The following is a 70,516-nucleotide window of genomic DNA, read 5'->3' on the forward strand; positions in this document are numbered from 1 at the left end:
CGGTCTCGGCCAATCCCTGACGGATTCGATCTTCCCGGGATCCACCTTGATCCCGTCCTTACTCACTATGTGCCCTAGGAAGGACACCTGAGACAACCAGAACTCACATTTCTTGAACTTGGCGTAGAGTCTATGTTCTCGAAGTCGTTGCAGTACCATCTGAAGATGTAACTCATGCTCCTCTTCTGACTGAGAGTACACGAGGATGTCGTCGATAAACACAATCACACAGATGTCGAGGAAATCCTTGAATACTCTATTCATCAGGTCCATGAATGCTGCAGGAGCATTGGTTAGTCCGAATGACATAACCAGGAACTCGTAGTGTCCATACCTAGTGCGGAAAGCCGTCTTTGGAATGTCCTCCTCTCGGATCCTCAACTGATGATAACCCGAACGGAGATCAATCTTAGAAAAGACCGTCTTCCCCGAAGCCGATCGAACAAGTCATCGATCCTAGGTAATGGATATTTATTCTTCACCGTCAGCTTGTTCAACTCTCTCGTAGTCGATGCACATCCTCATAGATCCATCCTTCTTCTTCACGAACAAAACCGGGGCTCCCCAAGGTGACACACTGGGCCGAATGAACCCTATGTCAAGCAACCCTTGGAGCTGAATCTTCAATTCCTTAAGTTCAGCTGGAGCCATCCTATACGGGGCTTTAGAAACCGGATCCACCCCTGGTGCCAAGTCAATCACGAAGTCAATCTCCCTCTGAGGTGGTAACCCTGGAAGTTCTTCGGGAAAAACGTCCAGAAATTCCCGAACCACACTGATGTCCTCTGGCCGAATGGTGTCTGGCCGAGTGGTGTCCACCACCACGGCCAGAAACCCAAAGCACCCACCGTGCAATAATTCTCTCGCTGACATAGCCGAGATCACCGGGATCCGAGATCCCTGAACCGAACCCACAAATACGAACGGTTCTTCACTTTCCGGTTGGAAGACCACCATCTTCCTCTTACAATCAATGCTCGCCGAATATTTAGATAGGAAATCCATTCCTAAAATAATATCAAATTCGACTAAGCTCATCTCTATCAGATCAGCGCTTAACTCTCTACCATCTATCCTGATTGGCATAGACCTAATCCACCTATTGGAGATAACCAATTCTCCGCTGTGTAACGGGTTCCAAACCCTGACTCATATCTATCAAAGGGTCTACCCAACTTACTAAAGACTCTGGCCGCCACATAAGAACGGGTAGCCCCAGAATCAAACAGCACTGAATAAAGCGAGTCGTTAATAAAAATCTGACCTGTAACAACTGATGGGCTGGCATCTGCATCAGCCTGCGTGATCGCGAATACCCTGGCTGGAGTGGGCATCGCTGGAGCTCTCGGTGCCTCCGGCGGGCCCGGGGACATTCCCTCTTGAAGTGCCGGGCATGCCACAATGAAAGCATCCCCGCCCCTTGCACTCTCCCCGATGGTGCCTCTTGCGGATAGGGCACTCGGGGTAGGAGAATCGGGTCTCATTACCACCAGACGACTCCCTCTCGTTCGGTTCCCCCGAACCTCTTGTTCGACTCGAGCCGCCGGAAGCGATGGGTGCCCTCTTCCTGCGATCAATGGCCGAACCACTACTCCCCGCTAAATCCTGCCGGGGAGGGGTAGGAGCTCCGCCACCCACCGAGATCGGGCCGAATCCGACATACACCCCACCGCGCCCTCGGCTCGCGGTGCCTTCTCCACCATCCGAGCGTAGGTGGTGCTTGTCGTCGATGGTAATCATCAGGTCATGCCTGATCTTGGGATTCAACCCGTCCAGATACTTCTCCTTTCTGCTGAAGTCGGTCGGCACAATTCCCGAGGCTAACCTCGCCAACCGGTCAAACTGAGTAGTATACTCAGTGACACTCATGTTCTCCCGCTGGGTCAGGTGAACGAACTCTTTCCTCTTGGCGCTTCTAACCGCCTCATTGTAGTACTTTGCGTTGAAGAGTTCCTGGAACCTTTCCCAGGTCATGGTGGTGACGTCATGGATCTGAGACACCATGTCCCACCATACCAGGGCGTCCTCCTGGAACTGGAATGTGGCGCACACCACTCTGTCGTTGCCGGTGACACCCATGAAGTTCAGAATTCTGGTGATCACCGTAAGCCACTGCTCGGCTTTCGACACATCCGGACCTCCCAGAATACCGGAGGTGCTTGCTTCGAACCGCTCATATAAAGGTTCCAATCGTGGGCCGCCACTACCATCTCGGCACAGGCGGCGGGGGGCGGTGCCACCGGAACTGCGGCACCGGAACCGCAGGGAGCACCTGGCGTCTCAACCTACGAATCTCGAGGTCTTGCTCTTCGATCCCGGCTTGCATCTCCGCAAACCGTAACTCCCGTCGGGGCTCCCCGATCGGCCGGGAGCTCGGCGCCTGTGGCGGGTTCTCATCACCCCGGCCACGAGCCCTGCCTCGGGGACCTCTACCTCGGCCCCTAGCAGGTGGGGGAAACCGAGCTCCCTCTCCCTGATTCGACCCCACTGAGTTGCCTCGACTCCTGGTAGTCCGCCTGGCGTCCATCTAGTTAGAACCGCCTGCGAAACCAAGAGTTGGCATATCAGGTCGTATTCAAGGCGAGCTTACTAATGCCGCTTAATTTGGAAATTAGAAATGAAACATGCGCCTATTCTACTATCAGGCTACTAACATGCTTCCTAACAGCTTTTCTTTTTCATAATCGAATAAAATAAACTACTAAAGCAATAAAGGCTTGCGAACCGTGAACCGAGCTAACTGGCGATGATGATTGTACATGTCGTGACGATCTTCGGAAGACAACACAGCGGCTACGATACCAAATTGTAACACCCTAACTATCTTAGGCGTATTACGTGATTTTTAAACGTCTTTGTGCGGCTCGTTGCTAGTCAACGAGGTTTATGGAAAAACGTGATTAATTAAAATTTTGCTTTTTCATTAAACTTATAAACCATTTTGCAAAAAGACTCGGGATCCCGATTTATAAAAATATTTACAAACGTTTTTACTGTTCAACTTTTACATCAAAATAGAGTCGTCTAACGACAATTACAAAATCTCGCCCGTGCCGTCCCGAGGATCGTACGCTCCAGCCTAACCGCCCCGACATGTACAATCTCATAAGCTCGCTCACGGTCCATCAAGAATCGCCTTGCCTTTACCTACACATGCACATAAACCGTGAGTCGACGGACTCGCAAGAAAAGCATAATAATATCATACATAAAACCGACCGCCGTGTCCAACACGATACCGAGTCCCGCCTATCGCCATGTCCAACATGGTACCGAGCACTACCGCCATGTCCAACATGGTACCGAGTTTTGAACGTTCGGTGGACGGTACTATTGACACGTAACAACCCGATCGGCCGAACCGGCCATACTCCGCCGCCGGTCATACTCCACTGTACCGACGTGTTACTATATCCTCCCGATCGGCCGAACCGGTCATACTCCGCCGCTGGTCATACTCCACTGTACCGACGGGATACGTCAATAGCACGGAACCACCAACCAAGTGTCGGCTGATCGGCCAAACCGGTCATACTCCGCCGTCGGTCATACTCCACTCGTACCGACGTGACAGGTTGGGTGGTTCGAAGCCTAAATACATATCTAATGTAATCTAACAGGCTTCCTACATGCACGCTAAACATGTAATCTACATATGCATACCGTTATACTAATCTTACCCGGATTCCGATTTCAGTGTGCGGTCAACCCGACCGGAACCGAAGCCGAACGGCGGACATCGGCTCCTAAACCATAAAAACCACAACGCTATAAGAGACATGCTAAATCACTTCCCGGACTAAACTCGAAACTAAAAGTTTCCCTATCGATAAAAAGCATGGCAATACCCCTAAAAACCCAAAAACGAGGAAAACTAGGGTTCGAAAATCCCCCATCCGAAGAGGTTGCCCAACCGAATTCCGGTTACGGGAAAATCTAAACCCCCATCCGAATTCCGGATGCACAACCGGAATTCCGGTTCCTCGCAGGCAGCAACCATAAAATTCCATAACTCGACCAATTTAACCCCAATTGATCCCAAACTTTCCAGACCTGTTCTATATACCCTAAAGAACAAATCCAAGGCAACAAACCTACCCAGAAACCACACATACAAATTTTGCCATTGGAGCTCAAGCTTTGAGTTCCAAACTCAAGCTTGAGCAAACCACCTAAACAAGCATGCAAACCCACATAATTCAACATAACTAAGCATAATCTAGCCTCTGCAAACTAACAAGAACAACAAGAATAAACACGTAACATAAACACAACACTTTCCTTCCAAAATTCATACTTTTTACATAAAAACAACAAAGCTTAGCTCAATCTAACTATCATGCTTCAAAACAACCTAAATTAACTTCAATCTAACAAGCTTTAAACTCAGAAATTAACCTCAAATTACAGCAGCAAGAATCACATAGAAAACCAACATGCATTTCACATTTTCACACATTTTCTTCAAGAAAAACAAGTAAGAATTAAAGCCAAGAGTTACCTCAATTAAAAATTACTATGATCTTGCTAAAAACAACTTGAAATCAACAAGAACTCCAGCCCTAGCTGCTCCCCAAGCTTGGCCGAACAAGAGAGGAAAAGAGAGAGCTTTGTGTGTGTGTGTTTGGAATTTTTTAACTTTTTGACTAAGTGTGGAAAATAAATGAAACTAAAGCCATATAATACCATTTCATTTCAGCCAAATAATCACATAAATAATTATTTAATTTCCATTTAAAAAAATCACATAAGACAAAATATCATTGGGGCAAAAAGACCATTTTGCCCCTCCATACTAAAACCACATAAAAATCACTAAAGGGGTATTTTTGGGACATTCTAAATTCCCGGCCATTCCCGACATTCCCAATGTCTAAAACCCGTCCCCAAAATACTAACATACTAAGTTGTGATTTCTACTGAGCCAAACGCCGCGTTCCAAAATACCGGACACCGGAAATGCGAAATAAAAACTACCGATAACATACTCATGCATATCTGAATTCCATAATAAATTATTTAAATGGCTATAAATAATTTCCTGATTAACATAAATAACTGCTAATTTCCAAATTAACTAAGCGGGCTTTACACCCGTGATCCGTTAGGGGAAACACCGGGTAAGTTGTGCAATCCCACACCGCCTGGGGAAGGTCAAGTGGGATGATTCTGAGACTGTGTAGGTATGGGACTACACAGTTGAAGAGAGCTTAAATGGATTGATTGGTACTACCTATGTCAACAAGGTGCATCTTGTTTTTCGGTAGCCCATCTCGAAAGAACTCCACAGTTAAGCGTGCTTGGCCTGGAGCAATTTCAAGGATGGGTGACCTCCTGGGAAGTTTTCCCAGGATGCGTGTGAGTGAGGACAAAGCACGCTGGAAACACTTGTGTTGGTCTGTAGGATCAGTCATCAATCCAGGAAGCAGCCAGAGTGGCGTACTCGTGTATAAGAGCCATTAGTCCGTGGGTGTAAGGGCCCAATGGAGGCTTGAAGCGGGGACGTTACACAATCTATAGGGCCGGCTTTGATTATGTCCAAATCTTCTTTTAATAAATTTAAAACAGAATTCGTATTGATGAAATTATACAAAAAATTATAATTTTACAAATATTAAATACTTAATTATGCCACAAAAAAATAATTAAATTTATACTCGTTAGAAACACAAATTTTAGATACTTTTACCAAAATTATGCATAAATAAAATAGCAATCACTTTTCTAAAATACTTGAAAATTTTCTATTTCAATCAAACATAAAAATGAACAACACCAAATTTGGATTGGTCAAAATAAAAAAAATAAAAAAACACCACTCCAATCAATCCAAATCATATTAAAACAATAAAACATCCTCTGTTTTACTCATTTCACAAGTTAAAAACAAAATATTTATTAATAATTGTAGACTTTGTGAAGGAAATTGACTCATTTAGGGTTTAGCAGAGCAGAGAGAATAATAAAGAGCTGACCTTTATTCATATACTATTTTAATGGCTTTTGTGAGTAAAAAATCAATCTTTAAAGAGTTTTAAGAGAGAGAAATGAAAAAAAGGAAGAAGCCAACTACCGAGTTGACTGCGTAATAATATCCAATCATGGAGACACGCTTTTCTTGCTGGCTGTTGTTTGTTGAGGTTGAGATTAAGGACGAAGATGAATATGATGGTGCTGTAAATAGCCAAAATAAAAAACATTAAACACCCTTTCCTTATTTATTTATTTATTATTAAATTTAATTTAATTCCCCATTTTTATAGCCATATTTTATGAGATTATTCCTCTTGTCTGATCCATTCCATTCCATTTTTACTACTCTCTCTCTCTGTACATCTATCTATTATTCTTTCTTGGCTGGATCATTTGATATATGTAAAACCAAAGGTGTTATTCCCATCTGGGTTTTTTTTTTCTTCTTTGTAGATTTTGATTCTCCAAATGGGTACTGGAGATTCTTACTTTTGAGTGGAAATCTCGATGTGGGTATTCTCAAGATTTCATTTTTAAGGGGAATATCTGGGGACCAGGAGAAGATTCTAAATTCTTTCATGACTGGTTTCAGAGATTAGGATTCTCTATTTGAGAAAAAGTTTTGGAATTGATCAGTCTTCTGACTATTTTGTTTGATATGACATTTTTGTGAGTTTCATTGGAAAAGAGATTGGATTTCTCTCTTTTGTGTTTTTTTTTTTATTTTTGGTTTCTCGAAGTTGACGATATTAATTTATTCATTAACTCATTTGACATTGTTGTCAAAATCTTTTCTTCTTCTTCTTCTTCATTCTCTGTCTGTTGTTTTGTTTTTTTATTCAATTAGAGAACACATTGTTCTCTCTCTTTCGTTAGGAATTATATGGTTAGTGAGGTCCTAACCGATGTAACCAAATAGCTTTCTTATGTACGAGGAAAAAAAATATTAAAAAGAAACTGTTGTGAGAGGGTGGTTACTGGTTTGGTGCAAAGGAAGAATTTTGTTACACAAAAAGGTTACTTTTTTATTCATATTTTTTTAGTACCCTTTATCTAAAACTTTTGGGATGGATTAAAGAAGTGGTTGTTGGTGTTCTTCCCTTTTGATGTTCCATTCAAGAGATATAAGGAGCTCTTTCTTTCTACTCAGCCAGAAGAAAGCTTTAATACCATAACATAACCATTACTCAATGAAATTTCTAAGCATTGTGGGGAATTCCTTTGGATGTTCAGCATCTGGGGAACGTTTAGTTTCAGCTGCTAGAGATGGTGATCTCCAAGAAGCCAAGGCTTTGTTGGAATGTAATCCAAGGTTGGTTAGGTACTCCACTTTTGGTGTTCGAAATTCTCCTCTTCATTACTCTGCAGCTCAGGGTCACCATGAGGTAGTTTCTGCTATGATTGTTCTTCATATATACATACATATATATAGGAATGTTTATGTTTGGATTGGTAGTGATTGTATATCTCTATGTTCTTAGGTAGTTTCTCTGTTGATTGAGTCTGGAGTAGATATTAATCTGAGAAATTATCGTGGGCAGGTAATATTCAAACCTTTTCAATATGTATTTAGATTGCTTTTATCTCATGAAAGATTAAAGACTTGTGTTTTTACATTTTGGTGTATAGACTGCTTTGATGCAAGCTTGTCAACATGGTCATTGGGAAGTTGTTCTGATTCTCATTCTTTTCAAAGCTAATGTAAGATTATTATTATCATCATTCCTTGCAAAGTTTTATTTTGATTGATAAGATTGGTGATGTGATGAGTTTCTTTGCAATCTAACTATAGATTCACAGAGCTGATTATCTGAATGGGGGTACTGCTCTTCACTTAGCCTCTTTGAATGGTCATACTCGGTGTATTCGCCTTCTCCTGGCTGATTATATTCCTAGCTCCCCAGTTTTCGGTAAAACGTTGAGGAAAGCTGTAGACAAGGAAGAATCTAATCCAGATTATTATAAGAAGTAAGTTGTTTCTCTCAGATTATCACTGTTATCTTTAAATATTTTCCAATGTGTTCTACTTGAGCTTGAGCAATCTCATTAAGTTGATTTCTTGTTCCTGTTTTGTGTACACTAGTGCTTTGTCTCAGATTATTAATAGCCCTGCTGATGGAGGGGTAACTGCTCTACATATGGCTGCATTGAATGGCCACATTGAAAGTGTACAATTGCTTCTAGATCTAGGTGGTTCGGTTTCTGTAGTAACTGTGGAAGACGGAACTACAATCGACCTAATCGGTACTTAATCAATTATACCATTTTTCTTGCTTGGAAATCAACTGTAGTCCTTTATGTGAACAATTATGTTGTATCCATTCTTTTAGTGAGCATAGATTGGCTTTGAAATATCAATTCTCGGGTTCTTTCCTGGTAAACTTTGCAGTATCTCTTGATGCAAAATTCAATGTCAAAAGTGTTCTCATTGCCCCTTTTAAATCTTAAGAAATGATTTCAAACCTGCCTGCAGAACTTTCGGGTTTTCTACAATGTATATGTTCCTGCATACTTGTTAGTATGTCTTTTCAATTTTCATTAATTTATATCATCTCTATAGTTCAAATCATAGTTCATGATGACTAAGTATTATGTTCATCCTTTCTGTTCTTTTCTTATTTTTCATAATCTAAGGAGGAGTATTCTGACCCTCGGCTCTCAAGTATGAGCTTTCTTACTGAACTACATCGTATAAAAAGCGACCCTATTGTCACTCTGCAGGTGCCGGAAGCACAGCTCTACATTATGCTGCATGTGGTGGAAGTGCACAATGTTGTCAAGTGAGTATTTAATGATAAATAAAGTTAGTTTATTTTAACTTTTCTCTGGGAATTTTTGTTGTAATTTTAATCTTTTCAAATATATTATTGCTATGCAGATTTTGATAGCCAGGGGTGCCAGTTTGATTGCTGAAAATGCAAATGGGTATGCAGTTCTCTTTTTCCCTAGTTTTGTTGTTTCGAAATCAATCCATGTATTTTTCCACTGCATGTGCTAACAAACCACGAATGCATCACTAAGTACACGGCGACACACTCTTGCTGATGTCTAATCAGAAAAATGAATCTGAGATATGTTGTGCCTGTATTTGATCGGTTCGATACAGCCCAATTCTTGTGTCTTAATTATATAATCAGCTGACAGCTTCCGTGGATTGTGAATGCCATCATAATACATGATGTGGATTAGACTTTGGTTTTAAAGTCTAAGCGTGCAGTAACATTAAAACCTGAGATTGAAACATGTTTAAGCATCCCGCCAGTTTGTAATCTTTAATCTTTAACCAACTTTATATGTACTAATGTTTTATTTGATTGTCTTAAAGGTGGACACCGTTGATGGTTGCACGTTCGTGGCATAGAAATTCGCTTGAAGAAATCCTAAGCACGCAGCCACCAATTCAGTCTCAAATTTCTCTATCGCCTTTCCTGTCTCTACCCCTTATGAGCATTGTCAAAATAGCTAGGTGAGTGAAGTTATACAAATGAAGATTTCCTATTCTTACTATAGAAAAGAATCCTTTTTTATGCATATTAAAATGTTATTTACTAAACTAGGATTATGCTTATCCCACAATATGTTGCGAGTATCGTCGTATTGTTAGAACATTGTTCTTGTTTACAAATCCCATATAAACTATCTCTTGTTCCTTGGGTTCTGGATTTGCCTTACCATTTTCACAAGTTTGATATAATTTTACGATTTTTGATGATATTAAACTTGATGTTTAAATTAACTTTGTTATTCCTTTTTGCCATTTGCAGAGAAAGTGGATGGAGGAATGGTGATACATTGACATGCCAGGATCCATGTGTTGTTTGCCTAGAAAGACAGTGCACTGTTGCTGCAGAAGGTAAGCTTGTTTTCGAAAACTATTTTCAATCGCTTTTGAATAAGATTTACGATTTGCTCTAAGGGCCAACCATAAATTTTCCAACCCCTTGATTAGTTGAATCTTGGTAGTGATTAGAAATAATGGATGATTTAATTTACCTTGCTCTGTTTTCTTGTTTGGTATGAAACAAACTTGTTAATCATCAAACAGATCTTCATAAATTTCTTACATATTCAAAGCTAATGATTTCAAAATAAGTATTTTGTTTTCCTTTTTGGACACAAAATTGACAAAACTCACACCATACAGGCTGCGATCACGAGTTCTGCACTCGGTGTGCCTTGTACCTTTGCTCCACAAATTGCGTGACAACAGTGTCTAATGGACCACCGGGCTCAATCGCATGTCCTCTATGTCGTAATGGCATAGTCTCATTTGCTATGCTACCAGGCACAAAACCAACAAGAGTAAGGGAAATCGCGAGAACAAGTTTGTCCCTAACATTTTGCACATGCACAAGTGAGGCAGCACTAGCAGCTGCTGACTCCTCCTCATCCCTAACAACACCATTTTGCAAACCCGAGTTTCGTTGTGCACGAATCTCCCCTCTCGGATCCTCTTTCAGATCCTTGAGTTGTCAAAGGTTCCCATCAATGAAACTCAATTCGAGCTTTTGTATGGGCGCCCCTGATGTCAGTCCTTCGCTTATTCCTGGCGATTTAGATAGGAATTTGCAAAGCCAGTTGGCAACTCGGTGTTCAAGATCGAGCTTTAGGCGATCGAGTTCTCATTCGGAAGGCAGAAGATCATGGTTTTCTGCACTCAATCAGTATGTAACAACCAGTAGTGGCTGCTGATTAGTTGCCCTCTAAAAACTCTTGTTTAGTTAATCATTTTCAATTTCTTCTCAGGTCTATTATCTAAGATAATAGCTGCCATTTTTCTCTAATAACAACTATATCATGTGTGTGTATATATATATATTTATATTTAAATTATTAGAGTCTCCAAAAGGCAACATAGTTAGCTATAGCTGATTTGGGAGACTCATTTCCCAGTTGGGATTTTTTACAAAACAATTTCATTTTCATTCAAGAATAAAGTTGAGTTTCTATATAATCATATTACATGTACATTATTTTATATTTGGCTAATCTTTCTATTTACACAACTTTAATGTTGAAATAAAATAAATAGAGTTCTATCTCAAAATCAATTGACAATAGAAAAATAGAAGAAGTAACTCATTCCTCTCATATATTTTACAATTTTTCCACATTAGTAATGTGGGACTATCTAACATTTAGAAAACCATCACCCTTCATTAAAACGTAAATAAGTACCTAAAATTTTGAGTTTGTAGTTCGTAAAATTATAATTTTTGTCTAATTTTATTATAGAAACTTTGTATCCATTTAAAATAATGAAAATTATAGTTTTAGTAATGGTAGTTACTTTATATCACAAAAATTACTAAATTTATATTAATTACAAATTCAAAATTTTGAATACTTGTACTACAATTATTCCTTAGTTAAATTCCATTGAAAGTTTATCATTTTCCAAACAAGTTCTTATATGTTTTTATTCTTGAATAAAATTGTGATCATATCATATATATATATATACATATATATAATTAATGTACATTTTTCTTTCCATCTACACAGCTTTAATGTACTGAAAAAACCATCATGGTTCATTAAATTCCATTGAAATTTTACCAGTTAAAACAGTCTGTGTAACTTTGATGCATGTGATTTGTTTAAAGTACACATTTTTCTTTTTAATGATTATATTTTAACATTTACTGTTTTTGTTCATGTGAAGCCTCTATCTATCTCTTGGCTTAGTCTATTGTCTTTTTCAGTGTTTTTTTTAATGAACACAGTACTTATATGACCTATTCCATTTTCATGAAACAATGAAACAACTACGTATTTGGCTTTGTTTTATTTCAGCTTTTCTTTTAAAAAAAAATGTCCTTTTCAATATCTTATTTTTATTAGTATTCTTTTTATCAACACTAATAATTTTTTGTATTATTATAACAAAGAAATTATATAATTATTCTATACTTGTATATAATATAAATTTTAATGCATAATTGATTAATTTTTTTTTTAATTCATATGATATTTTTTCCATGTACAAAGATAAAAAAAAATTAACAGAAATACAATGAAAAATTACATTTTAATTATAATATTGAATAAGTATACAATTTTAAGTTGAGATATATTACAAAGCTCAGGAGGAATAAATGCTAATAATAAAAATGAAATTCATGGCTAAACTACCACTAAATATTATAAACTAAAATAAAAATAAAATTACCAAAAATCTATACACTAATCTAACAAAGCCTTGCAAGATCAAGAAAAAAAATAATAAAAAATTAAAAATAAATAAATATTATAAGCTCAGTTAGGATAGCACCGTCACGATTTATTTCAAATAATCACTAATTTTGTTTCCAAAATTACGATAACAAGTCCAAATCGAAAGCTCGAAAGAAGAAGAGGAAGTTAAGGTTAAGCTCATGGTAGTGTTATTATTTTGAAAAGGTTGAAAGGAGATGATTGTTGTACTAAGAAGAGACAACATTGAGAAAGTTTTGATGAAATGAGATGACATGAAGAATAGAAGAATGTATATATGGTAAAATTATGAAGAGGAGATCGAGTTTTGATGGAAGTGATGTAAATGGGAGAATTGAAGAGATAGATAGATAGATAGAATTGAGATTGAGAATGTAGTGAATTATGTGAGTGTTAAGAGTTTAGATACTTATATAGAATGGAAATTGGAAAGAGAAGAGAAGAGAATATATAAATAAATAAATAAAAAAAGTATATAGGTAGGTAATAATAATGGTGATGAGTTAACTTGTCACTGATATTATCTGATATGAGCAGTGTTAGTGTAGTGGGTAGTACTAGTAGTAGTAGTAGTACTCTGCTCTCATTTCTCACCTGTCATAATCTTTTAACTTCTCATTCACGTAAATATACCAAAGAATAAGAAGCACAGGCAGGGGCTCACTCCTTTTACTCCTATGATTAAGAGATTGTTATTCGATACTAGTTGTATCCAACACTTTTTATAACTGACACTCTACGATTGGTTATCAATATTTTTTGCTACTTAATTACACTGATAATAGTATAACATCAAAAAAAAAAAAGTTACTAGGCACTAATAATTTATTTTAACAAATTTTTACAAATAATTATTAATTCATTAATTTCTCTTTTTCTTTTTTTTTTTTCCTTTTTCAAAAGAAAAGAGACAAAAATAATGAATACTATTTGATGAAAAGAGAGAAAGACTCTTCAAATATAGACTACTACTTACTTCAAATAGTAGCTAGGTGGGTTGGTTCTTCAACTATGAAAAATATACATCTCTCAATATTTTTTTATTAACTTATTCTCTTATTTATGGGGAGTGTTTATTATGCTTACAACATAATTTTTATAAATTTTTAAAAAAATTGTGCATAGCTTTTGTGCTAAGAATACATTTAAGTTTTTTGAACTCGCGTAGTAAATTAAAATATCATAAACTTTATTTTTTGTATTATAAACTACTTAGAATTTTTTAAAAATTTATAAAACTGATACTATAACTATTATGAATACATTCATAAAAAAAAATTGAGAAAAAAATATTCCAATATATGATTTTAAATGTAAAAATTGACTAAAAAAATTATAATTAGCACTTATGTTGTTCTTAATAAATGAGAAAACTAATCTTCAACTTTCTATAAGTCTAATAATAACCCTTTCTATTAATCTGGCTATAAAAAAAAAAATTGAATAAGTAATAAGCACAAGTGGTTTCTAGTATCTTATATCGTTATTATTATATAATTTAATGTAATAAGTTTTATAAAATATCATTAACTAATTGTAAAGCGCTACCTCAAAGTAGTATTATAAAGAGCATCTCCAATGAAGATTGATTTTTAATAATTAAGTACTTCAAAAATATAACTTATGCATTATTTTATTGAGTATTTAGAATAAAATTGTGTAAGGACCAACAAGACAACTATTTTTTAGATGCCCTCTAGCAATGCTTAATTTGAATTTGAAAACTGATCTGGTTTCAATTGTGGGCCCACATACAATTTATTAAAAAATATATTTTTTTTACTATTTATATGAACACAAAAATTTGGTGAAGGCCATATGGTCTCATCTCCTCAGTCCATCACTTTTATTATTCGTATGTAAAATTTCCCCTTTCACTCTTTTTTTCTTTTTTCCCTATAAATCCAAGTGAATGATGTGAAGTACTACTATCTTTTCAGACAAAATTCCCAAATAAACATGTTTACTAATTAATTAATAAGGAAAAAGAAAAACGATAAATGTAAGTTATATAGTACTGCATATGATTTATAAATTTTACTACTCAAATTTTTACATGTATCTTTTAAATTTTTTTGATTGTTAAGAATTTTTATATATGGGTCAATTCTCTACTATTTATTTCATTTGGGACAATATCCACAACATTTCTTCTCAAGATGATGGCTATTTTTTGCTCATCAATCTTGAACCGTATCAGAGTGGACATGGTCACTATCTGTATAGGTGCAGATCGGATATGATCACTTGCCCGCAAGGGATATGGCTCTGATACCATGTTGAGAATTATGGGGTTCCATCTCAAAACTAATTGGCAATGAGTGGAGTAACCCATGTTCTTATATATGGCTCTGTGGGACAATATTCTCCTAGAATCCACTCCGGGTCGGAGGAGCGAAAGCACAAGGCCAGTTCTCAAGGATCCTCCGATATGCTATGCAAGTGGTAGAAGTGGTGCTATTAATTCAGTGCTAAGTGTTACACGTTCTCCAGGTCCGAAGGGATCCAGTACCCAACTACCGACTCCTCCCGGAATTGCGTTATCGGAGCCGAGCCAGGAATGGCCGTTAGTGGACACCCACCACTTTTCACCGGTTAGAGAGGCCCCATGGTCCTTATTAAAAAGGACTTTTCGCCTTCGCGCAAGCAAGCGCGAGAGAAGCAAAGTAGACGCTTTGCCAGAAGCAAGACGAGGGCTGTCGTAGAAGCTTCGCTTCCCCCGACCGACTAAAATACAACGCGACCTACTTTGATTCAAAAGAAAGGCGAAGGGTTTGGCAACAAGCAAACGGCTTTCTATCATAGTTGCAAGGGTAGCTTAAGAGACTTTCTCAATAGTATAAGTGGACCTCTCAAAGGTATAAGTATACATTAGTCTTGCTGGTTCGGTCTTTTTCTTTTATTGTTTATATGCCCACATTGAATAGTTTTGAAGCGCTGTTCACGCTCAAAACTCCTCCGACACGAGTCCTAGTCGTTGCGCTGCGGTCCGTTTCCCGGCTTCTGAGTAAATCAGTCGTAGGTCAGGTTTATATATAAGACCTGATGGGTTCTTGCACATGCTTGCTTTCCAACATGAGCTTCTTCTGAGCCCTCAACATGGCAAATGAAGCCAATCTTCTTGGTTGGTACGGACCAGCTCGGGGCTTGCTTTCGTAGGGTCCAAATGGAAATGGAAGGCTTTTCCCCTATTAGAGAAGGAAGCTATTGAGATTATTAAGTCAAGAGTTAAATCTAACAAACATGAATTAGGAGGGTACCCTTTAGTACATGCATACTCTAATTTTTAGTGACAAAGGTAAAGGGTTAAACCAAACCAAGCAAGCAAATGGGGTTCAAAGGTTGAAAAAAGGGAAATAGTTAAATTAGTTTAGTTTTGTCTTATATGTAGAATATGTGATAACACAAGACATGCATGAATATTGAATGGTACTTAGAGTTGCAGATATAGGAGGATAATAAGATATATAGACTCCCCAACAAAATCTTTTGGTTCATCTCAAGGAGTTTGGGAAAGAACATACACCAGCTTTATTTGCATATGTGCCAAACAAAAAGCTGCATAAATATATAAGACAAGTAATAAAGAGAAGACAACTCGAAATAGAATTAATTCATATTCTACTAGTCTCATCTCTACACTACTCCTCATATTCTTCTTTCCCACTACACTACACTACACACCACATTATCACTTTATTAAACACTAATCATATCTATGGTTTCTAATAACTTATTTAGTTCATTCCTAAATTTATGTATAAGAAAAAAAGTGTGTCACCTTTAATTATTATTAAAGGTCATTTAATATATTGGTGATAATATAAAAAAAATATTATTTTTTAATTACTATAAAAATTTTACTTATAGTTAAAAGTAAAAAAATTATGACTAATTATAAATTATTATTCTTACGTTGTGACTAAAAATATTAATCACAAAAATCACAATTTGTTGTGACTAAATATTCTTTTAGTCACAATACTTATTGTGACTAAAATTAAATCAATAATAACTTATTATTTAAATACTATGTTTAATAATAAGTAATTTTTTGTTGTATTCACAAATAAATTTTCTTTATGTTTAATTATAATCACTAAATTTTTTATTTTTTTTTTGTAGTGAATAATTTTCTTTATGTTTACATAATGACTATAATATGGTAAATAAATTAGGTAATTTTTTGTAAAAATAATGAATCATAATAATTAGTAATATTATAGTAAATATTATTATAAACATAATACTTATTGTGAGTTAAATTTATCAAAATATTATATTTTGTGCCAAATTTTTGTATAACATTTAGTAATTGACAAATTTAACACATTATTTAGAACATTATTAGAGTAATATTTTTTTTAAAATGTGTTAAATATAACAACACATAATTTTTTAAAAATAATACAATAGATAGTGTAAATTTTTTGCTAAATTTAATATAATTTTTAACATGTGTGAAATTTAAACCGCACCACTGTTAAAGAATTCAATTTTATGAAAATAGAATATAAAAATATATATATAGACTATATTTATAATAATGTATGAAAATATGCAGTAAAATGAATATACAAACGTACGTAGTAGTTCTGATGAAAAGGGGGAATTATTCTAATCTGGCAAAGCCAGACTATCTATATATATAGCTTACTGTTATTTACACATCAAAACTCATATCACACGTTATAATCAATTGTTACAACGTTCTTGATGGGACTACACACATTTTTGTATTAATTAATTTAAATTAATTAGTATTAGGGTACGTATTACGTAAGACAAAGAGCAATGAAAATTGATGGGTCAGTGACTCAGTTGTTACTGCTGACACATATCAGATGAGCACATTTTTCTAGTTTTAACTTTACATATATTCTTATATCTTATTAATATTTTTAATTCTTTCTATATTTTAGTGTTTGGATTTTATCAACATTGGAATGGACACTATTCATTAAACTAAAGTCAAACTTTGTAATTATTAGGGTGTACTATTGTGCTCGAAGAATAGAAGCATTTTCATTCCTTATATATCTCCTTCTCCACTTCATGTCACCAACATTATTTCATTTCTTTTCTTTCTAATACTATTTTGAAGACAAATAATAACACATAAATAACATATAATTTGCAAACTTAACAGTGTATTAAGATACTTTTAACAAGTGAGAACCTTTGAGAACAGAGTTAATTCTTATCATCTTGGCTTGTTTATGAATATTTTATTTTAGGTTAATTAAGAATTTTTTTTTTTGAATGTTTGTGACAGTCAGTAGTCTTGTGATCCGTAAGAAGAAATATTAGGTAAGCTGTGCAATCCCACATCGCCTGGGGAAGGTCAAGTGGGATGACTCAGAGATTGTGTAGGTATGGAACTACACGGTTGATGAGAGCTTAAATAGATTGATTGGTACTACTTATATCAACAAGGTGGATCTTGTTTTTCGGTAGCCCATCACGAAAGAACTCCACAGTTAAGCGTGCTTAGCCTGGAGCAATAGTATCGGTGATCTCTTGGGAAGTTTTCCCAGAAAGCGTGCGAGTGAGGACAAAGCATGTTGGAAAACTCGTGTTGGTCTATAGGGCCAGTCATCAATCCATAAGCAGCCAGAGTGGCTTACTCGTGTATAAGAGCCATTATTCCGTGGGTGTAAGGGCCCAATGGAGGCTTGAAGCGGGAACGTTACAAAATGGTATCAGAGCCTTGACCCAGCCGGAAGTGTGGTCGACGAGGACGTCGGACCCCGTAATGGGGGGTGATAGTGACAGTCATCAGTAGTCCCGTGATCCGTAAGGGGAAATACCGGGTAAGCTGTGCAATCCCACATCGCCTGGGGAAGGTCAAGTGGGATGATTCAAAGATTGTGTAGGTATGGGACTACACAGTTGATGAGAGCTTAAATGGATTGATTGGTACTACCTATATCAACAAGGTGCATCTTGTTTTTTGGTAGCCCATCACGAAAGAACTCCACAGTTAAGTGTGCTTGACCTGGGGCAATTTAAGGATGGGTGACCTCCTGGGAAGTTTTTCCAGGAAGCGTGCGAGTGAGGACAAAGCACGCTGAAAACACTCGTGTCGGTCTATAGGGTCAGTCGTCATTCCATAAAGCAGCGAGTGGCGCACTCGTGTATAAGAGCCATGATTCCGTGTGTGTTAGGACCCAATGGAAGCTTGAAGCGGGGACGTTACAATTTTAATGTGTATCAAATTATGCCTCTTAAATTTATAAGATCGTTAAAAATGTCCCCTGAACTATTGAGATTGTTAGATTTAAGGACTTTTGTCCAAATTTAGTAAAAAAAAGTCAAACATAGATGAAAGTTCAAGGGACATAATTTAGTACATGTCAAACTTCGATGGGCATGATTTGATAGATATCAAAGTATGAGGAGCATGGTTTAGTACATAAACAATCACTAAAATAGTAAAATTGAATGAAATTATACAAAAATCCTTAAATCTAACAATTTAAATAGTTCATGTAGAATTTTTAACGGCCTGAAAAGTTCACAAAGCATGATTTAGTACATGTTAAAATTTAAGGAGTAAAAATCTTAATTAGTCTTTATTTTATTTTAAAGAATAACAAGTTGGACTTTTCTTTTATTTTACTAGTATCCAATAGACTAAAGTGATTCAAATTTCATGTAAAATCTACTTTTTTTTAGCTCAGAAAATTTATATAATTTTATGAAACCACATGCTATAGCTCAAATATATTAGTTTAACATTTAGATATTTTCTGACAACGTGTAAGAAATAATTATAATTATAATTATTAATAAAAAAATATTTTTATAATTAAGGTGATTTGCGGTCATACTCTCTAATATTTCAATTTGTATACTGTTAACCTCCTATTTTTTTTATTTTAAGACAACACTCCTTAACTTTATTTTTATTTGCAAATTTAAAATATCAATTAAATTTCACGATTAAATAGAAATTATTTAAAATAATGTTTATATTTGAATAATTAAAATTACTTTACATATAGTGACAATCTTGGTTGACATTTAATGTTATTAATTGATACCTCAAAATTACAAATAAAAGTGAAGCTAATGGGATATTATCACAAAAATAAAAAATCACATTAACTATATACAAATTAAAACATAAGTGAGTTTAACCGCAAATTACTCTTATCATTGAGATTTTTTTAATGTATTTTTAAAATTACTTTATATTTTAATCATATATTTAAGGATTTTTTATAAAAAAAATTGAATTTTGAATCAAAATTTACAATTTTACTGCCACACGATTTTTTTTATAAAAATACTGTTTTTATGTAAAACAACCATAAAATAACAAAACAGAACAATTAAAAATAACAATGGAACAACTAAAAAACAACAGTGGAACAACAGTAAAAACTCAATATATGTATTTTTTTCAAAAAAAATACAATATTTTGAAAAAAAAAAAAAAATCTATCTTATAGTAAAGAAAAAGTTATAAAATTTCAGTGTAAAAATCTTATATTTAAGGAGTAAGTTGAAAAATGCCTCTTTTATTCATCAATTAATCAAATTTACCTCTAATTTTATATTTATTTGAAACATACCTCCTTTTATATGTATTGTACCCAAAATACCCTTACATAAGAGAATCACATGAAGAAGTGACAGAGATAAAATTGGTACAATATTTAAAAAAAGAAGTAAAAATGATAGATTTTAAAAAAAAAAGGTAAAAATAAAAGAGGACAATATAAAAAAGGTATAGAGTGTAATTTCGTCAATATTTAATAGAAGGCCGTTTTGTTTATTATCAGCCCATTACTCTATGTTTTGTTCCCTAAAGCAGAGCCCAAGCCCAGCCCACTACATTAGGGTTTCACTCTCCCTCTCTTCTGTCTCTGCACATGGTTTCACTCGGTGATGCAAAAGAAAAATCCAGTCTTTTTCTGCTACACTCAACAATTGAGGTACACTTCTTCTCTTATTCATGTTGTTTATCAATAAATTTTACAAATTGGATCTCAATTATATGATAGATATATGTATATTTGTGTTAATATAATTCTAGAAACAGTTTTGGGATTTGGTTAGTGCAAGAGAAAGCTTTGCTTTTGATCGTTTCTACCAAGATTCGAATTTATGTGGTGCTATCATAGTCAAAGTACTTAAATACACCTTTGAATACATTGTATTAATTCTAATTATAAGATAGTTTAGAAAGAAAAACAGGAATATGTTTTTGTATTGATTAATGTTAAATCATATATTTGGAAAATTTGTTACCTTTTTTGCAAGTTTTATAAGTGTTCTGGGTTTGTTTTCCAATCTGTAAAATTAATAATTTTGTATATTGTTCTGCATGAATACATATATGTAAAATCTTGTTTACACTCAAATTGTATGTTCATATGCTCTATTTGTTTGGTTCATAATGGCTTTAAGAAAATAGCCAATTAATTATACTAAATCTAAATCCCTCATGTGTGGCAATGATTTGTTTTATTAGAACAACCTTGTTTGGAGATTTCAACACTCAAACCCCTAAAAGAAAAAAAACACAGTAGCTGAGAGCTTTAATGGCTTATTCTAGAGGGAGGGATTTCATGTTCTGCGATTTGTGTGGAACAATGCTAGTTATGAAATCAGCTAGGTATGCCGAATGTCCCTCTTGTCAGTTTAGGCGAAAAGCCAAAGATATTCTTGGAAGAGAAATATCTTACACTGTCACTGCTGAGGACATTAAAAGGGAGCTAGGGATATCACAAATTAGTGAGGAGAAAGTCGAGCTATCGAAAATCAAGAAGAAATGTGAAAAATGTGGTAACGATGAAGCTTCGTATTATACCAGACAGATGAGATCAGCCGATGAAGGGCAAACTACATTTTACACATGTACCAAATGTCTTCATCAGTTTCAGGACAATTGAATCATGTTTTTGGTAGTAAGATTGATACCCGAAAATTGAAGATTGAGATTAGGGTTTAGGCTTAGTTTTTAGGTCATTTGGCCACTTTTGTTTGAATGGAAAAGATGGTATCTGTTTTGGATAGGAAGGGGGGCATATTTTGATCTTGTAAATCAAAATATATCTTATTCTTTCAATTTTGATCTCTCATGCTCATTCTATGCAAGTGTTTTACCTAATTTCAAGGAAATTTTCTATACAATTAAGTTACATTGAAGAAAAACATGACCCAGTTTCTATTGTAAGGGCACAAATGAATCACTTGAGACAATTGCCCATGTTTTCATACTATTGAGGATCTTGACATAACTTATAATTTTTGATAGTTAGTTATTTTACAAGTAATTTTATTAAATGAATTTGTGTGTTTATAAAGGTTCTCTTCAGTTCTAAATATTCAAAACCCTTGCCTTTTGTTGGTTACATCTATTCAGTATACATTTTCTTGGAAACTAATTTTATGGTAGATAAACAAAAGTATGCACAATGTATATTTTTAGTTGCATAATTAGCTTTTGGTTAATTTTGTAGATATTTTACTCATAATAAAATTATTTTTGTGTAAACATAATATTTATACATGTATTAAGATTTAGAATAAAATTATTTTTTTAAAAAAGAAAACTACAAAACTCACCCTAAAGAGCAATAACTCTCAAAAAATGAAGAAGATGGGAATATCATTAAAGATTTATGACATCAGCCATTAGATTAATACAATTTGGGTAAGAAACACTCATATGGAAGAGAGCCAAATTACAATAAATAATGAGTAAACAAACATTACCATTGTATTTAGTTATATTCTTAATTTTTATTTTAGTTACGTATATATTTAATTGTATAAATAGTTTTATTTATGTTATTCAATAAACATCATATTTTTCATTAGAGAATGTTTCATTTAAGTGATATTTATATATATATATATAAAAAAAATATGATAATATTCAAAATTTGTTGTTAATTATAACTTTAGTTTAGTCGTAATACTTTTAATTTTGTAATTTTTTTTCGATATGTGCCATGGTTTAAATTTGAAATGCAATGTTAAAAAAGGCACAATTAATATAAGATATAAAAGATAATACAAATATTTGGAATTTAAATTTAAATTGTAATATTTTAAAAAGTAACAGCACTTTCAGTTATATAGCCACATTTAATATAACATAGAGATATATATTTTTTGATATGCTAAAATTATTTTTTGAACAAATATGCTAAAATTATTAATTGTAAATAAATACAATTATAAATAATAAATATATTTTATTAAGATATAATTATTATATAGAGATATTTTCTTAATACGAGACTTATAAAGTATAACACTAATTACAATTTAAAAGTTATTATTATTTATAACTGATCTAAATTGAGATTCTTTTTATAATAATTAAAAATTATTATTGAATAGAGTATTCTTAGATAAAAAGTCTACCATACTATATAAAATTTTAAGAACAATAAATTAGGCGTAAAATGTTATGAAGATGTATCAAAATCAAACCAATTATAAATTTTTAAAAATTAAAAGAAAATAATGTAAAGTTTTGAAAATTTGAGAGAAAATGGTTGTTATTAGCTGATTCTTCTAATGTTTTGAGACAGTGAAGAGCATAGTGTAAGATTTGTATCACTCTTTATTTTTTTAGATTCGCATATAATTAAATTGTTCATTTTTTATTAATAATTTTTTTATGACATTTTGAACAAATTGGCGATATTCTTACAGAAATAATTTTAAATATTTTTTGAAAACCTATATTATAATATAGAATATGTAACAAATACAATACATAAAATTGCATTTTTATGAAATATTTTACTGACCGAATTGTAAAATGGGAGAATATTTTCTCCCTCATGTCTCTGAACATAATAGCGTCTAAGTTTTTTGAGTTTTTTGCGGCTAAATCCTCTTAACTATCACTCTACTTGCATTTAACCCTGTAAGTTTAAATTTTTATGCTAAAATCCTTCAAACTACTTAACTGTTTATAAATTTAAGGTGTCATCCACTATTATTATTATTTAAAAAAATATTTCAAATTTTATAATATTTTTTTTCTATTTTTATAATTTTATTTAATTTTAAATAAATTTTGAAAATAATTTTTAAATAATAATATTCAGTATACCAATATAAACACGTGTACAAGAGTATGCACATAAGCAGTCTATTGTGGTAGTTAATCGGATAACACCTTAAATTTGCTACTAGTTTCGTAATTTAGAAAGTTTAATCGTCAAAATTTGAGCTTAGAGAGTTAAATGCAAGTAAAATGATAGTTGAAAAGGTTTAGCCGCCAAAAATTCAAATTTTTTATATTATCTTCGAATTTTACATATATGTCATAGCTCTAAAAATGTATTTAGAAAATATTAGTGTCAAACATTATTGTTAGTTTGCCAATTAAGTTTTTGATGTAAATAAAAGGCTTGTATAGCAATCACTTTTTTTTAGGAGAATGTGTTAATATTAAACAATAACGTTAGACCTCTAGGTCATTACAAAGTAAGTTCGAAGGTATGTCGCTAACATCAAAATAGCCATATCGATTGTGGATCAAAGTCCACTTAGCCACAATATGGGCTACAAAATTACAAGATCGAAAAATATTAAGAAAAATACAACTCGCAAATTAATAAGAAGTACTTAAATAGTGACTTGAGTAATTTACAATTTCCCATATGGACTCCACTCTAGTAAGAGAGTTGATTACAATACGAGAGTCACTTTCAACAATAACAAAATTGCACTCCTTCTCTGTCGCCTTCTCCAAAGCCAAACAATAAGCAACTGCCTCACCGCAAAGAGCATAAATAAAATCAAGTCGTGGCGTAACTGCCCAACAAACCATCCCCTTATGATTTCTAGCAACAAAAGTAATGCACATATACTCCATCCCCACTCTAACATCACAATTCAGTTTGAGCCAGTTAAGCGGGGGATGACACCAAGCATCCATTCGGGTGGGAGTATGAGTTGGAATGATAACATCTCTATAATCTGTGTAACAAAACAAAATAGTCAATATTATGTTTAATGTTATCCAAATTATCATTATGTACATTATCATTTCGCGCCCAACAGATAGTGTCCACCACAATAGAGGCATATAGAAACGCCTCATCCACTTCAATGCCCCTATCTTTTAGACTCTAAATGAACTTAACCCTATCCCACATACGGATACTCGAGTCTAAAAGAGGAAAAATACCCCACGGGAAGGACCGCCATAAGTGATAAGCTGAATTACACCGAAGGAAAAGATGCTCCATAGTTTCATTCTCGCTTCCACATATAAGGCACAGGGGGTTATCAATACGAAATCTAGCGGTCAAAATGGAACCGACTGGAAGCGCGTTTGAGAGGATACTCAACCTCAAAATCTTATTACGCTTTAGAATTTTACTATTCCAGAGGGAGGGCGAGATTACACAGTGTGGAGCCCGATCAAGGGTCTGGATTAAATAAGTAGAGTTGTACGAGAAATTACCACTCCTTTCTCTAGTCCAAACCCAAGAATCGCTTCCCCTCCCTAAAGGTTTTCTCCCTTTCAAAATGGCTGCAACAATATCATGATCAAACAAGTAGTTAAGTTTCTGGAGATCCCAATCCCCGTTCTCAGTCAGAAGGTCAGCAACCCAAACATAGTCATGCAAAGGATTAACACTGTATTTAGGGTAAAAATTGATACCATGAGTGACCCAAAGATCCTCTCAAATTTTGGTGTCCTTCCCATCAACAACCAACTTACAAGCACCTTTCTGAATTGTCGATTTAGCTTTCACTATATTTTTCCAAAAGCATGAGTCAAAAAGTGAAGGAAACAATTACCCCGCAAGTATTTCGCTTCTAAAATCTTACAACAAAGAGAGTTGGCTCCGATTAACATATTATATCCCAATTTAGCCAGAAAGGCCTGATTTATTTCATCAAATTTATGAAAGCCTAAGTTATCACAAGACTTTAGAAGACACAACTTATCCCAAACCTTAAGGTGGAGCCCATAATTCCCTTTTTCGAAATATCACCATAAATCTCTAACCATACCAACTATTTTAGCCACCATCCAACTGGAAAATTTAGTAGTTTACATGGTATACATTGACATAAAAAGGCCCACAGGGCACAGACTTCATTTTTGGCACTTCACACTTTGGATTGTCACAATTAGTTGTTTCATTACATTATATATATGTCTACGCTATAACTTACCTTCGCTTTTAATAATTAATTGAAAAAGAGCACACCCTTCTTTTTCTATTGTTATTTAAAAGAAAATAACAAATAATCAGTCACAGATTCACCATATGAATCTTTTTTATTTTTTAGTAAAATGATAATATTATTAAAAGGTATCTGCCAATAAGAAAAAAGCTTAAATAAATAATAATCACATTACCATATGAATCTTAATTCTTAGCAAATATATATAAAGTATAAGAAAATTATATTGTATATCTACTTTATTTTACGTTTATTTTTATATTATTAGAGATATACTAACTTTTATAAATGATCTTCCTATTATACCCCTTAAGTTAATGTAAACTATGTGTCAAAATTAAATAGAGAATAAATGTATATTGAACAACTCACTCACAAAAGTGAGTACATTTTAATGAAATATAATATGAGTATTTTTAGTTAATGGATAAAAAAAAAGTATTTCTTAACTTATGGCAAGTATATAAGCTGTAGTTTGAGTATTAATTTCATCCTAAATTGATAGGTCTCATGCAATTAATAAAGTTTCAACTTGTTCACCATCAAACACAACCTTCTCTACATAATAATAATAATATCAAGCTGTAGATGACAAGTTGAAATAAGAATTTAGGTACACTTTTATGTGTCCTAAAAAGATAAAATACTTTCTTTTCTTCTACTATGGTTGTCTAAAATGTATTTTCACCAGTCCACAAAGAAAGTAGAGACATTATGAAAAGTACAATACAATAAAATCAGAAAGACAATAGATGAAAACAACAACAATTATCAGAAAGACGAGGCAAACAACAATATTAAAAGTTCTTCTACTCTTTGATGAAATCTAGAGTTTGATACTTCATCCAGGAGAACAGAACTAAGTGCCAAAATATTGCCATCTAGTGTGAATGTGTAAGTTAATAAAATGAACTCTATATTTCCTCATTTGATAAGTAAACATAACAATAGCATATCATATGAATTACTCAACCAGGAAAGCTACAATGGCAACACTCAATAAATGATTTCAAAAACAAAGGGCCAACAGTCTTTGTGAAGTTACCCAATGAAAAGTTTGGCATGTTGTCTTGAGTGTTAACTCCATCCAACAACTAAGTAGTATTTTAGCTTGATATCTTCAAAGTCAACGGTCACAAGTAATGGAACAAATGTTGTTAGTACTCAAATCACCTTTACATGAAAACTTTTAAGACATCTTCTACCACAAAACTAAACCTTTGAGACTCTTGATCCAGTGAGACTAAACTCTCATATAAGATTTCATAGATAGTTTCATTCATACATCAAAGCTACAAAAACTTCTTTTTAATTTGTCCAATAGCAACAAAGATGATTTCCAGAATATTATTCCATTTAAAACTCATGAAGAAAATCTTAGACTCGATGTAATGCACGAAACACAGTTAACAAATATTTCACAAGCCTTCAACTTTATCTCAGATTACATTAGCACAAACCCAATTGTTAATTTCAAGGAAAATTTGAAGGGCATGCCTTATTTACCAGCTTCATCATTGTCATCGCTGGGATTCCCAAACTTTTGCTTGAAGGAGTCCTGTCTTTGCAGCCACATCATGTGCCCCTGAAAAACCAAGATTTTTTTTTAAAAAAAAAAAAAAAATTGAAATTGAAATATCACCAAGCCAAATAACACTAAAGCAAAGTCCCAGAACTTAGATTGAGGAATGAAAATGAAAAAGAGTGAACCTGGAGACCCGCTGCCCAGGCAATGAGGAAGGAGGCGACCCAAAACTTTTTGTCCTTCAGCAAATCCCTCACTTCCATTTCGATTACAGTTTTCGATCCACACTCACTCAATACTAGTCTGGTAAAATGCAAGTATGAAAGAATATTAATATATTAAAAAAAATGGTATTTGAGTCATTGTATTGAGGGTAGTTTTGTGAGTAAGAATATGTTCTATATATAGGTGAGTAAGGGAAGAAATGAGTTAAGCATGAATTGAGTATATCTATCTCTGCATCATGGAGAGTCCAGGCCTCTCAAAAGCCTAAGGTTTTCTCACTGCAACTATCAAATATATTAGCAATACTAATTCGAATCTATTTTCACCTATTATCTCGAAAAAACGACCGAGACCACTTGTCTTAGACTGGCTCCTACACGTTATGTATTGAAAAAGCCTCACAGGAAAACAATGGTTAATTTTCACCTATTATCTACATTCATTCATTGCTATTTCTCTGTATATTTACTACTATTCTATTGGGTTTACATCAGTTCATATCAGTAACTTATTATATAACTTCTTAGCCTTTAAATGTGAAAAGAAAAAGCATAAAACAATACACTACAATTCTACATACCATTCACTTTGGAACAACAAAGAAAAACAAATCCAAAACAAAGAAAATCAGACTACAAATAAAACAAATCCCAAAACTAATAACAGTTGAACAAATCAGTCATCGAAACCACTTTCATCACACTACGATTCAAAGAAAAACAAATCCAAATCCAAAAACAAATCAATCATCACACTACAAATCCAAAACCTCATCGGCTTCCCATAATTCATTTCGGTTGCTGAAATAATGGCCCTTTAGGTGTTTGTTGAATAGATTATCAAGCACAAGCAATACTATTTAACTGTTTTATTTAATCCCTTAAATAAATATTTAACTTTTATTTTAAACATATAAATATGAACACAAAGTTGTCACTAGTCACCATTCTGATCTTTACCATAATCAAATAATCAGAACACAAGGCTTGTCACCAGTCCCACCCAAATTCACGTTATGCAAAATTGAAACAATATTATCTAATCTAATCTCATCTACCTAAAAGTCAGAGCACACACCGGTTCGACAAGGGAGGAGATGAACAGAGTTGTGGTCGCGGAGCTGGTAGTGGATGCAGCGGTGGCGGTCAGAGATTGGATGTGGAAGAAGCCGGAGGTAGTGGTTGCAGAGAAGGAGAAGCGACGGAGAAGATGGTGGTAATGGTGGCGGTTGGAGCCCCGTACATTTTTCTCCCTTTTTCTGAAACAGGTGTTTTATTTTTATATATATATTTCCTTTATTTTATATATAAGATGTCTTTATTTAATAGTTTAGGTGCCGTTTGGTAACACTTTTGTTTTTTAATTTTTTAATCACAAAATGAAAGTAAAATTTTTGTTTTTAAAAAATTTGTTTTTGAAAAACAAAAATGCGTTCTGTAACCACTTTTGTTTTTCAATTTTAAAAACAGAAAACAAAAGTGTGTTCTATAAAGTTTATTTTTATTTTTATTTTTTGATTTTATTTAAGTCAGGTCTAGGTTCGGGGTCGGATTCGGGTTCAAGTCAAAAGTCGGGTTTAGCGCCAGGGCCGTAGGGAGGGGATTTGGGTCCGGGTCTGGTCCTAATCTAAAAGATTGATTAAGAAAAAAAACTGTTTAAAAAAAATATTGAAAGTGATTCTTTTTGTTTTTAAAATTTTGATTTCTAATTATAAAATTGAAAAGTAAAAACAGTTTTATAGAACATGTTTTTGAAAAATATTTTCACTTTTCTACTTTTAAAAACAGAAAACTGATTAAAAAAGTGTTACCAAACGCCACCTTAGTTTAAGTGGCGTTTGTTAACACTTTTTTAATCAGTTTTCTATTTTTAAAAGTGGAAAAGTGAAAATATTTTTCAAAAATATGTTCTATAAAACTGTTTTTATTTTTCAATTTTATAATTAGAAATCAATTTTTTTTTTTAAAAAAAATCACTTTCAATATTTTTTTAAACTGTTTTTTTTTTTTTTCGTAATCAATCTTTTGGATTACATCCAGACCCGGACCAAATCTCCTCCCCACGGCCCTGGCGCTGAACTCGGCTTCTAATCCGAACCCGAATCCGACCTCGAACTTAGACCCGACTTAATTAAAACCAAAAAATAAAAATAAAAATGAACTTTACAGAACACACTTTTGTTTTCTGTTTTTAAAATTGAAAAACAAAAGTTGTTACAGAACGCATTTTTGTTTTTCAAAAATAAATTTTTTAAAAACAAAAATTTTACTTTTATTTTGTGATTAAAAAATTGGAAAAAATAAAAGTGTTATCAATCAACACCTTATAACAAAATACTAAAAATATAAAGAGGAGTATTAGGAAAATTTTCTTTTGCACTCTCTTTTACACTCTCTTTTTATTTAGGTGACATGGGTACCTTCTAATTTTGTTTAAAAATAGTTATAATTATGCCATTATTTAGTTTTTACTAATAATAATTAAAATGAGATACATAGTAGTAAATATTATTTACTAAAACAAAATGAGAAATTAATAAAATAGTCAAAAAAAATAAAATAAAATAAACAAGTGAATGAGATAACATATTTTAATTATGAGCATTGCTATTAGGCATCAGTAGTACTTAGCACATTCTTGACATGTCACGTTGCGATTGGTTAGTGATACTTTCTAAAAGTTATTATATTAAATTATATGAGATCCGATACTTAGTTGGACCAATAGCGATACTGACACATAGGAAAATACTAAGCACTACTGGTACCCTTTAGTATTTCTCTTTAATTATCAATGAAAAGTAAAAAGGGTATAATTGTAACTATACTTAAATATACTTTAAAAAATTATACATGTTACTCAATTAAAAAGAGAGTGTAAAAAAAAGTACAAAAAAAAATTTCCCTCACACTCTTTAAATTTGAAAAGTAAAATTTTTAATTAAATTTTTTTAAAAATTACTTTCTTAAATTATACGCGGTATAATAGGAAGAAAAATGCAAGATACAAGTATTGTTAAAAGTAATTTTGGTACACAAATATGTGACAGAAACCTATGCTATGCATGTTGTTATTCAAAACAAAAAAGACCTATGCATGAAATGAGACACTACACGTGGATGAAACGTGTAAGAGAGATACAAGGACTTTTTAGTAAATAAACACCCGAAAATTTAGTCTCTTCACACTTTTTCTCTTTCATTTATTTATTTATTAATAATGATTTAGATAAATATTGAATGAAGTAGAAGAAAAATATAATATATATGTTTATGTTGTGAGGAAGACCTGCTTATACGCTCTTCCTTCTTCTATATATAGCCCAAAACGACCTCGTTTTGGTCCACTTCACAAAAGAGTTTCAGCTTTTCTTCTCTTTCTTCCTCTTTGCCTCTCACCACCACCATCACCATCACCATCATCATCCATGCTTCAATGCTGGATCTCTTTCACTCTCCTTCTTCTTCTTCTTAGATCTGCTCAACACCCACATTAGCTTCTTCCACTCTCATTTTCTTTCTATTCAGGTATGATTCTATTCTACGTGCGTCTTTATTTATCATTTTTCTAAAATTGTCGGTGGCTTGGGTGATTTTCTACATACATCTAACCATTGAGTGTGGTTTTTGAACTTAGTCTAAGTTCAAAAACAGTATAAATTTGGGAACTTTAGAAAGTAGTCTAATGGGATAAATGAATCTCTTGCTTTGTTTTGTTTTTTCGAGGTTTTTGATTCAAGATTTTAGTTTTAATTTCTGGGTAATGAAAGCTTCATATTGCTTTTGGGTAATTCAACTGTTTTCTTTGTGCATTTTGACATGTCTTTGATTGAAAGAGGTGAGATGTTCTTTTGAATTGAATTCATTGATTGATTGTGTTTTTTGTTTATGTTTTATCTATTAATTGATTGGTTTCTATGTTCTGCTGAATTTTGCTGTTGTTTTCAGTTTGGTTTTGTGTGGTTTCATAACTAAAATAATGATCACAAAGAGCTGAGAATAACTATTATTTTACAGTACATAATCATTACATACCAAAACACATTTAATATTGAACAATTATTATTTATTTTAAGTTTAGATTTGATGAGAGAAGATTTATTTATTTGTTGTCTTAAATTCTATAAATGACTTTCCATTTCTACTCTACCATAGGCTTGTCAATGGGGTTCAAGGCAATCCATCCCACCCCGTTTGTTTAATTAATTATTTTATTAACAAAATTATGCTATTTTACATAATTTGAAGTGAATATATTATTATCTAACCTTTTCACTCTGTGTACATAATATATAGATTGTTTCTATACATTCATTGCCAAAACATTTACAGGTCACTAAGTACCTGGCTTTCAGTTACATAGTTTATATATATTTATTTATATACATAAATTTCATTCATTTTCTAAAAAGGTGAACCCTTATATTTAAATTTCATGTTTTGTATTATGTCTTCAGGAGTTTTCTGTTCAGTTGTTTCAAGTTTAAGTTTCTGATTTTAAAAGTGGTTTGGTTTAGGAAGGAACTAGTTTGACTGTTTGAGGTAGATTTTGATTAGACAAGTTAGGTAGTTTTCTATAGATCATGAAAATATTTTAAAGTAGGAATTAATTCAATTATATATGTATATGTTTTTTTTGGGTGGGAAAACTTCTATAACATTCCTTTTTGGGGGAGAACATAATTGGTAAAATGACCATATGGGTTAATTCAAAAGGGAAAGGAAGAATCTTCCACAATAATTAGGTAGTAAGTAGGGATGTATTTTGCCTTTTATAATACACCTTGTTTGACTATGCTTTTATTTTGCCTATCAGAAGTGAAAATTGAATGGTAGAGATGTTGTTATTGTTTGAGATAGTCTCTAAAACTTTGTATTACAAATTACAATCAGAAGAGTTATGCCTTGCATATGAGCATATGTCACATATGATTTGTGGGGAAATACTAGTTAGGGGGTTCTTTTATTAAAAACAAAAAATAGGGCCAAATACATATAGAAACACACAGACACAGAGAGGATCCAATCCACATTAGGATTTTAACATATCCCCTCCGGCCCACACGTCCTCAACAGTTCAAATGTAGCTTGAATCAGGGAAAAACCTTACAAGCCGAATTATGGTGAAATTTGTGATCATGTTCAATGCTTATTAAGTGTTGGAAGTTAAAAAAACACATGAAACAACTGTAAGCATGCCAATATGAATTGGCAGCAATGAGAGTCTGATTTGCGAATATCGTTTTAATAATAATTGGACCCCAAGAAAAAAGCCTTCTACGTCATCGGCCATAATCACTAGTGAATTCTCTTAGCAATGTTCTTGTAATTTTTGGGTGATTCCAGAGGAATACAATTCTAGAGTATTGCTGTACACTCCCAGAAATGAAAATTCTATTTTAAAAGGATGCAAGAATTATGTTATGCAAGGCTTTGTTTATTCCTACACTGTCTATCTACACTTTTTATCATTTTATGTTTGTAGTAAACGAGGCTACATTTAATAACCAATGTATGCTTTAATTTCATGTAGGTGATCAAGAGATGTAGAGACATGACTAGGGGCACGATAGTTGTTGAATTGGGACTAACATGTAGGAGCTTTCCCTCTTGATCATTTTCCCATCAAGTTATGGCAGTACGATCACCCCGCCAAAATTCAAGGCTGCTGCTGCGAAAGTTCCTTTTCATCATACTACTGATACTTGTGCCTATTTGCGTGATTAGTGTATGGACCTATGGCCAGAAAATTTCTTACTTCTTCCGCCCTATTTGGGACCGCCCCCCACAACCATTCATACATGTGCCACATTACTATGCAGAAAATGTGTCTATGGACCACCTTTGTCGCCTACATGGCTGGTCCCTCCTATCCCAACCTCGTCGTATTTTTGATGGCATCATCTTCAGCAACGAGCTAGATCTTCTTGAGATCAGGTGGCGCGAGCTCTATCCATATGTCTCAAAGTTTGTAATCCTCGAGTCTAATGTCACTTTCACTGGCAAGCGAAAGCCTCCTTTTTTCGCTTTAAATCGTGATCGTTTCTCCTTTGCTGAGGACAAGATTGTTCACGATGTGCTTCCTGGTGAAATGGGAAACCAAGGATCATCACACAAGGATCCCTTTCTACTCGAGAGGAGGCAACGCACGGCCATGGATTTTTTAGTTCGTATTTCAGGGATTTCCTACGGTGATGTCCTTATAATGTCTGATGCTGATGAGATCCCAAGCCCTCACACTCTGAAGCTACTGCAATGGTGTGATGGTGTACCCCCAGTTCTGCATCTCGAGCTAAAGAACTACATGTACTCTTTCGAGTTCCCAGTAGACCACAACAGTTGGCGAGCTTCTGCACACATATACGGCCCGCAAACCCGCTATCGCCATTCACGCCAAACAGATTACATTTTCTCAGATGCAGGATGGCATTGTAGCTTTTGCTTTCGGCTCATTCAAGAGATTGTGTTTAAAATGACCGCTTACAGCCACGCAGATCGCGTGACACATAAAGACTTCTTAAACTTTTCGAGAATTCAGAAGTTCATATGTGGGGGAAATGATCTTTTTGACATGTTGCCAGAAGAGTATAGCTTTAAAGAACTGATAAAGAAGATGGGACCGATACCTCGGTCGGCTTCGGCTGTTCATCTTCCTTCCTACTTGATTCAAAATGCAGATAAGTTCAAGTTTCTTTTACCTGGAGGGTGTTTAAGAGAACCAGAATGAAGGTGGCATTTCCTTTCTGTGTTTTTTTTTAGCTTATTAAAGATTAAGATCATGTTGTAGATGAAGAAAGCAAAACATCTATGTTCAACTGTAAAATAGACGACAATAGTTTTGGTTTATGGCTTCTTCGCTGTTTATTAATGGATTAACTAAAGTCTTGTGTTCCTTCCAAATTAAGAGGAAAATCTTTTGTAAAAAGAAAAGTAAGTCCTAAGTTTTTTTTCTTAGCATAAGGAGAGACATTGAGGAATTTTATCATCCTTTGGGCTTAAATTTTAAATAATGGAGTGTAAAGATAAGGTGGAACTCAAATGAATTTCTTATGCTAAGAAAATGTAATCACCATTATTGTAATTTCATTACATAATTTTTAAAACAAATCAAACAGTACTTTGTAATGAGGATTCTTTTTTAAACAAATTTTATTCCATTACAACAAATCAAATACCTCCTAAATTGTTACTTCTGAAAAGGAATTTTTACACACTTTTTTTTTTTTACATTTTTATAGATTTTATTTTTATTTTACATTTTTTAGAATTTTGTATTTTTTATGCATATATTTCACTTATAATTTTTTTTTAAAAAACAACATTATTTCTCACCATCTGTATTTTTACAAAAAAAAAAAATAATAAAAAAAAAATTAAAATCCGTAAAAATGGTAAAAAAAAATTGTAGATTGGTATTTTTATAAATGTTATCATTTTTTGGTATTTTTGAAAATATCTCTTTTCAAAAATCCCTAAAACCATATTCATTCACTTCCACTCTCCTCTCTCCACCTTTCGCCAAAACCAAATTCTTCTCTTCGACTAGCTGAGCCTCCTCCGGCCTTCGATTCCCGGCGCCGGTCAGTCCCCACGCGTCCTAGCCACCGCAAGCCGCTTCTTTTTCCCACGATCCTGTCGGTCACCATTCCCCGATTATCTTTTTTTCAAACCCCCATACTCCTATTTCGATATGGCAGTAGCAGGGTTGATAGTCGCTGTGGAGCTCAAATGACACTTCATTCTGATTCTTTTTAACTGAATCTTCTCCTCTTTTGCTCAACTCCGATCTCATCCAATTTTAGAGGTAGAATGATGGTTTCTTATCTTCATTTTTATAATTTATGATTCAATACTATTTAATATTGTTATTTTTTCTTTTTAATTAACAGAAAGTTTGATTGAAGAAAAAAAAATTGATTCTAGAATTTATTATTTTGATATTGTGTGATAATGTTTTAGTTGGTATATATAATGTTTGATAAAATGTCTGTGTGAAGAAGTGATTATTGATTAATTTATATTTACAGCACTTCATTTTGATTTTCCAATGTTATTGTGAAACTATTTCTACAATTATCTTCTCAACAAGTTATATATCAAACTCATTTACTTACTTAGCATGAAATTTGGCTTGAAACCTTTTAGAATCTGCCATTTTTAAAGTTGATTACAGCACCACCAATCAGTTAAATTGCTTGCAAAGTTGCAATTGCAGTCTCAGTTTTTGTTTCTGCAGTTGTAGTTGAATTTTTAGTTTTAAAAGAAGAAATATCTAATTCAATTAGAGAGTTTAATTTAAACACTAGATATTTGAGTGATAGAGATTTTAGCTGTAAATAGTGAGTAAGAAAACTTTCAACACTTTAGAATCACTTGAGAGAGTCAAGAGGAGATTGATGAGAAAAACAACTATAAGGTTGCAAGTGATTAAAGGTGTTGTTTGTGAGGTATGGTTCTTCTAGGTGTCAATATAATTTTGACTTTAATTATCACAATTGCCTAATAAGGGCTTTTGTTTTTGTCTCGGTTATTAGAACCATACTTAGATTGAGGTTGTTTCTTTCTGTCTGTTTTGCTGCTATCTTCAGAATTCTCGAATGGTCTAAGAGTACGGTTATATGTTTTATTGATTTTTTTTTTAATCTGTAGAACATTTTTCTTATTTTTATTGCCTCTGTATTTTAAACTCTTGATATTGAGATTTCTATTTGATAATGCAACATTATTGAATCATATTTGTTAATGATTGCCTTTGTAACAAAGGGCTTGCTTTCTTTTGTTTTCACTGATTCTAAGATTGGTGTAATCTGTGAGAATAATGTATGAATTTGGGTTAAGGAAGCATTTATATTGATATTGTTTGTAATTTGCGAAAATGTATTTAGTCCCTTTCAATTTGCGATGCCAGTTTGGTTCGAAAAATTTATGAATAGAAATGGAATATTTTTTTTTTCTTTTCAAAATTTAAATTAGTTTGTGGGGAGATGGAAGAAATGGAAATTGATTAAGAAAACAATGTATTATGAGCAAAGCAATTGTCTGTATAGAACCCAATTCTTTTTTGCTGTTTCATTTTAATTTGGTGTATTCATTGTAAATCCTAGTCATTATTATGTTTACATCTATTTTCACTCAAGTTTTCTATTTTTGATAAATAATTGAAAGTAATGCATAGCATTTGATAATTTGATTAGTTTTCTGTTTTGGTGTTTATATTTTGGTAATCTAATTTAATGGTCTCACTCTCACTTGTATTGTCTATATTTCAAGGTTCTCAAGCTCAAATCAAGGTTTCAACTCTTCTGAAGTGATCAGTCTAAGCTGAGTGAATCCGTCCATAATTGTTTAAATGGCAGATTCTGAGGAAAAGCCACCAACTGAACAAGGTATTTTTTTGCATAAGCTGGTGTATGGTACTCTTTGTCTGGTATCTGTTTTTGTTTATTTCTTGTTTGCCACTTTTCTAACAGTATATGTCCATTACATTTTCAGTCTGCAATTTTTTTCGGAAGCCAATAAAGAACAAAAACATCAGAAAGCGAACAGTTACCGAGGATGATGAAGAATCAAATAAAGATAGCACATTTTTGCATAATCAGAAAAAGCCCCCAAAAGCGGACAATAAGCTTTATTTTTCTTCTGGACCGTCTAAAAGCACTACACTTGTGGAGTCAAATGTAGCACCCGACACTACCGTCTTTCAGTTCGAGTCTTCCAAGGAGATTCAAGTCCAACACGACAGCAGAGCAACAGCAACACTAGAAACCGAGACTGATTTCACTAAAGATGCACGAGCTATACGTGAGAGAGTTCTAAAGCAGGCAGAGGAAGCTTTGAAGGGAAAGAACAAGAGCGGTGGGGATGATAAGCTGTACAAAGGAGTTAATGCCTATACTGATTTTAAGGCTGGGTTTCGAAGGGAGCAAACAGTTTCCAGCGAGAAAGCTGGAGGGTCACATGGGCCACTCAGGGCTTCTGCTCACATTAGAGCTACAACGAGATTTGATTATCAGCCGGACATCTGCAAGGATTATAAAGAAACCGGTTATTGTGGCTATGGTGATTCCTGCAAGTTTATGCACGATCGAGGGGATTACAAGTCCGGATGGCAGATGGAGAGGGAGTGGGAAGACGCAGAGAAAATAAGAAAGAGAAATTTAGCTTTAAGAGAAGCAGGTGATGGAGATGACATTGTTGGTGACGAGAGTGATGAAGATGATGAAAATGCATTGCCCTTTGCCTGTTTCATTTGCCGGCAGCCTTTTGTTGATCCCGTCGTAACTAAATGCAAACACTACTTCTGTGAGCATTGCGCGTTGAGGGTAATTTCTCGTCCAGGCCTTCTGAATTTGTTTTTGTTTTTCTCTTCGTACAAATTTACCTAGTCTAACTTTGGGTTTTATAACTTTGCAGCATCATACAAAGAACAAGAAATGCTTCGTCTGCAACACGCCTACGCTTGGCATTTTTAATACCGCGCATGAGATACGAAAAAAGATGGCCGAAGAGGGCAAAAAGACTGACACTTGATCTTAACCAACAGATATTAGTATGTGTGTGAATTATGAAGAATGGGCATCTGAAAATGGTTGTAAGCTTTGAAAATTGTAGAATTGGTCGCTCAACTTTAAAGTAACTTAATGTAACAAGTAACATTTTATTTTCTCTTTAAATTACATAGATTTTTTTTTATCTGAAAAATTACATAGAAATTACTAATTAGTTGTATGCATTTGTTTATTGTAAACATACAATTTAATTTGTTGTTTTGGCTTATTTTCGAGTAGCCTAGTGGTTAACGTGTTGGAATATTGTGTTACAATGGAGTTCTTGGGGTTTAGGTTATGTTTGGTAGGTAGGAAAGAGAGTAGAATGGATGGAAAGTTTAGAAATGAAGAGTAGGAGAGATGGAGATGATAGTTGCTTTCTTTTGTGTTTGGTATGAGAGTAAGAATGTATTTGGCAAAGTAAGTAAGAAGAATAGTGAATTTACAAAGGATAGAGCCTTTAAAATGGGGGAATGAATTTTTTTTTGGGATTCTCCCATTTTTTTTTTTGATTCCTCCATCTCTCCTCTCCCTTCCTTTCTGTTGCCAAACAAAGGAATTTTTCAATTCCTCTATCTCTCCCTCCATTCTTCTCTCCCTCTTACCAAACATAGTGTTAAGTATATTTGTCTTTTATTAAAAGAATACTTTTGTCTACTTATATTTCCATCTTCCTTATAATTGTATAGTTTGGTATTAAGATTTGTTTATATTAATAGTTTCTAATCACACTAAATACAACATTTACATAATTATAGTTTATTTATTATATAAAAACCCAACAAATCAATCACACATAATTACACACAGCAAACAGAATATTTACCTAATTACCAAAACTTATTCTGTTTGGTTTCTATTTAACAATATTCAAATTCACATGGTGGGTGTCTTCTATCTAACTATTTATTGTGACTAATAAATAAGTCATTAATAAATAAATAAATAAATTTTCAAAAAAAAAAAATAAATAATTGAACGTGGAAAATAAGAAAAGAATAAATGTGAGCCTTAAAAAGTCTAAATATATATAAATATTTGTTAGATAAATAAATAGGATAATATTTTGTTTAATTTTCAACAACAACAATGGCGCTTCTTTCTTCAACTCCTCCACTCCCAATCCCAAACCGATCATGGACTTGTACAACAACCCCTTCTTCCCTCACCATCTCATTACCTTCCGCCGCTCGTTGCCGCCACCGCCGTCGTCTCGGCTCTATCGTCGCCGTCTGTACCGATAACCAGACCATTCCTCCCTTCACGATCGACCACTCCGCCGTCTCCGTCGCAGAGGCTTTCTCCGAGGACCAGCTCTGGGCCACTGCTTCTCTCCGTGTTCGATCCTTTTATGATTTCAAGGCAGCCTCATTTCGTATCGAAGTTAGTCTCTCTTTGCTCTTTATATTATAATTTTTCTTTCTTTCTGTTTGGTTGCTCAGAAAAAATATGGGGAGAGAGAAATTAAATTATTGTTGTTTTGTTTTGTTTTTTCCTCGGAAAGGAAAATTAACTGTTTATTCTGTTATTATTCATTTTCCTACTTCCATATAATCACTTTATTTTCATGTATATATTTTTTAAATTACTTTCCAAATTACAATCAATTCTTTGTTTTTTAATCTTAAATAGGAAAATGAAGCAAAATTTCAACAGGAAATATATATCTAGGATAGTAATTTTCTTAGAAAGAACAATGGTTTAATCATTTCTGTTTTTTTTTTTTCATATATTTTTTTTTATTTATTTATGGTAAGACTATATTGTGCTATCTTTAGTAAAGAAAAATAACTTTGTTGTACTATTAATTCAAGATTTAATTTTTCATTAATGCTCCTTTAATATTTTATTGAGAAAAGCTAAAATGAACACTGGCTCAACCGCCGATATTATACCGCCTAATTAAGTATCGAGTCCTATATAACTTAGACAATAATTTTTAGAGAATATAGCTAACTAATTGTAATAATCCACCTAGTATCCAATAATAATATTTTATTTTATTAGTATATAGCTAAATATAATTATAAAATAATAAAAGTAGTAAATATAAAAATTAAATATTTATTGTGATGTGATTTTGTATAATGTTATATTGCGCGTTAAATTTGACACAACTTTTGTTATGTGCTAAATTTAGTACAACTTTTAAGACACTATTAGAGCTAATTTGTTTGCAAAGTAAGCCATATTTTAACAATGCATTACCAGTTTGTATCTTGATTGGAGATGCTCTAAGATTTAGAAAAGCTAATACCTTGTATTTTGTTTTTGAGTGATTGATCAAAGATTTGGGTTGTTTAGAAGAAAATGGATGCATTTTTTTGTTTTTCTAAGCTTGTGGATGATTAACATCAGGGGAGGGTGTTGAGATGTAGCATTTTGAAAAGAAAAAAGAAAAACAGATGGAAGAAAAAAAGTTCATAAATGGTTAATGGTTTAAGTTTACTCTTTCTTTTTCTGCATAAAATATTTAGTTACCTTAAAGATGAGCAGAGAAGCATTTTCTGATTATTGAAAGAGATTGTGATATGCTGATGGTATATTTTCCTTGTCAAGTGTCATTAGGATCACAAAAAGCACTTGGCGGAGCGTGAGTTCGAAGCACTAAAAGAACGAATCGCTGGAAAGAGGGAGGAATTTAAAAGAGTTTCTTGCATAAATGCTACTGTTCCATTATCACAGATATCAAATCTTTCTGAAGATTTCTGTTCAGCATGCAAGGTTTGTTTGGCTAGACATAATGCAAGAAGGAACAAAGCTAAGATTGTTTGCATATAGTGTAATACAGGCATTAAGGATTTGATATCATGCACGAATACTACTTTGTTTTAGATATATTTTTCATGTTAAGTTTCCTGTGAAATCTTTACAAGAGTTATAAGGAAATTATTGCAAAACCAGCTTATCCTTATGATGAAAACTGCCATTGCAGATTTTGGCTATTAGGCTTGTTTTTCAATCATAGAAACACATATTGGCTTTTGTTTGTTGTTATGTTGACAGATGTATTCGGTTTTTTATAACTCTTTGCAGTTTTCTCATGACGGAGAAGAACGAGTGGTAATAGGTTCCCTTGATCTTAACCAATGTATGAGACTTCCAGATGAAATAGCAGGAAGAAGACCAGAGGTATTAGACTAGATATTATTAGTATATGAATTTAGTTTTCATTTTCCAGGCATGTTAATTTTGCAATAGAATTTTTTGCTCAACTTTAAGTTGTCTGTCTTTGTTGTTTATTGTGAAACATACATTTCATTGCTTTAACTTATTTTCGACTACTCTAGTGGTAGTTGCTGGAGTGGTCTACTCTCATCATTTTCGAACTCAAATCTACATTGATTTTCATCAAAAAATTCAGAATGTTGATTTTTATGTTGCATTATGAAGTTGTCTAACAAAATTAATGTAGTCCCTTCATATTTCTGTTCTTCTAGGAGATTTTATTTTAAAAATGAGATGAACATTTTCATTTTCTTGACCATTCTGACTTGTACACAAAGACAACAAAATGCAAATTCAGCTTCAGTTGTTAATCAATAAAAGCCATTGATTCAAAAGCATGTGAGGGGTTCATTTTGACAGGGGATTGGAGCCGATTTTGCAAGGGCGTATCTAAGCAACGTCTGTGTAGCATCAGAACTGCATAGAAACGGTTTAGGCTATGCAGTTGTAGCAAAGTCTAAGTTAGTTGCTCAAGAATGGGGTAAGTCTGAATTATTGACATATCTTGTATATTCTGATGTTTTACTTACAAGAAGGAAATAGTTCTTGTTCTTATATATTATTTATCCTTTGTGTTGAGAATTATGGGTTCCATCTCAAAATCAATTGGCAATGAGTGGAGTAGTCCATGTTCTTATATATTATATATGGCTCAATTCTCTACCATTTATTCTATGTGGGACAATGTCCACAACACTTTGTTCAACTGAATTCTGTGATATTCTTAGGTATATCTGATCTGTACGTGCATGTAGCGGTTGACAATGAACCGGCAAAGAAGTTGTATATAAAGAGCGGTTTTACTCATGAAAGCGACGAACCAGCATGGCAAGCGAGGTTTCTAGATCGACCCCGAAGGATTCTTTTGTGGACTGGTATACCTGGTGTGCAACTATTATGATTATATTCAGATTCAGTTAGTTTAGTTTTGTTATCTTGGGCTATGATTTTACTTCATTCATCAAAATGGCTTAGTTGCTTTCATAGGGATCAAATTGATATTGATAAAAGAAAGAAGGAAAAAAATTATATCATTTGTATTTTTTAGATGAGAAACAATGCTACATCTAATGAAATAAACAAATAAATGTCAAAAATAGCTGTTGATATTATTTAATTATGTTAACTTTTTATGTGTTAAAGTACTTAAAGTATGTATGTATGTTCATTTTGGAGTTTATTATTTGAGTTGAGGCAAAATGTTGGACCTGTTGTTTTGTAGAATACAAAACCAATGCTTGTTTCAATTGTGGCTAAAGTTCTTGAAATTTTAATATATGAGTGACTTATTAATATTATTATTAAATCAAAACTACATCGTTTTCCACCAACTAATTTTGTATAGAAGAAAACAGCACATTATTTTTGTACTAGGAAAATGTTTAAGATAAAATTGATCATCCTCTTGTAATTTTAAGCACAATATATATCTATTTAATATATTTTATTTGTATCAATTATCTTTTTTTTTTTTGAGATCAATTATCTTTAAATAAAGACAGATAATACATTTGATTAAATTAGCATATCAAATGTAAAAGAATTAAAATTTAAATCAATTTTAATAAAGATATGAACATATTAATAACAAAAATATTAATGTATTATATTGTTATTGATGTATTTTAATATAGTTCTCACAAATTTTAATTTAATAAATGATTTAAAAAATTGTTAACTAATTATTGGATACCATATCAGTATGGTGTAGAGGTGGGCAACGATCAATCCAATTGAACTGAACTAATTCAATCTAATCTAATTACTAAAAACTTGAATTACTTAAAAATATTAGTATTAGGCCTATAGTTTCTTATGATCCTAATTACCTAAAATATATAAGGTCATGAAAAAAAAAAATTAAATTACAAAGCTAATTTAGGTGCCTAAATAGATAAGAGATTTACTAAAATAATCCTTTAAAAATGTGTACTATAAATTTATTTCAAAATTTTATTAACATGCTCTTTTGTATTGATTTACGTAATTATTATTAAATAAAGTTATTATTACTTGCATTGTAGGTATATTTAATTATATTTTTAATTTTTTTTGTAATGTGTATTTTAAAATTTATAAATTAAAAGGAAACTACTTATTAATTTTTTTTATTTTTTTAAATATTTAAAATTTTAAAAATTTGAGAAAAATAAATATAATTTTTTTTAAATAAAATAAATATAAATTTTAAGAATATTAAAATTAAATATACTCCTAATATTAGAAATAAAAAAAAATAATATTACAAATAATATATTAATATTTATATATATTTAAATTAATTTAAAATAAATAATATTAATATTTAAAGGAATTACCCTATATACGGTTTTTTTATTTTTTTTTTCTTTTAAATTTATGGTTTGAGTTTCTAAAATGGTTGCAGCGCTAGTTGCAATAGATGTTTCTATATGATTTTTTGTTGCAATTTAGGTTGCAACGCTAGGTTCAATAGAAGTTTCTGGGTTCGTTTGGAATGCCGTATTAGGTCGTATTGTATTGTATTGTATTATATTGAATTGTATTTTATGCAATATTTTTATGTAAAACTATATGTGGTATTAACTTTTATGGACACCTAAATATATAATATTTTAGTATAAATTAAAGTTTAACATAGTATTATATAAAAATATGATATATAATCCAATTCAATATAATACAATACAATACAATACGACCTAATACGGCGTTCCAAACGAGCCCTCTATGTAGAATTCTGTAAAAATGAAAAAAAAAAAAAAAATCTATTTTGAAGTGTAAAAATGAAAAAGTTCTCCTCCATTGAAAAATTGAAATATACCATCTTTTTATAATTGATTTACCAATATACCCTCACATAAGTTATTCATTGACTCTCGATACCTCCGGAGCAACCCAATACACCCAAACTCTGGTGAGTCCCCCATCGCCACCGTCCCTCCGTCACCGTCACCGTCACCGTCACCGTCACCGGCCTCAGCTCTACACCCATCCAAACTGCATCACCTCTCCCAGAAACACTCACACTAAGGATCCTTCAATCGAATCACTCCCATTTCTCTGTACGTAACCTTCTATTTCCCTTTACCTCTTTCAGTTTGAATTGCTTTTTCTCTTTAGCTGGTATATGTTTGTAAGGATCATTGCTTGAAATTTATGTATCAATTTACACCTAATTTGAAATGCCTTCAAAGTGTTTCTGCCTTTGGGTATGGTTTCTTCTCCTTCCTCCAATCTCATATTTATGAATGCCAAAGCTTTAAAACCATTTTCTCACTACCTAAATCTCATAAATTTCACTAAGATCACTAGTAAAAGAATTGGACTCATTGTACATAAACTAAATTTATAGTTTTTTTATACAGATTTAGTTAAATTAGATTATAAAATAAAATTATCTAATCTAATTATAATTGGATATATTTTTAATTAATTATAATGATAGGGATCACGATTCGTGAGGCGTAGTACTGTTTGAATTTTCCATTGTGAACAAAATGAAACTGATTTCGTTGAGCTAAGAGCTGAGGATTGAAGAACCACAATATGATTCAATTCAATTCCAGTAATGATTCAATTTGATCTTGGTATTTTTATCATAGGCGTGGACCCTTTGAACTTTTGTGAATGACCAACATCTGAGTCTTAATCATCTATAAAGACAAGCAGTGATATTTTAGAATTGGGTTTTGGACAGTTTCACAAGTTGGTAAAACAATGAGGCAGAGAAACAAAGCTGTGTTTACTGGAAACCCAAATTTACATGGTTCCCTTTCAGAGAAAACAGAGGAGGATCAAGACTTCAGTCCCTCCTCACTCTCACCCAGAAGAGTATTCGCAATCTGTTTGGCTTTTCGATTCGTAAATGCTCTTTTGGTGCAGACTTATTTCAACCCAGATGAGCATTGGCAAGCCCTTGAAGTTGCTCACCGAATTGCATTTGGGTATTTTTGGTTTTACATTGTTTATATGTTGTTTCTTACTTTTGAGTCAAAATGGGTATTGTTTTTGTTCTTATTTTTGTTTTGTTTTTTCTCAAGATATGGTCATTTGACGTGGGAATGGAAGAAGGGTATTCGTAGCTATTTGCATCCATTGATCTTTGCTTTGTTTTACAAAGTTCTGGCCTTGCTGGGATTGGATACTCCTTTGTTCATGGTAAATGATGTCTTCTTAAGTAACATCTAATAGTTAGATTTCATTAGGTTATGTTTCATGACTATGAATTGATGATAATTAGGTTGTTGTATCCTGCATTATTTTTCACATTGGACTGCTTTTGCTCAACTATAGTGCGTGATTTATGATATTTTGAAGTTGTAATTACATGCTTAACTCAATGTTTTGTAGGTAAAGGCTCCAAGGTTGCTGCAATCCATGTTTTCTGCTGTAGGTGATTTGTATTTGTACAAATTATCTGTTATTGTTTTTGGTGAGCGTGTTGCCAAATGGACTGTATCCTTCTGCATATAATCTTATATAGAGCTTTACATCATTTTTTGTTCTTACTATTTACTAAAGACAACAATTTTAGACACCAAGAGTTTTTTTATATGAAATGTACCACGTACTTAACTGTCTTTTAGCTCTTTGCCCAATTGACGAATTGGTTCATGTTTTTCTGTATCACCCGTACATTGTCGAATACCTTAGAGACTGTTCTTACCCTTGTTAGCCTGTACTACTGGCCTTGTTTGCGACCATCTTCCGACAAACTTCCCTTGATGTCAAGGAAGTGGGGTTTGGCTATGGCAGCGTTAGCTTGTGGTATACGACCAACAAGTGCTATTATTTGGCTGTACGTAGGCCTTCTTGAGCTATACGAGACGCGTGATAGACTCAGATTCATTTTTCTGGAAGTGGCTCCAATTGGGTAGGTACTAATCCATCTTTATTTAATATAATTTTGACTATTTTACCGATTTATCGTTTGCAACTTGTACTAGCAGTGGCTAAGAAGAATGTTTTTTCTCAGCAAATATGTACTTGGAAATGAAGTTTAAATATAGGATGAACCAGTTATTGAGTATAAATAGATGATTGAAACATAAAAGAAAAGGAAGCAACAACTTTAGAAAGCTAACAGATCAACTGAGATACTGTTTGATTTATTAGAGTCTTCCTTGAGATACTGTTTGTATAAACCATCTACCTATATCTCTGTTCTTCTAGACACATTTGGAAGACAATGGATGCATTACAATAATTCTATTACTCAAGTAAGTTAGATTATCCAAACACCAGCAATAGTCTTTATTACAGTTATTGCAGAAGTAGATAGCTTTAGTGGACTGGGCAGTACAAAATTCTTGGCAACCTTCAACATGCAAATTCATTTAGTGGTATGTTGGTTTTTATGTGGAGTTTATAATATTTGCTTGGTTTTCTATTTGGCTAATATGTCAGGGTCTTGGTGCTTGGGCTTACATCTATTTTGGATCGATTGATGTATGGTTCATGGATAATAGTACCTCTTAATTTTCTAAAGTTCAATTTTCTTTCCTCTGGTGGAGATTATTATGGAACTCACAAGTGGCATTGGTACTTCAGTCAAGGATTTACTGTCATGCTCTTTACTTTCTTACCATTCTCAATTGCTGGAATTATGCAGTCCAAAAAATGGAAGCTTTCTGGTCTTATAGCATGGGTTTTAGGACTTTACAGTGTGCTGGGTCACAAAGAATTCAGGTCTGTGTACCTTATATATAAATATATATATATTTATTTCTTAAGCATTGTTTTTGTAAAATGAACCATTTTGACCATTGGTTTATAATTCTCATTCCCCTACTCTGAGTTACAGATTTGTCCTGCCTGTGCTTCCTATAGCCTTGATGTTTTCTGGATATTCATTAGCTAGAATAAGCATATCAGATTCTCCCAATGGTAAAAGGAAGGGTTCTTCAAATATTTCTAGCAAATGGCCTCCAAAAATGCTCTTAGCCATATTCTTCTTGCTAGCTACCAATATTCCAATGGCCTTGTATATGAGTTTGTATCATCAGGTACAGTTTTTTCCTCTCTTTTATGGACATCTTTGTATTTGTTAATTCTGTAATAATTATTCTTTTGGGCGACATACCACCATTACCAGCTTTAGTTTTAAGTTAACTTCCACTTTCAATGTCTAATTGTCAATAATTATTCAAGCATAAAAGATTTCTAAGTAATCGTTGAAAGTTGTCTTCTGCTCGGGTTATTTGTACTTTTCTGATATGTGCATGTTAGACAGAGAGGAACTGAGGATGTAATGAACTATTTATCGAAAGAGGCGCTCAACCAAAAAGTTGAAAGTATCCTTTTCCTAATGCCCTGTCATGCAACACCTTACTACTCCACCCTGCACCGCAATATACCAATGCGTTTTCTGGACTGCACTCCAAGGTTTGATTTCTTACTATTTGCACAACGGGCATGCTTTTCCCTCGTAACTCAGATTTAGTTTACGAACGATTCTTGTTTTTGCTTTGGCTATCTGCTCACAGTGACACAAAAGGAATCCCAGATGAGTCCGATCGTTTCATGATGGATCCTGTTGGTTTTACATCTGAATATGCGAAAAATTGGTCTTTACCTAGTCATATTGTATTGTATGAGCCAGAAGAAAAATTATTGAGGGACTTTTTAGTCTCACATTCTTTCAGACAGGTAAATTCTGGGACTCTTCCATTGTAAAATGTCTGTTCACATTTCTACAACTAGCAACTTTTGTTTATGTAAAAGCTGGGTTTTGACAAGTGACTATTTACAGGAAAAAAGGTTCTTCCATGCTCACTTCAAAGTGGATCGCGATCTTCAAGCTTCGGTTGTTGTCTATGTTTTGACTGACCAGTGACCATCATCTTCAATAAGCTGGTGTTTGCAGAAGCTTCTAACTTTCTCTCTCTCGGGCTTCGAATATTTTGTTGTAGTTTTCTTTCTTGCTTAACAAGTAATCATACATTATTCAAATTTTGGTCCACTGATGTCATTTTTGATACACTGCTTCAAAATGTAACGGGTAAATTACAGAGCATGATATACAGTAAATTAATCACTTCTGATATTAATATGACCATTGTTTTCATACCTTTGATTATTCATTTCTTTGTCCAAAATGGTACCAATAATAAGATAAGTTACTATTAAATCACTATACTCCCAACAAACTAATTATACATTAAGCACAATCATTTAATTTATGATATAATTACACAACCAAATAACAACTTTTTAACATTCCAATCTGCCACAAACACTGTTTAATAAGAAAAGTTTACATAATTAGAAATGTTGCTCATATTTATTGATAGAAGAAGAGAGAAGCAACATTTGAGTAATAGTTTTAGCCCATGTCTTATAACGTTGATAATCATCTCCCATATCTAATTTGAATATCCCTTTACTTGTTGTCAAAACCAGAAGATAACATGTCTCATTTGTTGCTTCACTATCTGAATCCTTGTATAGTTCAGCATGTAAATCAAGAACAATACCTGAAACATTAATATAAAGACTTTATTACATTTCTTCTATCAAATCACATTACATGAAAAAATTAGTAAATTATTAAATGAATGTGACATACTTTCTTTCTTCTTTTTGAAGAGAGTGAGCTTTTTAATCTGTAATACTACCTGTAAAAATTGAGACAAAGAGTTGAAATTAGGTTCCCAAATATGAAAACAATCATGGCCCATAACAAGTCTATGTTCATTTTTTGTTTGGTTACTAAGAAAGTTGGATCCATACCTTGCCTTCATTACTTTGAATCACAGACACTGATCTTCTCAAATAATCCCCTATTAACATGTCCACAAACAAATTATTTCCGTATCATTAAATAATTATATGTGTATATATATATGTAATTAATTAATTACCATCTGGAGTTTCAACACCAAGCTCAGCACCCTTTGCAAGAGTTGATTTATAAGTGTTCAAATCAAAACCAAGGTCATGATGATTTTCTTCAATAGGCAAAATGGGTGCAACTCCATTTATTTTGTTCTTGCATCCTGATGACCTTACTTTTAGTGTAGCAGCTCCTTTAAGTGCTACCATCCATAATTTTTTTACACAAAACCAAAATTAAGTTCAACAATCGTATTAAATTGAGTCACTGTGTAATATGTGAAATTTGATATTAAATTATACCAATAACAATATAATACATACTTATAGTATTAACACCTTAAGGTATCCTTTAATACTTATCTAAAAATAATTGTACCCCATTTCCTTTTCTAAATCAATCCAAATCAAATAAAAAAAAATTGTAGCATTTCTCTAAAAAGATATAATGAAAAAATGGAAAACTTAATAAATCACTATATTTGTTAATATTACTAATTTTGTTAAACTTCTACCCTACAAGAAAAAAAAAAATGAAACATTAGAGAAAAATTTGCTTAACATAGAATAAAAAAATTGGACATAAATACTTAAATTATTGGATTTGTTGCTAATAAATATCCAAATTCAAAAATTAATTAATAAATTATTGACATGTTGCATCCAATTGTGAAACTAAGGAAACAGTTAAATGAGTATCACAAAATTGTTATTTTGAGAATTCTTTATGCCACTATTTTTTAAATTTGAGTATTTATTAGTAACAAAATCAATAATTTAAATATTTATGCGGTAAATTACTTAAAACATATACAAAAATAAATTAATATATAAATTAAATTGATGTATTTTGACGTCTAACAATAATTAATAACAATTGTTGGATCAACTCAACTATTAATACTATTAATAGTTATAGAGATTCTCTTACATGTTTTAGCAGCAGCAGCAAGGGTAAAGATATCGGTTGCGTTGGTTCCGGTGATAGCCGAGCCGATGACACAGCTGAGCTGGTCTCTCTTAGCTCCCATAGCTTCAGCAACTTTGGCGCATTGGCTTGCAACCAACGCAGCCGCGGAAGCCACAGCGGCTTCCTTAGCATTAGTTGAGTCTTTCTTAGAATTCTCGGCCGCAACCACTGCCAGAGCCGCCGCCACACCAGCCACTGATATGGCAGCGTGCACCTCGGCTTTTTGTAGCCTGTCCTCCTCTTTTCTACGTTGCTTTATCTCTTTCACCCATTTTTTTATTGATATAACATTCTTGAATGGCACTGCCTTCCATGACATCTATAGTAGTACGTACAATATTTAATTATATAATAATAATAATAACAATAATAATAATTATTTATAATAATGTTGTAACTTGTTAATAATTTTAATTACTTACCCATCTTTTTTTGAAATAGCTATTGTAATTCAATTCTGGATGCATTGCTTGTTGCATCCATATCCATGACTGAATATAAAAAATTATTATCATATATAATAAACTTTATCATTAGAAAGAATAATAAATAATCAAGATAATTTATTGTGAAAATATTAAATTAAGACCCAACAGTTCGAAATAAATACATAATAAAGCTTTAAACTTTAAAAAATAAATATCTAGCTATTGAATTTGAAGAAATTACCTAATATATTATTTTTAATTTTTTTTTTTTTTAAATTTACGGTTTGAGTTGTGATTTCTATATGAGTTGCTATGTGGATTTTAGTTGTGATTTAAGTTTTTTCGTTAGTTACTATGGGGATTTCTATGTGGAATTTCAAAAAAAAAAAAAAAAAAAAAAAAAAACTGTTTCGAAGTATAAAAATAAAAAAAATTTCTTAAATTTGTTATGTATATGTGTAGGGTTAATTTTATATATTACAATTCTTAAAAAATAGTTTTGGTACATTTTTTTTTATATGTTTAGACATTTATTAGATTTTTTTTAATCTATTTTTTTTTTTTCAAGATTGTCCACTTTGTATAATTGTTTAGATTTACATATAAATTTTTGGGGAATTACCCCATATATACTGTTTTTTTAATTTTTTTTTTTCTTTTTTAAATTTACTGTTTGAGTTTTTAAAGTGGTTGCAGCGCTAGTTGCAATAGAGGTTTCTATACAATTTTTGTTGCAATTTAGGTTGCAGCGCTAGAACTTTGCAAAAAATGATAGTTACAATAGGGCCTTCTATGTAAAATTTCGTAAAAATGCAAAAACTGTTTTGAAGTGTAAAAATGAAAAAGCCCCTAAATTTTTATAAAATTTTGAATAAGTTCTGGGCCGATCGAAAACAAAGAATAAATATTTTGTTGCACGCGCACGTGATTATTTTTTTAGTATTATTTGAGTTTTATTTTCGGCACTATAAACTATTTAGAATTTTTAAAAAATTTACAGGTAACCCTGAAAAACTATAACATATAAAGGAAAAATAGACTAAAAAACTCTTCTAAATACCGAAGAATTGATGTACAAAAACAAACTTTCACTATAAATTAATTTTTCCACATATAAATTGTGTGAAGATTTTAAGTACGTACGTACCTTAACATCATTGGATTTCCATGGTGGAAGAGTCTTGGTATCACCCTCATCCATCTTTGTGCTCTATATAATTAAATGATCATACATATTAAGATAATTAATAATAATAATAATCCAAAATGAAATCAACAATAAATAAACATATATAGTGTCTATATATGCATGAACTCTAACCATGTATGGGGAACTACTCTTATTAGTAGTAGAGTTGGTATCAATCTTCTTAATGACCATTGGATTATTCTGATCAACCAGAGCCATTGATGATTGGTCATGATCATAATCCAAGGGCAAGAGTAGTTGATCATGTTGATAATGATAATTATTATGATCATGATCATCATCATTATGAGTTTGAGGTTGGAGAGCTTGTACTGCAAAATTACACCATGCATTGGAAAGAAAATCCAATGTCTCTGGATGTGCCTCTGAAGGACTTTGAATTGGATTATTACACAAACTCGAATCCATGAAATATAGTATGAGTTTAAATGGACAAGAACATATATTTACATAGGACTATATATATATACCAAAAATAAAATAGTGCATGCTTTTCTATATATTTAATAAGTTGGTAGTAGGGGAACAAATAATGGTGTCACACTATATCTATATATATATATAAAATCTTCTAGTTTGTAATGTCACTATATAAGTCATTATTATGATTGATGATTTTATGTTGTATGTATATATAGAGAATGTATTTTTTTTTCTTCTAAATTAATTAATTAAATTAACAGCTAGAAAGTTTTTCTTAAAAGAATAATTTTTTTATAGCCAGGTATGATATCAAGGTTGGAAAGGGTATACATAGTTCTGTTTTAGATATAGATAATATAAAGGTTTCCAACATGGTGAGACCCCACTTAGATATATGTATATATATATATATATAATTTAATTAAAAAAAAAAATCCTCATTTTGATTTGTGAAGATATCATCAGTTTTCCCTAAGCTCCACATGCCAAGCATATAGGCTATATAAATATTTATATATATATATATATATATTTATATAGATATGATGAAAGAATTGTAACAAGAATCAAATAATAAGCCTTTTTCCTTTTTGTAGCTTTAAATTAAAACCATAAGTTGAGGCTAAGTACCAAAAAGCTATTTTTATTTTAGATGAGGAAATTATTTTATAGAATGGGATTAGTTTTTATTTTTTATTTTTTATTTTTTTAAGAGCTGTCTCTATAGGGGCCACCACATTAATTATTATATTATGTAAACATAAGAGGCCAGATAAAAAGGAAGAGAAGAGCTATAGAGGCATTATATAAGCAAACATGCACAATTAAATGGGCCAATTTTAATTTTGGTTCAATGGAAGAGGACAAACTAGCATGATTGATGTGAGTGTTTTTGGTTAAAAAGGGTGTAAGAGACATGAATCATTGGAGTAGCTTGAGTAATAGTAGTATTAAAAGTAATTAAGTACTACAAATTTAGAAAACAAGTTAGTTTAATGACAAAGATTAGCTTTTTGTGACTTATATATTCATTTGATACCTTATGTCTTTAAAAACATATAGCTTTAGTATTTTCTATTTTTAATAATAGAAATAAAATTTTCTTAATTTTTTTAATTTACTTTCAGATATATGTAATCAAAAATTTAAATTTAGTGCTTTGAGTTTAGAGAACCAAAGATATGTAAAATTTTAAATAATACAAATTACTAAGTAGAAATTACATGAAAAAATTTTAAGTGTTTATTTTTTTTTTTATGACATAAATAAATAAAACTAAAGGGTTATGGATTTTTTTTTTTATTTTTTTTTTTTTTACATTTATACGAATTTTTTTTATGCCATATTTTTGTAAAAAAAGATAAAAATTCCATATTTGTAAACAATGATAAGTTTTGCCGGAAAAATTGCCGAAAAAGTCACTGGCGTTGGAAAAGTTACCGGAAAAGGTATCGACACAGAAGAGTCACTGCCGCCGAAAAGTCGACGAAAAAGTCACTGTTGCCGGAAAAAAATTACTGAAAAAGTCATCAGAACTTAGATGTCTCAAATATAAACAAAAATAGAACCGGTTATAATTGAAATATAACCGGTTCTGTAACACAAAGAATAAAAATAAATAAAACAAAATAACTCAAACTAATTATAATTAAATTAGAACCGGTTATAACTAAAATAGAACTGGTTATATAACATAATGAATACAAACAGGTAATACACAATAATTCAAACCGATTGCAATTAAAAAATAAAGGGGAAATTAATTTCTATAAAACACTGAAACATAAATTAAAAACAAAATTAGTTCTACAATAAAAAATCTCATAACACATAATACCTCATAAAACCGATTATAATTTTTTTTAAAAAATATGGAGATCAATTTCAAAAAATATTAAGGCATAAATATGAAAAGAACCAGTTCCATAACAAAATAAATAAACACAAATAATAACACACAATAACTCAAATATAATATAAAGAAACCGTTTATATTTATCAACTATTTAAAAATTTAAGAAAAAAAAACTGGTTCCGTAAAGTAACTAAGATAAAAATTCACACAAAAAAACTAGTTAAATAAAATAGCTTAAACAAAAACATCCATTCAACATGCTCCAACCCACCCACCAAATAATGACACTTATACCATATCTACCTAAAAAAATACTCATTCATTATGTGTATATAGTCGGTTCTATTTTAGTTATAACCGGTTTGAGTTATTTCGTGTTATTTGTTTTTATTAATTATAACATTGTTACAAAACTAGTTCTTTATAATACTGTTATAGAATCGGTTCTATTTTAATTATAACTCGTTTAAGTTATTTTGTGTTATTTATTTTTATTCACTATGTTACAGAACCGGTTATATTTTAATTATAACCGGTTTGCGTTATTTTGTGTTATTTATTTTTATTCATTATGTTATAGAACCGGTTTTATTTTTATTATTATATTCGAGACACTTCCCCACTTTTTTTTAAAAAAAAAATTATAACTGGTTTTATAAGGTATTATGTGTTATGAAGTATTTTATTATGAAACTAGTTTTGTTTTTAATTTATATTTCAGTGTTTTAGGAGCTGATTTCTTATTTAGTTTTGATTGTAATTGGTTTAAATTATTGTGTGTTACTTGTTAGTATTCATTAGGTTATAACCGGTTCTATTTTATTTATAACCGGTTTCAGTTATTTCGTGTTATTTGTTTTTATTCATTATAACACTATTATAGAATTGGTTTTATTTTATTTTTTTTTGAATAAAAATCATATGATTTAATAATTAATAAAATCGTTCAAAATAATAGAACGCACTTCAGAAGAACAGTTCTGCAACTAAAGCACACGACCTGTAGAGAAACAAGAGTCTCTTGCCAAGCAATGAGCCAACTTATTTGCAGATCATTTTACAAAACACAAATCAACAAAAGATAAAGGCAAAAGCAAATTTCGAACATCTTTAACAATAAGACCAAACTGTGAAGGCATAAAAATACTGCTTTGAATCGCTTGGACAGACACCAAGCTATCTGTTTCCAACATGACTCTATCCCACGAATGAGTTGCAATCCAACTCAAAGCTTCTTTAATGCCTATTATCTCAACAATTTCGGGTTGAACACAACCAATCTTTCCCTTCTTGAATGCTTCTACCATAGCAGCATGATGATTCTGAGCTACACAACCCATGCCAAAGCGCCCCTCTTGTTCAAATAAAGTCCCATCAACATTAACTTTGATCTTGTTTAACTCAGGTGCAATCCAACGCTCAAGATTTTGCCCCCATCATGCAGCAGAGACAATGAAAGATCCTTCCTTCCTTGAGCAAATTTATACTAATCAAGCATGTTCCTAGCTGATGCAACAATATTTGATGCAGACCAACTCTTCTTTTGCCAAATAAATTCATTCCGCGCGTGCCAAATAGCCCAACTCACTACAACCACTTCCTCCATTTCACCTTCGTGCCCTCTGCCGAAGATCCCCAACAGCCAGCTGCTGAATGTGGTAGCCCCAGCCTCGACGTCGACCATGCTGCGATTCCAAGCAGCTTTAGCAAACTCACCCTCCACCAACGCATGTTGAACGGTTTCTGAGCGTTACACAACGGACAGTCAGCATTGATGGGAACATGACATTTTTGGAGCTAAAAACAAGTTAGGAGCACGCCTGAAGCAGCCCTCCATGAGAAGTTACTGATCTTAGGAGGTATTGTAACGACCAAAGGCACTTCCAAAAATCAGTATTAGCATCACGATACCAAGCACCTTTAGATTCTTGCAAAAAATTTTAGGCACTTTCAACCGAATAATTCCCACAAGTCTCAAGTCTCCAGTTCCAACCATCATTTACGGCTGAATCACTGAGCAGAATGGACAAAATAAGGTCCTGATCACGTGAAACAAACAAGTCTCTCACAACATCCTCATCCCAAGCACGAGTGTCAACTTGAAAGAGGCAGCTGACCGATTTGTTCACAAGAGTAGGGTGCCTTGTACCGACATAGCTGTTAGAACTATGTGGAAGCCAATGATCTGCAAGAATGGATATATTTTCCCCATTGGCGATTGTTCTTTGAGCACAGGAATGTACTAGATCTTTAACTTCAAGAATACTTCGCCAGATGAAACTAGGATTATCTCCAAATTCAGCAGAAAACAAGTTACCATGAGCATAATATTTTGCCTTAAAGCCTACTAACCAAAGAGTCATCATTAACCAACAACCGCCAATATTGTCTCCCCTAGAGCCAAATGAAAGTCTCTCAAGCTTCGGAAACCCAGTCCTCCTGCATGTTTATGACGACACAACCGCTCCCAACTCATCCAATTAATACCTTTATCACTGCTCGAATCTAAATGCCACCAAAACTTAGCCATAAGCCGCTCTAACTCCTTACACGTGTCTACAGGCAAGAGAAATACATTCATAGCGTAATTTTCCAATACTATTTTAATAACTGATTTGAGTTATTTTATGCTATTTATATTTAATTATAACCGGTTCTGTAACATAATAGAACCGGTTCTATTTTAATTATCATTGGTTTGAGTTATTTTATGTCATTTATACTTAATTATAATCAGTTCTGTAACATAATAGAACCAGTTATATTTTTAGTTATATTTGAAATATTTTATTCTGGTGACTTTTCCAGTGACTTTGTCGGCGACTGTGACTATTTCGACGACAGTGATTTTTCTGGTGACGTTGATTTTTCCGGAGACTTTTCGGTGCCAGTGACTTTTTCGGTGACTTTTCCAGTGCCAGTTACTTTTTCGGCAAAATTTATTGTTGTTTTACTAATATAAGATTTTTTTTTTTTTTTACAAAAATATGGTATAATAAAAACTCATATAAATGTAAAAAAAAAATAATAAAAAAATTCATCCCTATAATGTTATTTATTTATACTATAAAAAAGTAAATTATACCCTCCATTTCTATATGAAAATATAAAATATAAGTATCTTATGAATACTACACACTGATAGAAAAAGGATTATTAATTTATGAAAGTTTTTAGGTAAGCTTTAAGATAATGGTAATGAGGTCATGAGATTTGGTTAAAGAGGTACTTCTCATTGAACACATGTGACTAACATAATAATGATTTGATTAATTCATAGCATACTTTATTAGTGTTTTTAGTAAAAGATTAGAGTATATTAATAAATATGAAGAAGAGTCGGTGCATATTGTTTCTTGATCATTAGTTTAATAATAATTCAGATGAGATGATGATGATGATTTAAAGGACAAGGAATTTATATATATGTATATACATAGTACTTACGTGGATTGTAGAAAAAAATTAAAGTTTTTGCGGTTGAGAGAGCTAGGTAGCTACTAAAAGAGAAGTCTTCCTAATCATGATGATGCCTTTGGCTTTGTAGATTAATATAATGAAGTGAAGGTAACCAACATGCATGCATGATTCCAATTCTCAACTCAATTACAATAATAAATAAGTTTAGCAAGAAAGTTAAATTTACCTTTATATATTTTATAGAATGTGGAATGATGTCACTAGGTGCAATTAGGCATATGTTATGTGACTAAAAATATTAGTCACAAAATTTGAAATTTTATTGTCAATTAACTAGCTAGTGTTTTAGTACTGTGAAAATAAAGTATATAATTAAGGGCTCATTTAGTACATCGTGATATATTGTAGTGTATTGTATTATATTGTATTGTATAGTAGTGTGGTGTATTATATTAGTATTATTTAATAAAATATTATATTTGATATTGACTTGTACTTATAGGTTGTGTAAAATTATAAATTCTTTACAATAAATTCGATCCTAACCCCGACCACAACCTGGACTCAGACCCGAAATAAAGATCTCGACTCGGATCCGAATCCGAACCCAGACTCTAGACCCGAAACATGCCTCGGACTCAAACCCGAAACGGGACCTGGACTTCGAACTCGAACTTGAATCCCAAACCCCAGACCTGAAGTACTGGGACCTGAACCCGAACCGCGGGTTCGGGGTCTGGGTTCAAGTTTGGTGTTCAGGGCCGGGGCCGGGGTCCGAGTCCAGGATTCGAGTTCGGGGTCTAGGTCCGGGGTCCAGGTCTAAGTCCATTCATTATTTTGGAAGAAAATAGTGTGACATCATAAGCAGATGTTTTATAAACTTTCTTGTCCAATGATATACTATCTTTAGCAATTTCTTAATGAAAAAGCTAAGAGGAAATATAAAGATAAATTCCGATTAAAATAAGAATCCAACGATGTCCCGATTAGGTGAGAGTTAAAGTTATCCTTATTTTATAAGTTCTCCATTATTTCAACATTATAAACGCTAGTCTAAGTTGTCATCTATTGGGGATGAGTCGACTAGATTTTGCATTTACAAACACTTATTTGTCGAGATCTAACACTTTTAGAATGTCTAATGGATGACCATCTATTGGGGATGGATCCCATAAAAAACAATCAATTAAGTTAGACCAGCAATGGAGTTCGAAATTGATACTATATAATTAATATATAACAGAAGTCAATGATGGTTCACTATAAATTCATACACACTTTGCGAATTTTTTTTAAACATTTAGCAATCAATGAAGATATGAAAAAATACAGAACTAACATATCTCAAATAATTTCTAAAGTTTTGGACCAAATGCTATACAATGTCTCTAGTAAATGAGAATCAAAGATACATTAGTTAAATAGAGTAGTCAACTTATCTAAAATGAATATATTTTAGCAATCTTTTATTCGATCAAATAAGAATTGAACATTATTCCGGTAATTAAGCAAGAGTCAAGATTATTCATATTTTATGAACTTCTACTATTGATTCATATATATAACCCAATCTACGTAGTCATTCAAAGGAATGGAGCTCTTAGAATTTAACATCATAAATTACTTATCTTTTGAAATCTTACGGGTTTAGATTGCCTAACAGATGATTACCCGTTGGGGGACCATGTCTAGCGTCTTGAGGTCCCATTAAAAGCAACAACCAACCAACAATGAAGATCGAATGTCTTATAATTAAATCTCATTATTTTAAAATATATTTTTTATTTTAAATATTTAATTAATTTAATCTGTTTATTTTATCATTTATATATTTATTTAATTAAAATATTAATTTAGATAAACTAATATAAATTTTAATTAAATATTTATTAAGATATTTAGTTAGGTTAATCTAAAAATATTTTAAAAATAATTCCCAATATACACCTTATCGAGTCTTTATTCCCTTTGTAGAATAGAATTAGGCTGTCAGTAAAACAAAGATTGATGAGTTTCAAGCTTTTACACATTGGGTGATAAAAAAAGCTTTGTCACAAGCTTTCCATTTAAGAGTCCAAGTTAGATATTCCATGACAAGCACAAAGAGAAGGGAAGACATAAGATTCTCTTGTCTTAGGTCTTTTGCTCATTCAAATTGACCTTACACTTTCACATTCACCACTAGAAAATAGCAAGATCCTCAAACACAAACCAATATCCAATCCACAAATAATCTCGAGAACCAATAGGTATTTAATGATTTGTCAAAAAAAATTCAATCAATTGTGTCATAGGCCTTGCTTAAATCTATGTTCATTAAACAACTAGGATAGATTTGTTTTCGATGATAACCTTTGATTAAATCTTGAAGGATCAATATATTGTGAGTGAGGGAGCGATTTTTGACAAATGCTTCTTAGTTATCACTGACCAGCCATGGAAGAACTTTAGAGATTCTATTGCAAATCAACTTCGAGATGCATTTGTATAGTGTGTTACAACAAACTATCAGCCTGTAGTCTACAACCTTGGAAGGACTTTCCACTTTCGGAATGAGCATCAATAGAGTTTCATTTAGTTGCTTAGGCAAGATACCATCCTGAAAAAAATCTCATAATAGCATAAGAAAACTCTTAGCCTAGCTCTTACCACATGTTTTTGAAAAATTTCAAACCATAACCATTCGATCAAGGACTTTTTAAATCAGGTACTGAAAATAACACCCTTTTAATATCTTGAACAAAAAAAGGCTTGATAATTTTTACATGCTGTTTTAGATAATTATCAAAATTGATTTTTAAAAGAGTCTTATAATTTCACTACAAGAAATATCACTTTTTCGAGTACATTTTTATGCTAGCAAAAGTTAGTATTGCGCTGGTAAAATAGAATTTACTTGTGATGCGTTGGCAAAAGGGGGTTGACAAATCAATGTTGCTATTAGAATTTTTGCCAGCATAAAATAAAAAGCGCTGGCAAAGATGACTTTTCCCCGTACGTAAATGCGCTGGTAAAAGTTAGATTTTTGCCACTGCAAATATACGCTGGTAAAATTTTAACTTCTTTGCCAGCACAGTTTACGAAATGCGCTGGTAAAAGTTACTTTTACTAGTGCAGTAGCGAACTGTGCCGGTAAAAGTGACATTTCTTGTAGTGTTTGTAAAGTTATCTAGTATTGACTTGTGTTACAAAGTTGAAATTTAGGTAAACCAAACATTAAAGTAACTTTTTACTTTTGAGATATAACAATTTTTGTTTTCTCATTTGACTAAAAGAAAATTTGGGCTTGCTATTTATGAAAATTATATCTTCAAAGTCCAAACAATCATTAATTGTACCAGAAAATACTTCGAAAGCAGAAAATTCCAATTGATTATATAACAAATTAAAATATTAAATAAAATGAGCATCAATTAATTTTATGCTTATAAATGTAATAATATTTCAAATAGTACCAAGCTCAAAATCCATTAATTTTTAAAATGTATGTTCAAACTTTATTAATTAAAATTTATGAGCTTTAAAAATATTTTTGTTTTTATTTATGTGTTAATAATAATAATAATAATAATAATAATAATAATAATTATTATTCTATCGGTATAGACAGGCTCGACCTTGGGAATATATTTTTCGCATTGAAAAAAAAAATAGTATTTTTGAATTTTTTTTTTTTTTTTTTTTTTTAAAAAAAGAGGTCTAATAATACTCATATTTTACTTTAGATAAAAGACACACTCAACAAATTTTTTGGGCCCATTATTACTCAGGGCCATGTATAGATATAGAGTAAAATAGTTTAATATCATATTACCCCTAGCTTAGACAATAATCCTACATATTTCCACCAAAAAAAGGGGATTTTTATATCACATACTAAAAAATCTAACTTTTTTTTACAGTGGGTGGAATTTTTTTTTTTCAAAAATACTGTGTACTGTATGAAGTTTTCACAGTTGTTCTACGGTTGTTTTTTAGTTGTTCCACTGTTATTTTAATTGTTCTGTTTTGTTATTTTATGGTTGTTTTTTAAAAAGATAGTATTTTTGTAAGAAATTTCGCGTGACAGTAAAATTGTAAACTTTTGCTCAAAATCTAGTATTTTGTGATACTTTCATCACTAATCTCAAACTATTAATTTTACTAAATAAACACCTTGGGCCAACTTTGCCCCTGCAGGCCCATCAAGGCAAGGTAAGCATAATAAGTTAAGTGGGCCTTATAATTTTTGGGCCATTAAATATCTGATGATGGGCCTAGAAGCTACAATTGTAAGACAGTATATGTCTATTTTTTAGACTACAAAGTTATGTTATTTTATTTATTTTTGAGATTTTTTTACGTTTGATACCTTATCTTTGATTTAATTAATAACGTTTTTTCTTCGTTTAGATATGTTTTGAATTTTGATAGAGAAATTTACAAAAATACTGAAATTTGGGTTAATTTTTATAAAAATACTGTGACACGGAAAGTTTTTCAAAAATACTGTGTTTTTATAAAACACCAGTAAAACACAAAGCAAAACAACTCAAAACAGCAGTAGAACACTTAAAAAACACCAGTAGAACACTTAAAAAACACCAGTAGAACACTAGTGAAAACTTACTACAGTATACTGCAGTATGAAACTTATAAAAAACACAGTAAAAAAGTAAAAAATTTCGCCTAACAGTATTTTTGTAAGAAAATAGCAAAAATTAGTATACGATGTAAATTTCCCTTTTGATACTGCCTACTGTAGTCTGTCCTTCTTTCTCTCTCTCTCTCTCTCTCTCTCTCTCTCTCTCTCTCTCTCTCTCTCTCTCTCTCTCTCTCTCTCTCTCTCTCTCTCTCTCTCTCTCTCTCTCTCTCTCTCTCTCTCTCTCTCTCTCTCTCTTTGTTTTTCTTTCTTTCCTTTTATTGCTTGACTATGCCTTTTTGTCTTTCATCTTTCTTTCTCATTTTGTTACGTTTACAAATAAGAGTTTTTTTTTTTTTTTTTTTTTTTTTTTTTTTAAATATTTTTACGAAATTCTACATAAAAACTCCTATTTTAACTAACGAAGCGACCTAAATCGCAACCAAAATTCGTATAGCAACCCACATATAGAAACTACCGAAAAAACCACTTTTAAAAACCCAAACTGTAAATTTGAAAAATCATTAAAAAATAGCATATGAGATAATTTTCCTAAAAATAATTCATAACCACGTCATTACTTGGTTGACCCTAAAAAAAAAAATACTATTGAAATCTACTCCTTGATGTGAACATTTCAAGATGTGAGAAATATATACTTTATCGCTATTTCTAGAAAAGAAACCATTTAGTGTTCGTTTGGTACGCCGTATTACACCGTATTGTATTGTATAGTATTATATTAAATTATATTTTATACAATATTTTTATGTAAAACTATATGTGGTATTAACTTTTATGGACCTAAGTATATAATATTTTAGTATAAATTAAAGTTTAATATAGTATTATATAAAAATATGATATATATATATATATAATCTAATTTAATACAATACAATGCGACCTAATACGACGTTCCAAACGAGCCCTTAGTTACTAATATAGTGCTTAGTTACTGTTTTATAATTTTTTAAATCTTAGTTAATATTTATTTTAAACTTTTGTTAATTGAATTAAATTATATTATACAAATAAGTTTTGCAGATAACCAAAATATGTCTCAAATTATATGATATAAAAATTAAGTGTTTTTTTTTTTTTTTTTTTTTTGTATTATGAAAAAGTAACTAATTAGTTTCTTATCAACACTATTATAACCAAAAAAGTTACTTTAAAAACACAAGATACTAATAAGGGTAAATAGCAGCATAAGTACTTAAAGTTTTATGTTTGTAAGTGGCATAAACCCAATGTTTGTAAAACTGTAATTTTCTTCCAGTTTTGTCAGTATAGACTCTGTTTTGAATTTATTAAAAGAACATTTGAAAGTAACTGATACTACATATTTCTATCTAGACCCAATGATCAAGAATTTAGGCTTTATATGTGCCTTGTTTAAGACAATAACAGAGTCTGTACTGATAAAATTAGAGAAATATTTAAAACCTCTATTGCAACTAGCACTGCAATCACTTTAGAAATCCAAACCGTAATTTTTTTTTTAAAAAAAAGTTTTAAAAATTATAAAGACATACTTACACAAATATTGGCTTTAATATACGTAAATTTTTGATAACTCTTTTTTATAAAAAATTATTATATGCAAAGCATTTTCCAAATTTCTATATTTATTTTATTTAAAAAAATTATTATCATCTATTTTTAACATATAATCATTTCTTATTTATATGAATTTATTTTAAAATTGTGTAACACGTCTGAGACTACAATCCTTCTAAAAAAACCAAGTTTTTCTCATTATAATAAAGGTAATAACCTCTCAAAATAACGTGAAAAATAAAATGTTGGCTATGATAACCATATTGGACAATAACAAATAAGGCCTCATTTAATATAATAAATATATTTGTATATTTATTAATTTATTATTGTAGCTCTTGTAAAACACTAGATATTCTGTCACTTGGATTTTGTTCTCTTAAAAATATATGAGATATATATAGCCCATATTCTTCATAAATATTCTCCACAAATACCTTATAAATAAAGACTAAATAATATAAAATATTATGGATAATTACAAAACTTACTTGGCTTAGATATATAACCCACACCCACTTTTTAAAGTTCAATTTATTCCCCATAAATGTATGTAGTTTTTTTTAAATGGATAAATGGATGTAGTTTACAATAACAAAAATTTACACTAAAAAAAAAATTACCACTAAAAATAATTAACTTAAGTTGTGATTATTTTTAGTGGCCAATGAAGAGTGACATCTTAATATCTATTATAGTCACAAAAATTACTTGTAATTATTATTAATTTTTATTTATTGGAATTTAAATTCTTAGCTAGCTTAAAAAAATTTGTGACTAAAAATTTTAGTTACAACATTTTTCACTTTTAGTAACAATTTATATAAAAAATTTACTAAAAACTAAGTTTTTTTGTAGTAGTTAAATATCAATAAATTTACAAAATTGACACTATTTTAAATTTATAATTAGGTAGAAGGGTACTTAGAGTATTTTTGCTCTTATATTTTATTAAATTTAGTTTTGACTAACTAATGGTGTAGGGTTACATTTTTTGCTTATAAATTGAAAGATATAATTAGGGGAGTGTTTGCATTTAATTTCAAAGACCAGGTAATTATACTCAATTATAAATTTAGTTAAATTGATAATATTCACATTTTTAACAATGACAATAGATTATAAGTTTTGCTATGTCATCTCTCATCACCAAATAAATAAATAATAATAACAAAATAAAAGCTAGCTAGCTTTGAGTTAATAGATTATAGAACTATCAACATGTACAAACTCATATAAACCTTAAAAAAATGAAAGTAATGAGGATGGTCCTACATATAGAATGAGAAAACTGTTGGTGGGATAATGACTATTTTTAATAATTATCCATCTATATATATAAATGAAAAATTTTATTTCCATCCTACAAACTGATTAATACATTCTAAAATTTTAAAAAAATTAAGCTTAAAATAATTTTTAAAAATCAGTCTTACTATTTTTTCAAATTTTTTTATCATATTATTTTGTATTAATTTTAATATTTATTTAAATTTTATTTTCATAATATATTTTAAATCATGTACATATATATATACTAGCAAAAAACTACGTGCGAGGCACGTATACTAAATTTTATGCTAGTTTTTTTCTATGTTATTTAAAAGTGATACAATTAAAAATTAAAGAAAAAATATTATTAGTTATTAGGTGATATAATTATTATGTGTATCTAAATATTATAATTTATAATGTTGTTAATTAAAAGTGAATACCGAATGCAATATATTAGAGTTTAAGAAAGCTTGATGATTTAATTATGTTCTTAAGTTAATCCAAAATAAACTAATAATTGATGTGGGTACCCATGCTTTGTACCTGAATCCACAGAAAGACTAATCAATTTAATAATGCAAGACTAATAAAAGTAACCTAACAAAGCCTAATTCATCATGTGGTTACCTAAAAAATAATACATAATAAGGGGTTTAATTAGACCAAATATTCACATGGTACAGAGACACAAGTGATTGTATTGATTTGTATCATCACTAACCAAATATAATTAGATCTGGAATGTTTATCAGGAAATCTGAACGGGGTTCAACCATGAAATCTAGCACGAAAACAGAGAGAGAGCAAACCATAATGTAATAATACAGTTCTAACCTAACAAATCGATCAAATATTTGAATTAACAAAATAGAAATTGCAGAATAAGGAATGGCTGAGAAAGGAAGAACCATACCTACAAAACTCCCAAAAATAAATTAAAAATCAAAATTTTACCATCATAAACACAAGCTTTTTGAACATCCCTATAAAATGAGGTCAAGGGAAAAGTATTTTCAATAAGTTTAATTGTTTAACAACTTTTATAAATACTTCCAACAATATTGAAAACCACAACAGCCTCAACCATGTTCCTTCTACTGTGCTTGTAATCAAATTATTCTTTTCCGAAGCAGTAAGTTCCAAACATTTCTCTTGGAGGAGCCCAATATATTTTCCTTTTTGAAAAATTTTGAATGACAAATTTCAAATAATCCATTTTCATGTTTGAACCAAATGATAATCAGAAAGTAGTATAATTTTTACATGATCAAAGTGATGTTACCTTTCATTGTAAGCACCAGTTTGAATGCATTTCACTTATGCAAAAACAACAGTGTTTGGGGTTAGCATAAATAGCCTTTTAGTGCAGCAATGACTCTAAACAAAATAATACCTCTAGAAATAGTGAATTGTAGAGATTAAACGTCGTGGCTTTGGTCAGGGACGTTGATGGTGATAGAGATAGACGATGCTGAACAGGGAGTTTTCACCTGCAAACCAAAAAAAAAAAAAAAATGAGAAAGAAAAAAAAGAGATATGTTGTCATTGGTACCATAACACATTGAGATTGAAATAATGTGCATCTCGAAAGCTAGATTATTCTTTTATTTTAGGGTAAATACTATTTTGGACCCTCTGTTTTACAAAAGTTACCAATTGGACCCTGTGTTTTGTTAAATGACAAAATGGACCCTGTATTTTCTAAAATAGTACAAATAAGACCCTGAATTGATTTTTAGTCAAAATAAAGTTTAATTATAATCCGATCTAAAAGTGCTATGACAAAACTGTTTACATTTTTTGTATCTGTTCGTATTAAGCATTGTCTTCAAGTTGGTTGTATTAAAAAAAAAGTTATCAAAAATTAAGCTCAGGGTCCTATTTTTACTATTTTAAAAAATACAGGGTTCATTTTGTCATTTAACAAAATACAGGGTTCAATCTGTAACTTTTACAAAATACAGGGTCCAAAATAGTATTTACCCTTTATTTTATCATCAATAAAGAAGTGTGTGAGGGATTTCATAACTCTGTGAGAATATCTTATCGGTATCAATTTCCATGTCCCTTTGCGAATTGGAGAGTATATATATACTTGAGAGTCATCGATTACATAGCTAACTTGTTAGTTCCCACTAATTACCACAATTTCAATTATCATATGTAACTTTCCATAGGCTCCTTAACGTTCAAGATATATAATTAAGATCAAAACATATAGAAGAACCCTTACTTGATGCTAAGTCCACTGTACTCTCCCTCAGTGTTTTCACGTATAGTGATGAGATCAACATCATCATAACGAGTCTTATAGCCATTGAAGCGTTATTTATACGCGCCAACCACGAAGTATATATGCAAAATTTAAGGTTGACCGAAAGTTTATAGCTTTAGCAAAATCTCGTTCATCTAAAATAAAAAAATTGGGGATATAATCCGTTAGCCTCAGCCATCAAATATCAGTTCAAATATTAATGAGATTTATTTTATTTTATTTTATTATTTTATTAAATAAAAATAAAAAAATCACATTTCTCATAAACCAAGAATTCAGTTATATAGACACACTTTATATAGAATAGATATTTTATTTTTTTTAATAAAAGTTCACATAATTTTTTATTAGAAAATTGCTCAATATTCTACTATTTTATTAAATTTGTTTTCCACTTTTACGGGATATATTTTTTATTTTCAGCTTTATATTTTCTTTTTCTTTTTTTTTTTTATCTTATTCTAAAATTAAATTTCCATCTTCATTGTATGCTTTAGTTGTTAAACCTCTCCCCTAATATTTGTTTTGAACTCTCTTGCGATTACATAGGAGGATAGAACACCACCAGAAGAGGAAGACCACCGACAAGACACTACAAATTTTTTTACTTTTAGTCACAACAAAATTTGTGACTAAAAGTAATTAAATTGTAACTAATTATAAATTATCATTCTTATGTTGTGACTAAAAAGTCCGTGACTAAAAATATTAGTCACAAAAATTACAATTTGTTGTGACTAAATGTATTTTTGTGACTAATATTTTTAATCACAATACTTGCATGTGACTAAAATTAAATTATTGACAACTTGTAACTAAATATTATATTTTAGTCACTAGTAACATTTTGTTGTGACTAAAAGTTACATTTAGTCACAAAAAAATTATGTTGTAACTAAAAAATTGTCACTAAAAGTAGCAGTTTTTTATATACGAAGAGAACAACCCCCTCTTCTTTTCATTGTATTCCTTAGCCATTTTTTTTGAAGCTTTCAATCATCAAAGCTAATTTGTTCCATGTCCCTCTGTAATTTATCTTTTTTTGGGTGCTAGAATGTTGATAATCACAAATTCACACCATTTTGATTGCACAGAAATGAGAATTGTGGCCCACCGTGCAATTCACTTATTTTTAGTTGTGAGAGACGATAATTGCAGCGTATCTTGCATCTCACACTGTATTGAAACCAAAATTGTAGCCTACATCGCAACTCACGCCACAACTCACACCACTCTCCCATGCAATTGCTCTAGTTGCAAAGAAACCCACCCAAATCACCACTCTATTTGACTGGACCACTATGGAAGGAGACTAACGATGACAGTGGTTCGATTGTGATTTAGGGTTGCATATTGAGTTTCAATTTTTGAGAAAACTTGTGATTTAAGGTTTCGATATGAGTTTAGATGGGAATACAGAGATAGAGAAGCAAGGTAATGGTGGTCTGGTGAATCTCCACTCTGACAATGATTGTTGAAAGTTGTCAGAGCTAAAGGAGATGATATGCCGTATGAGAAGCTTCAAACCATTTTTTTCTTTCTTTCTTCTTTGTTTGAATGACACATTTGATCAAACACTGTAAATTTGCAATAAAAAAAATTATATTGTATAAATGAATTACTTTATAAGTTATTGTATATGTGCATAAAGTTTTAACTCCAACCGTATAAATGAAAAAAGTCTTTTTTTTTTTTATTTTAATTTTTTTATTATAATATTTGAAATATAATTACTTTGTTTAATAGGTATATTTTTTAAGAATATGAATGGAAGAAAAAAATTAAAAAAAAATAATATAATTAAAGATATATTTTATGTAAATTAAAAATTATTAAAATAAGATGCATTTATAAGTGTTTTGGGTACAAATAATTTTTTCTTTTATATATATAATTTATATAAGTTTTTTTAGTTAATTATAAATGGGATTTCTATCAAATTTTCAAATCTTTTTGGATAATTTGGATACCAAAATCAAGAATCAAAGTGGTCACATATGTAATATTAATTGTACTAATTACACGATTTAGTGTTAAGACATTAAAGTGGTTGTATCTTAAATTAGAACGTTAAAAAGCATCCTTGTTGCAACCTCCATTTATGATTTATCCAACTACAAACTGCTTTAGAGTTATTACTTTGTATTATAAATGTGAACATGCATGTTGTGTGTTGTCCTTATCATAACACCATTAAATGGATTCATTTCATTCATTTATTTGATTATTAGAATGTTATTCTAGTGAAATGATTTTTTTACTATATTAATAGAATGATTATTTCTTTATTTGATTTTTTAGTATCTTTAGCCCAACAACGCTCTCTCACACGGTGAGGTGATTTTCGATGACTACCGAAAATTTCTTTGTGATCTGTGGTGTCTGATCATAGCTCTCTCAGCCTCAGGCAACATATTTGTATGTTGTTTGTCCTTGTTTGTGCTTTTCCTATGCTTTCAAGTATTTCCTCTTTGTGAGAAATTGGAGCTTCCAATTTGATTTCGTGTCTTCCTTGTTTTTTTTTCTTTGTTTACGGGCTTTTCTTTCCCTACTCTTTTTGTTTTTCTTTTGATCTCTTCATGGACAATACTACTAACGATGCTCCAGAGGTTCCAGTTAGGGGTGGCAATGAGAACGCACTACAAAAAATTTTATTTTTAGTCACAAACTTGTGACTAAAAGTAAAATAGTAGTGACTAATTATAAATCATCATTCTTATTTGTGACCAAAAGGTCCATGACTAAAAGTATTAGTCACCAAAATTATAATTTCTTGTGACTAAATGTGGTTTTAGTCACAATACTTGTTGTGACTAAAACTAAATTAGTGACAACTTGTATCTAAATGTTATGTTTTAGTCAAAAGTAACATTTTGTTGTGACTAAAAGTCACATTTTGTCACAAAAATTATATTGTAACTAAAAAATTATCACTAAAGGTAACAGTTTTTTGTAGTGACGATTTGGAGCTGCTCTAGCAGCAATTTGTTGAGGAAACCTCACTTGAGCTAGAGACAGATTTTGAGATTAATGTTGATGTGTAGCCCAAAATTTCGTATTATATAATTATCAATTTATAATTTGATTAATTATTTAATTGAATGTGGAATAATAATAATAATGGAACTGAAATAGTTATTCTGTAGCTACAGAATAAAACTTTGTAACTTAAGAATAGAACAAAAAAATAAAAATGTAGAAAAATAAAAACATATGAGGTTTTAATACATGATATCAAAAATCCATACAGATTGTTACTAGTCCACTAGACTATGCAGACCCGACCCTGGGCATAGGGGGGCTAGGCCTGTGCCTAGGGCCCACCTAACCTAGGGGCCAAAAAAAAATCCTCCTTTTAACATTACACATTTTTTTTTATTGATTTTGAAAATACCACATTTTACTCTAAATAAGGGCCAAAAATATTTTATTTCCTATGACCCACTAAATTTCAGACCGGCCTTGGGGCCATGCCCAGAGATAAGATTCATTAGATAGATCTCAAGAACGCAAAGTAATTGACTTATGCGTAAATAGACTCCATCTTATTATATGCTGCAAGCTTAATGTATTACACATTCTCAAATGAATATTGTTAAAACTTCAAGTGCTCGAACTCCTTTCGATTTGCTTGAGAGTCCTTTCTTCCTCCCGAGGCAAGACTTGAGAAACTTTTTTCCGAAAGCTTGAAAAATCTTCTCCCGAAGGTTGGCACTATTGTTCTTCTTCTTTGTAAACTTGATTACAAACTTAAGACAATACAAAA

General features: G+C 31.6%; 8 protein-coding genes across 11 annotated transcripts; 6 read left to right on the plus strand and 2 right to left on the minus strand.

Moving 5' to 3' along the window:
* The first annotated feature begins 5,915 nt into the window (after positions 1–5,915).
* On the plus strand, positions 5,916–10,924 carry LOC115725589 (probable E3 ubiquitin-protein ligase XBOS32). The gene is made up of 10 exons (XM_030655165.2): positions 5,916–7,358; positions 7,455–7,514; positions 7,603–7,674; positions 7,766–7,941; positions 8,057–8,217; positions 8,695–8,753; positions 8,852–8,898; positions 9,299–9,439; positions 9,738–9,826; positions 10,118–10,924. The coding sequence occupies exons 1-10, from the start codon at positions 7,164–7,166 to the stop codon at positions 10,663–10,665; spliced, it is 1,548 nt and encodes a 515-aa protein (XP_030511025.2). The 5' UTR covers positions 5,916–7,163; the 3' UTR covers positions 10,666–10,924.
* A 9,050-nt stretch (positions 10,925–19,974) lies between these two features.
* On the plus strand, positions 19,975–21,486 carry LOC115724479 (DNA-directed RNA polymerase I subunit RPA12). The gene is made up of 2 exons (XM_030653769.2): positions 19,975–20,132; positions 20,672–21,486. Exon 2 carries the CDS (start codon positions 20,742–20,744, stop codon positions 21,090–21,092), a length of 351 nt encoding a protein of 116 aa, XP_030509629.1. The 5' UTR covers positions 19,975–20,132; positions 20,672–20,741; the 3' UTR covers positions 21,093–21,486.
* A 5,123-nt stretch (positions 21,487–26,609) lies between these two features.
* Positions 26,610–28,395, minus strand: LOC115724613 (uncharacterized). Of its 2 annotated transcripts, none has more exons than XM_030653936.2 (3): positions 28,199–28,395; positions 27,082–27,199; positions 26,610–26,956 (listed from the first exon to the last, which is right to left on the minus strand). In XM_030653936.2, the coding sequence occupies exons 2-3, from the start codon at positions 27,157–27,159 to the stop codon at positions 26,870–26,872; spliced, it is 165 nt and encodes a 54-aa protein (XP_030509796.1). In that variant the 5' UTR covers positions 27,160–27,199; positions 28,199–28,395; the 3' UTR covers positions 26,610–26,869. The 2 variants fall into 2 exon arrangements, with proteins under 2 accessions (XP_030509796.1, XP_030509797.1); XM_030653937.2 differs by having other exon boundaries at positions 28,179–28,395.
* A 1,957-nt stretch (positions 28,396–30,352) lies between these two features.
* On the plus strand, positions 30,353–34,050 carry LOC115725371 (uncharacterized). Its single transcript, XM_030654865.2, has 2 exons — positions 30,353–30,648; positions 32,654–34,050. The coding sequence occupies exon 2, from the start codon at positions 32,753–32,755 to the stop codon at positions 33,845–33,847; it is 1,095 nt and encodes a 364-aa protein (XP_030510725.2). The 5' UTR covers positions 30,353–30,648; positions 32,654–32,752; the 3' UTR covers positions 33,848–34,050.
* A 523-nt stretch (positions 34,051–34,573) lies between these two features.
* Positions 34,574–37,821, plus strand: LOC115725604 (zinc finger CCCH domain-containing protein 1). Its single transcript, XM_030655186.2, has 4 exons — positions 34,574–34,924; positions 36,391–36,506; positions 36,613–37,442; positions 37,534–37,821. Exons 2-4 carry the CDS (start codon positions 36,470–36,472, stop codon positions 37,648–37,650), a joined length of 984 nt encoding a protein of 327 aa, XP_030511046.2. The 5' UTR covers positions 34,574–34,924; positions 36,391–36,469; the 3' UTR covers positions 37,651–37,821.
* Positions 37,822–38,632: 811 nt separating this feature from the next.
* Positions 38,633–42,037, plus strand: LOC115695640 (GCN5-related N-acetyltransferase 7, chloroplastic). Its single transcript, XM_030622693.2, has 5 exons — positions 38,633–39,050; positions 40,236–40,391; positions 40,704–40,799; positions 41,256–41,376; positions 41,624–42,037. The coding sequence occupies exons 1-5, from the start codon at positions 38,757–38,759 to the stop codon at positions 41,794–41,796; spliced, it is 840 nt and encodes a 279-aa protein (XP_030478553.2). The 5' UTR covers positions 38,633–38,756; the 3' UTR covers positions 41,797–42,037.
* Positions 42,038–43,624: 1,587 nt separating this feature from the next.
* Positions 43,625–47,959, plus strand: LOC115695642 (mannosyltransferase APTG1). Of its 3 annotated transcripts, none has more exons than XM_061116950.1 (10): positions 43,625–43,939; positions 44,323–44,821; positions 44,918–45,035; positions 45,228–45,332; positions 45,464–45,750; positions 46,284–46,565; positions 46,681–46,882; positions 47,110–47,261; positions 47,363–47,525; positions 47,629–47,959. In XM_061116950.1, exons 2-10 carry the CDS (start codon positions 44,595–44,597, stop codon positions 47,710–47,712), a joined length of 1,620 nt encoding a protein of 539 aa, XP_060972933.1. In that variant the 5' UTR covers positions 43,625–43,939; positions 44,323–44,594; the 3' UTR covers positions 47,713–47,959. The 3 variants fall into 3 exon arrangements, with proteins under 3 accessions (XP_060972933.1, XP_030478556.2, XP_030478557.2); XM_030622696.2 differs by having other exon boundaries at positions 44,480–44,821; XM_030622697.2 differs by having other exon boundaries at positions 44,575–44,821.
* LOC115695643 (VAN3-binding protein) lies at positions 47,710–51,919 on the minus strand. The gene is made up of 8 exons (XM_030622698.2): positions 51,430–51,919; positions 51,256–51,318; positions 50,103–50,171; positions 49,642–49,999; positions 48,740–48,913; positions 48,609–48,658; positions 48,445–48,493; positions 47,710–48,352 (listed from the first exon to the last, which is right to left on the minus strand). The coding sequence occupies exons 1-8, from the start codon at positions 51,724–51,726 to the stop codon at positions 48,141–48,143; spliced, it is 1,272 nt and encodes a 423-aa protein (XP_030478558.2). The 5' UTR covers positions 51,727–51,919; the 3' UTR covers positions 47,710–48,140.
* Between the last annotated feature and the right edge of the window lie 18,597 nt (positions 51,920–70,516).

This window comes from Cannabis sativa, chromosome 6 (genome assembly GCF_029168945.1).
Source record: "Cannabis sativa cultivar Pink pepper isolate KNU-18-1 chromosome 6, ASM2916894v1, whole genome shotgun sequence".
NCBI lineage: Eukaryota > Viridiplantae > Streptophyta > Magnoliopsida > Rosales > Cannabaceae > Cannabis > Cannabis sativa.

Bases quoted from the DNA above. Each gene is read 5' to 3' on its own strand.
- LOC115725589 (XM_030655165.2), top strand. From the start codon at position 7,164: ATGAAATTTCTAAGCATTGTGGGGAATTCCTTTGGATGTTCAGCATCT. The intron at 7,515-7,602 runs GTAATATTCAAA...TTTGGTGTATAG, and splicing joins TGAGAAATTATCGTGGGCAG to ACTGCTTTGATGCAAGCTTG. The intron at 7,942-8,056 runs GTAAGTTGTTTC...TGTGTACACTAG, and splicing joins AATCCAGATTATTATAAGAA to TGCTTTGTCTCAGATTATTA.
- LOC115724479 (XM_030653769.2), top strand. From the start codon at position 20,742: ATGGCTTATTCTAGAGGGAGGGATTTCATGTTCTGCGATTTGTGTGGA.
- LOC115724613 (XM_030653936.2), bottom strand. From the start codon at position 27,159: ATGGAAGTGAGGGATTTGCTGAAGGACAAAAAGTTTTGGGTCGCCTCC. The intron at 26,957-27,081 runs GTTCACTCTTTT...TTGGTTTTTCAG, and splicing joins CCTGGGCAGCGGGTCTCCAG to GGGCACATGATGTGGCTGCA.
- LOC115725371 (XM_030654865.2), top strand. From the start codon at position 32,753: ATGGCAGTACGATCACCCCGCCAAAATTCAAGGCTGCTGCTGCGAAAG.
- LOC115725604 (XM_030655186.2), top strand. From the start codon at position 36,470: ATGGCAGATTCTGAGGAAAAGCCACCAACTGAACAAG. The intron at 36,507-36,612 runs GTATTTTTTTGC...TTACATTTTCAG, and splicing joins AAAGCCACCAACTGAACAAG to TCTGCAATTTTTTTCGGAAG. The intron at 37,443-37,533 runs GTAATTTCTCGT...ATAACTTTGCAG, and splicing joins GTGAGCATTGCGCGTTGAGG to CATCATACAAAGAACAAGAA.
- LOC115695640 (XM_030622693.2), top strand. From the start codon at position 38,757: ATGGCGCTTCTTTCTTCAACTCCTCCACTCCCAATCCCAAACCGATCA. The intron at 40,392-40,703 runs GTTTGTTTGGCT...AACTCTTTGCAG, and splicing joins ATTTCTGTTCAGCATGCAAG to TTTTCTCATGACGGAGAAGA. The intron at 41,377-41,623 runs GTAAGTCTGAAT...TGATATTCTTAG, and splicing joins GTTAGTTGCTCAAGAATGGG to GTATATCTGATCTGTACGTG.
- LOC115695642 (XM_061116950.1), top strand. From the start codon at position 44,595: ATGAGGCAGAGAAACAAAGCTGTGTTTACTGGAAACCCAAATTTACAT. The intron at 45,333-45,463 runs GTATCCTTCTGC...ACTGTCTTTTAG, and splicing joins AGCGTGTTGCCAAATGGACT to CTCTTTGCCCAATTGACGAA. The intron at 47,526-47,628 runs GTAAATTCTGGG...GACTATTTACAG, and splicing joins TCTCACATTCTTTCAGACAG to GAAAAAAGGTTCTTCCATGC.
- LOC115695643 (XM_030622698.2), bottom strand. From the start codon at position 51,726: ATGGATTCGAGTTTGTGTAATAATCCAATTCAAAGTCCTTCAGAGGCA. The intron at 48,914-49,641 runs GTAAGAGAATCT...TATGGATGGTAG, and splicing joins TGCTGCTGCTGCTAAAACAT to CACTTAAAGGAGCTGCTACA. The intron at 48,494-48,608 runs GTATGGATCCAA...CAATTTTTACAG, and splicing joins TTCAAAGTAATGAAGGCAAG to GTAGTATTACAGATTAAAAA.